This window comes from Carcharodon carcharias, chromosome 11, assembly GCF_017639515.1.
Source record: "Carcharodon carcharias isolate sCarCar2 chromosome 11, sCarCar2.pri, whole genome shotgun sequence".
Lineage (NCBI taxonomy): Eukaryota > Metazoa > Chordata > Chondrichthyes > Lamniformes > Lamnidae > Carcharodon > Carcharodon carcharias.
In genome coordinates, this window is record NC_054477.1 from 147603527 (window position 1) to 147675615 (window position 72089).

Below are 72089 nucleotides of genomic sequence, written 5' to 3' on the forward strand. Positions count from 1 at the left end.
GCCCCCTAAAAAGCTTTAAAAATATTAAATTAGCTTCATAGGAATTTGGTAGGCAGATTGTGAGCAGGGTGTAACAACAGTTGCAAAATGGAGTGCATTCATTCAGAGATGGAAGATGGGCAAAATTGTCTCGTGTCCCAATTTGGACACCTGAAAGAGCCATTCAACTGCTCAGGATATGCCAATAATGGTAGGTTCCATGCCTATTTCTCCATTATAAATAAACTTATTTTATTCCACGGTTAAACAATTTAGATACATTTAAGTATCCTAGGCTTCAATAATAGGGGCATAGAGTACAGGAGTAAGAAGGTTATGTTGAACTTGTATAAGACACTAGTTTGGCCTCAGCTGGAGTGTTGCATCCAGTTCTGGGCACCTCACTTTAGGAAGGTTGTAAAAGCATTGAAGAGAGTGCAGAAAAGATTTACAAGAATGGTTCCAGGGATGAGGAACTTCAGTTATGAAGTTAGATTGGAGAAGTTGGGACTGTTCTCTTTGGAGAAGAGAAGGTTGAGAGGAAATTTGATGGAACTATTCAACATCATTAGGGGTGTGGACAGAGTAGCTACAGAGAAACTGTTTCCACTCGTGAAAGGGGTGAGAAAGAGAGGGCACAGATTTAAAATAACTGACAGTAGAAGAAGAGGCAATATGAAGAAAAACCTTTTCCCGCAGCAAGTGGTTGGGGTCTGAAATGCACTGCCTGAAAGTGTGGTGGAGACAGGTTCAATCGAAGTGTTCAAAGGGGAATTAGACTGTTATCTGAAAAGGAAGAACGTGCAGGGCAATGGGGAGAAGGCAGGAGAATGACACTGGATGAATAGCTCATTCGCAGAGTTGGTGTACAGCTCCTTTTGAGCTGTAACAATTCTGTGAATACTTACCATCCCGTTCCTTGTCTGATGCGAATAGAGTGATGCTAAACCATTGTTAAAAAAAAACCTTTTTCCGATACATCCATTGTTTATAGTTAACAAGGAAAGCTTTTGTTGAAATTCATGCATTATTATTGCAAGCAATTCATCAGAATTTATTATTAAAAGTCTCTTGTATAGACACGTTTCTTGTTCCGATATTGAATAATGCTTTTTTTTATTACCATTTATAATGGAAACTGCTTATTAACTATTTATAATGGCATTGCTCTTCTTAAACAGTTATATGTCTCTGTGAAATTCCTACCACTGGCGCAACTGTACATCTTTAAATCCCATGACTGAACTTCCAAGTTTCCTATTCTCTTGCCAAATAACGTATGTTTTTAAAACACATTTGGTTGGCAACAACCACTCCGCTTTGCACACCAAAGCTGAATTCAACATTGCTGAATTTCCCCTTTCCCCTCTTTCAGCCTTTCCAGTTTTGTCTCCCCACAGTTTCTTGGCCTCAATTCTTTAAAGGTTTTCTGCCTCCCTGCCTGCAGATTCATCCCAGCCTTAGCTGTGCTTTCCTTTTTACAAATGTTAGTCAGAGTCCAGAGAATTAAAACATTTAGCCTGCCAAAAAAAAAAATCTCCTGCAGGTGACTAGCCTCAACCCTAATTTCAATTTGAACCGTAAACTCCTGGAATCACTCAATGATAAAGCACCGAAGGGTCCAGTGCTTCAAACATTGTACCTGATTAGTTTGAGGAACCCAGCCACTGATTTTCCATTTTATGATTGCTTTTTAACTTACCCCTTCTTCAGAACCACTTGCGAGATTTCCCATCATGCAGCTTGCAGTCCCAACTAAAATTGTCACCTGCAGATCCCCAAACCCTCAACTTTTTAAACATATTCTCTCCCTGCATGTTCCTAATCCCGTCCCAGCATGATTCTTGCCTCACTGCAGCTTCTTCTCCGTGACCCTAGTACTGCTTAAATAAATGCCTTCAGCCACGGACTTAAAGGTACGTGGCTGTTACATTTTACTCCCACTAGTATGCAGCTCCTAGTCTTAAAAGGTTTTTATTCTTTGCCCACCTGTTTTCCCACTAGGGCTCCCAAGTGACTATATCCTCCAACTCCATGCAACACTAGAGGAGATCTACCATTTATTATCATTGTAAACTCCAGCTCAATCATTGCACAGTTCAGCAGTTGCTGTCATTAAAATGGGTGCAATTACAGTGTTACTTTGGGAATTATGGTGTCAATTGCAATTCAAAATAAACTCCTTTGGACCTATCTTTTGTTTCAATACTTGTCACACAGCAACAAGTTATTATGAACTGGAATGCACTCCCAGAAAGGATGGTTGGAGAAGATTCAACAGTGATTTTGAAAAGGAACTTGGGTATGCTGTCGTATAATGGATTGCGTTAGACTAAGTCCCATAAAGGGTTAACTGTAATAGTCTGTGATGCCATAGAAGGTAGTGACATATACTCATGCAATCTGAAAGTCCCGAAGAAAGGAACATGGAAAGAAGCTTGTGTAAGAGAGTGTTTTCATAACTGCAAATATGTTAAGATAAAGTTAAAGTGTTTGTAGCCAGCAGTCTTCAGGAGTTATTGAAGCTATTCCAGCCAAATAAAACAGTAATATTTATGAAAGATCATATTGGTCTCAAAACGATAACTCTGTTTCTCTCTCCACCGATGCTGCTAGACCTGCTGAGTTTTTCCAGCATTTTTTGTTTTTATTTCATATCTTCAGCTTCCTCAGTATTTTGCTTTTACACTAGTAATGGATATGTAAGAAGGAAATAAATGCAGTGACTAGTTGGATAGATCTTTTTGAAAAGCCAGCACAGTCATGATGGGCTGAATGGCCTCCTGTGAGGTATAATCATGATTCATTATCACTTTCATGCCTTGCACCATCTTACTTTTGTCATTTAATCACTCCTGCCCTCCATCCATTTCACAGACCTTTCCCTTTCGCTCTTTGCCTGTCACCTTTTCCCTTAGGTTCCACTCATGTTTAAAAGCTGTTCATTTCATATGAAGATAGCAACAAGAGTAAGACATTCAGCCGCTTGAACCATTCAGTTGGGTTGCAGTTGAATGGCCTGTTGCTCTTACTTTAAGGTTATGTCACCATGTTCTAGACTGCCAGAGGAAACCTCAGCTATTAACTCCTTTAGTTATCTTAAACACCTGAATTAGTTCACCCTTTAATTTTCTAAATTCAAGGGAATGCAAGTCCCCTTAATTTAATCCTTTTAGTCCTAGTATCATTCTGGTGGATCTGTTCTGCAGCCAATAGGCCAATACATCCTTCCTGAGGTGTGGTAACGAGAGCTGAATGCAGTAATCTAGATGGAGTCTAATCAGGGCTCTGCAGAGCTGCAACTTCTGCCATTTTGTATTCCAGCTAACATTACATTAGCCTTTTTAAAATTATATTCCACTTCTGATTGCCGAAAGTTCTTTGACCTGAAACATTAAGCACAGGTTATTTAAGTTGGTTAAAAGCAAAACACTGCGGATGCTGAAGATCTGAAATAAAAATTGAAAGTGCTGGAAAAACTCAGCAGGTCTGACAGCATGTGGAGAGATGTCCCCAGATGCTACCAGGCCTACTGAGTTTTACTAGCACTTTCTGTTTTTATTTAAGTTGGGCCCACTGTTCTAGAAAAGCAATTCCATCAATTTTTTCCTCGTGATGTTCCATGTATGGTTCATCTTAACTCTGTCCCTCTATATAAAGCGTAGCATTTTATGCCTTTTTAATTCTTGGGTGGGCAAGAGTCGTGGAGAGGGATTTTTGCAGCAAAAGTTTAGCTTTTTTTTATTCATTCATGGCCTAGCCTCTGGCTAGTGTAGGTGTAGGTACACTCACAGTGCTCTTAAGGAGGGAGTTCCAGGATTTTGACCCAGTGATAGTGAAGGAACGGCAATATATTTCCAAGTCAGGATGGTGAGTGGGGAACTTCCAGGTAGTGGTTTTCACGTGTGTCTGCTGCCCTTGTCCTTCTAGATGGTATTGGTTGTGGGTTTGTCTAAGGAGCTTTGGTGAATTCCTGCAGTGCATATTGTAGATGGTACGCACTGCTGCTACTGTGAGTCGGTGGTGGAGGGAGGGAATGTTTGTGGATGTGGTGCCAATCAAGTGGGCTGCTTTGTCCTGGATGGTGTCAAGCTTCTTGAGTGCTGTTGGAGCTGCACTCATCCAGACATGTGGATAGTATTCCATCACACTCCTCACCTGTGCCTTGTACATGGTGGACAAGCTTTGGGGAGGCAGGAGGTAAGTCACTCGTTGCAGGATTCCTAGTCTCTGGCCTGCTCTTGTAGCCACAGTATTTATATAGCTAGCCCAGTTCAGTTTCTGGTCAATGGTGACCCCCAGGATGTTGATAGTTGGGGATTCAGCTATGATAATGCCATGAATGTCAAGGGGCGATGGCTAGATTCTGTCTTGCTGGAGATGGTCATTGCCTGGCACAAATATTACTTGCCACATGTCAGCCAAGCCTGGATATTGTGCAGCTCTTGCTGCATTTGGACATGGAATGCCTCAATATCTGAGGAGTTGCAAATGGTGCTGAACATTGTGCACTCATCAGAGAACATCCCCACTTCTGACCTTATGATGGAAGAAAGGTCAAAACTGATGTTCAAAACGATGCCATTCTGAATTCTGGATGCAATATCGCAAAGGAAGGTGTTGCCAACTGTGATTTCATCACATGACTTGCCCTAGCTATTTGTTGGCCAACACAGCCATTCTTGTGATGTACTGCATTCCTACACCACACTTTGGAAAGCACAAAGGCTCATTATGCAAATGATAATGCTTTACTGTCAGCCAAACAACACTTTTGCCCCATTTTCAATATATTTACATCTGGTAAAGACAAATGTTTGAAGAAAATGAGAAAAGGAACCCTGTCTTTTTTTAATATCGCTCTGATTTTTTCTCTGTGTCCAGGACTGCATGCAGCTGTGTCCTGGAGATTTAAAATAAAAACATAAAATGCTGGAAAAACTCAGCAGGTCTGGCAGCATCTGTGGACAGAGAAACAGAGCTGATATTTCAAGTCCCTAAGACTGTCCCTCAGGGCTCTTTTCTAATTTCCAGCATCCGCCGTATTTTGCTTTTATTTTATTTTATTTTCTCTCTCTCTCTCTGCCCTGGAGATTGATCTCCAATTGCTGGAGGCTCCACACCAGTCCTTGGAGGGTTGACAACTCTAATGCTATGAAGATAGGAAAGCGCTTGAGCGGAGACAGACTTACTATTGCCCGCCACCGGGGTGCATGAAAGTGTGCTCGGCTTATTGTTGTTGTTGCTGCAACAAACTGGGGGTTTGGAGGCGGAGCCAGGATCGGCGCGCGTGCGCGCTCCAGGGGTTTCCCTGGTGTCCTGGGCCGCGTGCTCCAAGCTGGCATTCCAGAGACAATGCAGAAGCCGGCGCAGCAGAACGTTCAGAATGTTACACTGAGCCTCACCCTGCCCATTTCGTGTCAGATCTGCCTGGGGAAGGTACTGTACTGTACAGGGCAGGGTGGTCAGTGCAAAGAGCAGGGAGGACGTTGGGAGGCGGGCGGGCTCTTTGCACTCATTGCAACCAAACCAGTCGGGATGATGCATTTTTTTCCTCCCCCCCCCCCACCTCTTTTTAAACTTTTCTTTCCACTGCATTTTTTTTCCGCTCCATGGGCGGATCCTCCCCTCCCCTCCCCCCCCCATCCCAGTCAAATGCAATTTAGGAAATAATGATGACATTTGGGACGCAGCATCTTGTTATTTTTTCGTCTGTTTTAAGAGCCCGTTCCTCTTTTTTTTTAAATCAATGCAGACGTAATGTGCTGCTGGAAGTTCGGAAAGGAAGGGAAACTCGTGAACACTCTCCCTTTCTTGGGGTTAGATTCTCACTTCCGCATCATTCCGCTGAACGGTCAAAACTGAAGTGCTTAATGGCAGCCGAACCTCAGTAACTCTTATCACGTCAGCGAGCACTTTAAGGGAGTTTCATACCGTACTTTTTTTCCAGAACTTTTTCTGTGTTTTGTATATTTTTCATTCGATATAATACGTACCATGCATTTGCTTTTTATCGCTTTCAAACATTTTTGAATGAGGAGGAAAAATATCCGTCTGTTAGGTTCAGCATACGTTGTCCTCTGCTGTTTGTAATTTTTGTAAACTCTGGTCAAACAAAAAGGTGGTTGGGTATTCTTGCAAAGGGTTACTTTTTATATCTTTTTGTGCTTATACAGGGCAAGCTTGTATGAGTCAAATATATTTTTTAAAAACTTGTATGCTTGAAGACTTGCATTCATAACCTCATGACATCACAAAGCATTTTTACAGCCAATACTACAGTATTTCTGAAGTGTAATCATTGTTGTAATCAAGGAAACGCGGCAACCAGTTTGCACAGAGTAAACTTCCACAAACAACAATGAATATGCTAAAGTCTCTGAATTGGGACTTTGAAACGAAGACCTTGAGTACAGCAAGAGGCAATGCAGCTCAGTTCTTTTTCATGAAACTTTAATTTCTATAATTGTGACTATAACTATAAAAGTACACACGCTTCCTTAGAGATCACTAAAACTAGGTGATTGACAATAATATGTTTTGCAGAATGTTGAGTTGTAATGTAGTTGCAGTTCATTATAGGAGTCAAGTCTCTAACCAATGCATCATGTGACACTATTGCTACACTTAAATATCAGATGTGATGGGACTTGTTAAGAGCCAGTTGTGTGAATATGTTAATCTCAATTAATACTCACTTTGCAAATGTTTTAGGTACGTCAGCCAGTTATCTGTTCAAACAATCATGTCTTCTGCTTCATGTGCCTGCAGTCTTGGCTGAAAAACAGCACCCAATGTCCAACCTGTAGAATTCCAATCACATCTGAAAATCCTTTCAAGGAAGTACTTGGTAAGGCTACTTTAGAGTGACATAATTACTTGGTGCTTTTTCTCAGTTCAGTTATAAAAAGATTAATTTAGTTTGTTTTAAAAACATTGTTTCTTTGTGAGGTTAGAAGCTGATAGTCCGCTAGAGCTCAACATCCTTATTTGTTTAACTTTGGATGTACTTAGAAATACATCTAGATAGCACATGTGGAGTAGAAACTTTGGCGATCTAAACATGTGGATGAGTTTCATGATTAATGCACTGAATTACTTACTGTGACATGTCAGATCGCTACATTAATACGCTTAAGTTGCTCCCCTTACAAATTGACCAATAGTTTTGGCATCAGGCATTTAAAGCATATCCAGCCTGATGTTGTATTGTGAACAAGCAGGAGGTCAATATGTTTAAATAAGCTATCTCCTCTTGCACACTGTTTTGTGTGACTTACTGTCTAGGCTTGTTTCATGTATTTTGTCGAGGAAAAATAATTCTACTGACTTCCAGACAGGTCAGCCTAAAAGGAGGTTCTACATACTGGTGCTCTCACTATCTGTGAGCTTGCAGGTGTGCTGAACAGCACAGCAAGCCTTTAGTCTGGATCAGAGTTTAAAAACCATTCTGGCATTAATCCAAGAAGGAATCACAGCATTGAAAGGTTATCTGGAAGGAGTTAGCTTGGCAATTCTCATACGTGCATTAAGTAGCAGAAGATTCAGACTAAAAATTAAGAGTGCTTACAAAGTAGTAAACATTTTCATGCATTTTTCAAAGAGTAAGTAAGCTTATTAAGGGTGCTTATTTGAAAAGGGGTGTTGTAAAGCAATTACAAACACAATAAACAGATGCCACCTCATTCATTTTCAGACAGAATACATGGCTGTGAGGTGCAGTGTTTGATGACACCATTGTTGAAATGCTGGTGCCATTTCTGCATGACATTGCCCTCATATTGATAGAATAGGCCCTGACTTTACCTGGTGGCATGTAGTTATTTAGGGAGTAACATGGAATGGTGTTATACTGCAATTTTGCTGACTTCTTATGGGTTTGCTAAGAGTATTATTCCTGTAAATTAACAAATCATGTAGAATAGTGAATACTCTAAACATCAGCAGTACTGCCCTTGTATAACAAAAGGGATGTAGTTATATTAAATGTTATCCACTTATACCTGCTTCCTACCTTAGGATATATTTTAGACTGAAATAAGCTTTCTGGATGCAGTGCAGGTAAGAGGTCACTAAAATTAGGTGACTAAACTAGTGAACTTTATCAGAAAAGTTGTGTTTCTTGCATGCACCTGATGTGTATGTAAGAATCCCACAAGGTAGGACTGATGAGTATTGTTGGTAAGATAGTTATTTTGCGCTTTCTAGAGTAAATACAGGCAACTTGTTGACTGTGCAAAAGAGGGGAAGAGCTTTTGGGCTGTGTATTTATCTTTACTTGCATGTAGTTGAATTTAGTTCTCCTCTTCCTGCACCACAAAGCACCACTTTCTTCAGGGTTGTCCTTGACTTCTGAAGCCTATCATTTTACAGCTGAAAGAAATTAAAAAGACACCATTGTTGAAATGCTGGTGCCATTTCTGCATGACATTGCCCTCGTATTGATAGAATAGGCCCTGACTTTACCCGGTGGCATCTAGTTATTTAGGGAGTAATGTGGAATGGTGTTATACTGCAATTTTGTTGACAAACTGACAAAATCAGTTAATTGAGACAAATGTACATTTGGATAAAACAATGTTGTCTAATAGAAATTGCTGACTAGCCATAGGTGTAGCTACAGGGGTGGTGTTTTAACCACATGCACTAATTTTAGTAGAAACCGCCACACACACACCTTCCAAACCCATGACCACTACCATCTAGAAGGACAAGGACAGCAGATGGATGGCAACACCACCACCTGGAAGTTCCCCTCCAAGTCACTCACCATCCTGACTTGGAAATATAGTGCCGTTCCTTATCTGTTGCTGGGTCAAAATCCTGGAACTCCCTCCCTAACAGCACTGTGGGTGTATCGACACCACATGGACTGCAGCGGTTCAAGATGACAGCTCACCACCACCTTCTCAAGGGCAACTAGGGGTGGGCAATAAATGCTGGCCCAGCCAGTGAAGCCCACATCCCATGAATGAATAAAAAAAGGTAAATGTACTTCACAAGTGTATTTACTGAACAACAATCTACCACTTAGTGCAAAAAAAAAACTTTTGCAATCTTTCTCTTTCACCAAAGGCTTGGAATCTTGGCATGGATATATCAGACATCTGTTGGTGCAGTATCTAGGATTTCATCCCACAGTGCGAGCAGTACTCCGACTTCATCAATATCACGTCAATATCCTCAACAATGAGGTGCACCAGACCTGCCCTCGCTCTCCATCCAGAACATGGTGGGAAACTGTGTTTGACCTTTTCAATGACATGTCCTGCTGGAGCTACTTGTTATTAGTTGAACTTGCTTTCTTTTGCTGTCCTGGAGCAGTTATTCTGATTGGTCCAAATCACCATAATGGCAGTTCCCGTCTCCGTACAATGTTACTGGTATTTCCATGATGCTGAAATCTGGTGTTTTCGCCCATGTTACACGCCATTTTAGATAACCAGTATACACTAACCAAGGGTGTAAAACACACATGGTCAAAAAAATCACTTGCACACTTGGCTTTACATCTTGCCAACAAGTACACAAATGGTTAAAATACATATACATACTGCATATGCAGTATGAATATGAACTTACGATCACCTGTCCAGTAATGGCATCTATCCATTTTTTGTTTGCTAATCAAAATTTCAAGTAATCAAATCTAGATTCACAATTAAGCAGATAAAGCAGAGGCCAACATCTAATAACAGGCTGGTTTACTGCTGATGCAATGGCTTCATCATACCTAAATATACATGCTATACTCTGGTCTCCTCAGCACAGTGGTTCGCACTGAAATTCTGTGATGCAATGTTTCGAGTGTTATTTTGACTGCTGCCTGTCAAGCTTCTGAAATGTTGTAATGCCAGCAGATTTCATTCAGGTGGGTATAATGTTGCTTGACCTGCTGCTTTATATCATTACAGATAAGGTAAATGTAGTGACAAATACATACAGATCTCACTGAATGTAAACTTAGTAGAAGCAGGTTGTTAAAACAGAATTTGAAAATCCTAAGTTTCTTTGGGCATATGAAGGAAAAGGAAGATTACAAACTCTGAATCAAATTTACAAATTTGTAGGGACCTTATTACTGATTTTAAATAATTTCCTTTCAGGTGGGACAGATGGAACCGAAAATTCTGACAGTCCATCTGTCAAACGACACCTTCGAAAAACTAGGCTGGAGCTGTTACATAAAGAATATGAGGTAACCGTGTTTATTTTTGAACAAAGATTTTTCTGTATTGGCCTGAATAGGGGAAGGAGAAAAAAGCAGTGGATGACAAATGATTGTAAAATGCACTGTTCCTTGAAAGATTGAACTTTTGACAAAATATTGCAAGCAATAGAGGGTTCTGCATTACTTGGATTTGTATATAACGTATGTTATACATCTGATATCCTGTGAGGATGGGGGGAGGGTTCATTGAGGAATAGTACTAGCTTCCAGAAATTGGGGTAGCGGATGGCCAAACCAAGATTTGGCAGTGTGGGGGAGGAGTGATTGAGGTGTTCCAAAATCAGGGAGGAATGGGCAATGTCTTGGCGCGTTGAAGGGCAATTTAGTCTCAACCGCCTTTGGCTTTCTTGGAATCTTCAAGGCCCTTGACCCTTTTCTTGACAATTTTCAGCCATGGGGTGCCTGGAAGTGGAAAGGTTGTTCTGAATAATTTCCTGATGATTATCCCTGTGTACTTAAACATGTTTTTGTATTTAGGAGGAAATTGAATCCTTGCAGAAAGAAATTGAAGATCTTCGTGGCAAAAACCTGAGTCTGGAATCGCAGCTGAAAACTGTCTTTGATCCAATGACGGTGTCATCTTCTGGCAAAACTGATAACCAGAAGCATAGCACAACTGAACAGGACGACGTACCTGACTTGGTCAGCCAGCAAGAATGGAGAGCCAAATTAAAAGCAGCTACAGAAATCTACGAGAAAACAAAAGCTGATTTGGATAAACTTAAAGAAGTAAGTATTTTCTACATGTTCCTCCAGGAAGAAGTATAGGAGAGAGAAATAGAGGCTTAGAGATTTATCTCAGATGTTTCATTCATGGGATGTGGGCATCACTGGCTAGGCCAGCATTTATTGCCCATCCCTACTTGCTCTTGAGAAGATGGTGGTGAGCTGCCACCTTGTATCGCTGCAGTCCATGTGGTGTAGGTACACCCACAGTGCTGCTAGAGAATGAGTTCCAGGATTTTGAACCAGCAATTTTGAAGGAATGGTGATATATTTCCAAGTCAGGATGGTGAGTGACTTGGAGGGGAACTTACTGGTGGTGGTGTTCCCATGTGTCTGCTGCCCTTGTTCTTCTAGATGGAAGCTGTTATGGGTTTGGAAGGTGCTGTCTAAGGAACCTTGGTGAGTACCTGCAGTGCATCTTGTAGGTGGTACACACTGCTGCCACTGTGCATCGGTGGTAGAGGGAATGAATATTTGTGGATGGGGGTGCCAGTCAAACAGGCTGCTTTCTCCTGGATGGTGTCAAGCAACTTGAGTGCTGTTGGAACAGGCAAATGAAGAGTGTTCCAACACATTCCTGACCTGAGCCTTGTTCATGTTGAACAGGCTTTGAGGAGACAGGTGAGTTATTCACTGCAGGATTTCTAGCCTCTGACTTGTTCTTGTAGCCTCAGTACTTACATGGCTAGTCCCATTCAGTTTCTGACCAATCGTAAACCGCCCCTCCCAGGATGTTGATAGTGGAGGATTCAGCGATGGTAATGCCATTGAATGTCAAGGGGCGCTGATTAGATTTCTCTTGTTGGACATGGTCGATGCCTGGCACTTGTGTGGAATAAAAGTGGTGGCATTGGATTGCCCACCCACCATACACAGGGCTTTATATTTAATTCCATTAGCTGGAAAGGAACTGAATAACTGGCAGTGGATACGATACCACCCAAGGTGACTTTCTACCCCACATCGTCCATTAGAGTTTGCTTTGAAGGAAGGAAAGAGCGTGCATTTATATAACTCCTTACACAACCTCAGCACATACCAACGAAGTTAATTTTGAATTGTAGTTACTGTTGTAATGGAAGACGGCAATTTACATATATCAAGGTCCCACAAATAACAGTGTAATCATTAGATAGGAAAGCCAGACCAATTGGCCCAAGCAATGCATGTCAGCATTTGTGCTCCATTCAAGCCCCCTCCTGTCATTCTTCATCTATACCTCTATTCCTTTCCCCCATCATTTGTTTAATTAGCTCCCTCTTTAGGCATCTGTGCTATTTGCTTTTTTTCACTCCCTTTGGGAGAGTTCCACATTCCCACCACTCTCTGGGTAAAGAAGTATTTTCTAAATTCCTTTTTGATTTTTTTGGTGACTTGTCTTATATTGATGGCCTCTGGTTTTGCGCCCCCCCACCCCGCCATGACAACCAGGTAATCTGCTTTCAGTGGTGTTGATTTGAGGGATAAAATTTGGCCATATCACTTCCATTTTTGAAATGATGGCATCCATCCCTCTCTGGAGACGGTGGACTTGCGCCTAGGGTGGATGTCACTTCTAGATTGAGCATCGACTGTTGTGGCTGTGGAGGCCGATTTGAAAGTGACAATCCCTATCACAGCTGGCACAGATGAATAGTGTTGGCTTGAGGCCGACTGATCTTTTTCCCACCATCTGGTTTCTTTGGTCTTTTTTTTTCCACGCCCTTCCTGGCTGCTTGTCTCCAGGCACTCCGGTCAGCAGCGAGGACTTCCCATTCATCGACCCTGGGCTTGGTCAACTTGAGGCCTCGCTTACAGGCATCCTTGTATCGTAGATGTAGGCAACCTGTTGGTTTCGTGCCAGTAGCAAACTCATCATAGAGCATGTCTTTGGGGCTGCGACTGTCATCTTTTCAGCTCCCATGACCCAGCCAATGGAGTCACCACTGACTCAAGAGGGCAAACATGCTGGGGATCCCTGCACACTGGTGTACTTCCATATTCGGCACTCTTGCCTTGCCAGGAGATGGCGAATATTCGTCTGAGGCAGCGAAGGTCGAAGTTGTTCAGCCGCTTTTCTTGCATAAGTTATCCATGCCTGGCTACTATAACAGAAGATGCTGAGAACACAAGCCTGGTATACACGCAACTTTGTATTTTCGGTTAGTTTGCTGTTGGTTCACACTTGAATTTTCAACTTTGATATGACAGATGCGGCCTTAACCATCCTGGTGCTGATTTCAGCATCAAGAGACAGGTTGCTGGTAATTGTTCATCCAAGGAATGTGAAGCTGTCGGCAACCTCCTCAGGTCGATGTTGATGGAAGGTGGAGTCTCTACATCCTGGCTCCTAATTTTGGTCTTCCTGACGCTGATTGTCAGTCCAAACTCCTTGCAGGCCCGGCAGAGCCGAACTACAAGCTGAAGCAAGTGAACTTCAGTGTGGGATGCCAGCGCGGCATCATTAGCAAACAGCAACTCACGGACTAGGGCCTTAGACACTTTGGTCCAGGTGTGCAATCTTGCCAAGTTGAACAAGTTGATGTCAGCTCTGGCGTGCAGCTAGATATCCTCATTTGAGTCGCTGAAAGCGTCCAATAGCAGCATGGAGAAAAATATGCCAAAGAAAGTTGGTGCCAGGACTCGACTTGCTTTTTTATTTGGAAGTAGCGCCTTGTGCTCTTTTACGTCCCATACCAGCCAGCCTGAGGTTTCTTGGTAAAATTGGTGGCAAACTCATTTTCATCCACTTTCAGAAGGAGGAGGAAAATATCCCAACATTCCAGCCTGTATTTAAATCCATGACCCTCTTGAAATGAAAGACAAGTGATCATCTCTCTGCCCCCCCCCCCCCCCCCCCCCCCCCACACACACCCACCCCAAACTCCCCACCACCATTCAGTCCCTGTAGTATTTAACTCTTAATGTTCACCAGGACACATTGCCTGTAGAATCTTCAATATTAGCTGAATGTAGAGGTACAGGAGTTGCATTACTTTTCTCCCTCACCATCTTGATTTTGCTTTTTGAGCTTTGTTTGAACAGATGCACTTTTCTTTTGTTAAGTAAGAGGTAACTCTGAATAAAACTATGGTAAGTATATAGATAAAATAACAGGATTTTTTTGCTCTTATGACTGGTTATTTTTGTGAAACCAGATTTTTTTAGTGGACTCAAAATAATTAAAAATCATTGAAGAACCTTTGCTGAGATTACTAATGGAGGCCATTTAATCATAATGAACTGGATTTTGCAATCAGTGCTGAAGTAGCACCATCTTGACACTAAGTAGAGAAGCCTTGTGGAAAGCCTTAGCCAAGCTTCGATGCCCTTGTGGAATTGTAAATCTGATACAGCAGTTTCACAATGGAACAACAGCTGAAATTGCCAACTGATGAATATGCTGACCCCTTTGACATAACTAGTGGTGTGAAACAGGGATGTGTCATGGTCCCTGTACTCTTTAGTGTATTCTCTGCTGCCATGCTTTTTGGGGCATTGATGGAAATGTTGATGGGATATCAATCCAATTCAGAACAAATGACAATCTCTGCAACCTGAGACGATTGAAATCCTCAATAAGGTCTCGGAGATGATAAAATGCAAATTACTGTTTGCCGATGGCTGTGCCCTTGTGTTATGCTGGGAGCATAACCTTCAAAGGATCATGGTCTGTTTCTCAAAAGCGGCTGTTAACTACGGGCTAATTTTCAGCTTAAGGACGATCGAGATACCATTTAAGATGGAAATGAGAAATTTTCTCTCAAAGGGTCATTAGTATGTGGAATTCTCTTCCCCAGAGAGCAGTGGAGGCTGAGTCATTGAATTTTTTCAAGGCAGAGTTAGACAGACTTTTAAAAGGCAAGGGAGTCGAGGATTATGGGTGGCAGACAGCAAAGTGAAGTTGAGGCACAGCCAGATCAACCATAATATTGAATGGTGCAGCAGGCTTGAAGGGCTGAATGGTCTCCTCCTGATGCTATGCCCTATACTCCTCCAAGAAATTCGAACTAAACCCCACCTACCATAACTGTCAGTGACACAACGCTGAAGACTGTAAATAACTGCACATATCTCGGAAACACAATCTCCAGAAATGTCTGCCTCCAAGACCATTGCCCACACAGATCTAGTGATTTCTCTGGTGTGGATTTGCACTTTCTCACTGACTATTTGAATGAGGAGCCAAATCTCCAGGCATCAAGTAGCAGTGTAGCTGTCGAGCAAGATAAGCAGCCAATCACATTGAAGTATTCTCACCAACAGCAAGTGAGGAAGTTTACATTCCTGCACTTTTAATTAAATATTTTTACAAGTGGCAAAATAAATGATTAGGACATAAAACTTGGGATGAAAATAGAAGATAAAATATTATCTTTTTTAAAAAATGTGGAATTTCTTATTGAGGAATTTGATATTCAACAAATTACTCTTTCATTTAAAAGCCCAATTATACTTAATGTGACAAGATATTTTTTGAAGGGTTTTCGAAGTGAGACTAAGAATGTAGAACTGAGACTAAGAGTTTAAAAGTGAAAGTTCTTGCCAGTTTAATGACTGAAGTCTTGTGGGGGGATCTAAAAAACGCAGAAGTGTAGAATCATTGACAACAATTCCTGGATTTCCATGTTTAACTGCGCATGTGCAGATTCTGGAAGTTGCTGTAATCAGAGGAATAATGAGACAAATGACCACAGTTTCACCGTTATTACTAGTGCAAAATTCAGCTATTATCATAGAATCACAAGGCACAGAAAGAGGCAATTCAGCCCATCATACCCCCTGCCAGCTCGCTGAAAGAACTATCCAATTAGCCTAATTCACTGTATTGGTTAGCTCCTTGCTTAGTACCTGCACAGGCCCATGTTCAACTTTCTTTTCCTGGCTCTGCCTCAGCAGCTAGCTTGTATCCCTGTAGAACTTATTGAAAATTAGAAAATAATTTGCTCGTTGAACATTTCAATAGAGTCAAATTTGGATGCGCCAGGTGGCACTGTGTATCTTCACTTCAGAACTCCCATGAGTGCAGAGGTTACTTAAATTGTATTTAGAACATTTACTGTAGCTTATTATTTCCCCTGATTGTCCTTTGGTTTGCAAAGATTTTCCACATCCACTCTACATCGATTTCTCTTCATGAATATAAAATCTCCCCTCTGTCACTTCTTGTTCTAATGTGAATAGTCTTGACCTCTCTTAGTCTCTCTTTTTATAGCATTGTGGTTTTAAGATGCAGAAAATCCTTGGTGCCAAGGTCCGGCTTCCAGGAAAGCCAGGATTAATAGCATTTCTCAACATGCAAACTGCTGGTGCACAATCCTATAAGCTTCTATTACGAAGTAAGCATTAGAGCTTCCTCAAAAAAATGAGTAATTTGTGCTGTTTAAATCTGGTTCTGTTGATGAAAACTGGATGCCCCATCAACTTTTATTGAAAACCTACAGTATGTTACTGGATTGCAAGCATTACACTCCTCCTCAAATGGTGACTGCTTGAGTTTGTGCATTTGAAGCATTCTGTTTTTGAATTTTGAGTTATGTTTGACTTTTCGCAGGTTTGATTAGTTCACATGGCTGTTCTGTTTGGATCATTATTGCTTTTGCCTTCCTGATATTTTCCCTCCAGATTGGTGAATGTGCTTCTTGTAACCTTTTTTTTTTCTTTGTTGAGGTTATTATTTAGGGTACTGTCTGAAAGAAGATGCTATGCCAAAAAGTGATGGGTAACGGCATTAAAATGCAAACAGTTGGAATTACCTGGTTGCTGAACCAGTCACAATAATTGTAGTCAAGTTCACTTTTCCACCTAATTTGTGCCACCCAGTAAAGAACTATTTTTTTAAAAATTCAAAAAATCAATCGATGTTAACTATTTTAATTATAGTTCCTTTCTAACTAAATGTGACATGCTGAGAATCCACCCAAGATGTTAACAATACTGACAGTCTAAAGGAGGCCATGCCATAGTATTGTTTTGTAGCTAATCTTTGGCCCAGAAAAGAAATGCTGGGATTTAAGCCAGACTTGATGCACCGTCAGAATAAAATCTAGAACACGCTGCTTCTTTTGAGAAACCCTTTACATATCATCTGCTCTTTTTATGAAGGAAGGTGGTTGTCTGTCGTGTAACTTGTGTTTACATTTCAGGGATTGCCCTTGGGCAAAAAGTTCAGTCTAATGTGACACGAAGCCTAAATTAATGCTTTTCCCCCTTTCTTAATAGCTGCCGAGGAACGATTCTGTTGATGTATGGGCATTGTCATTACGTACTACTCACAAATCAGGTCGTTGTACAAGAAACATGATTTTACCATTAGAGCATTCCCTTAATGCCTAGCTACTGGCTCTCAGCCCATCAATAGAGCATGAAAAATATATTCTGCATCTTGCTGTAAAATATTCATTTGTAAAATCTAATTAGTTCAAATTAAAATGGTGATTTTTTTTGAGTCTCTCTTAAAAGTGCCCCTTGTCCCTTGGTTACTGGCACATTGAGTGTTAAATATTTAGAAAGGTGTGCTTGGCATTGGCTTTGAAGTGGTAATTTTTTTTCTGATATTGAACTGTTTAGCTCAAAACTCTTCTTTAATAGACCCCTTTGAGCATCCATAATAACCTTTTGAAGCCTTCGAACATTTTTTTTTCTCTTCCTCAGGCAAACTGCAAGCTTCGTGTTCAAAATGGTGATCTTGTGAGAGAGAATTTGCATCTGAAGGCTGAGGTTGATAGTAGATCTCCACAAAAGTATGTACGGTTACTATGTTAAAAGAGAAGACAAGTTACAATGACCTTTATCTACTTTCTCTGATCCCATAGAAATTGTTAGCAAAATGGACCATTAACTATCTTGAAAATATTTAACATATTTTGACAAGTTTAAGTCCAAACAAGAAAGTTGGAAATGAGGGAATTTAAATTGTTAATTCACTATTTTCAAACTAATGACTTTGAATTCTCTTTAGGCGTGCAGCATCATAACTAGGAGTTACAGTTCACTGGCACTAGGCATTCCAAAACCCATGAGAATTCCCACAGTATTGGATCTTTGCATAAAGCCTCCACATTGTCAGTAACTGGGACTCCACTAGGTCAGGTGTAAGGAAATTGTACTGTAGGCCAGCCACTGATGCCAAGTGTCCTTGTGTTCCACCAAAGAATCTTTGCATGTGAAAGAATTGACTATCTTTCAAGTAAGCTGCTTACCTTGTTGTAAACCGCTTGTAAAATGACTATTCCAAATTTGGTGGTCCCCACTTCTGTAATCTGGCAAAAACTGCATGCCTGCTTCATGCTATTATACAACCATTTAAGGGCGGTGAAGTTGGTGGGAATTCCAAATGGCATCATTACACTAGTCACATTCCTTCCCATGATGTCACCACGGAGGAGGTTGGACTATCGAACTATCCAACTCCACTCCTGCAGGAAACACTTGTGCAGCCAAAAGCAGGTAGACACTTAACATAAGGGGTTCCTAAGCAATTTCTATCGCACTCACCTGATTGCTAAAACTCCCAAGAAAATTTGTGGGCAATATGCCTAACCAAAACACTTCAGTTTGGTAACTTTCAGTGTTTTCTCAATGAAGAATTGGTTTTAAACTAACTTGCTAAGACTGATTTGAGCATGGCAAATTTATAACTTAAGGTAAAATGGAGGTATGCAGCTCAACAATGATGGAACAACTTTATGTGGAAGAAGGTTTGGCAAGTTTAATTAAAAGTAATCTCTAAAATGTTCAAATTCTCAATATAATGCTACCAATGATCTCAAAATGTTTATGCAACAGATTTATTAGAGGACCTTCTTTGGATTCCTGATCACAAACTTGTAACTGAGATTGGAGATTCTTAAAGTTCAGGTTCTGTACACATTGCAGTTAACCTGCTGACCACTGTTACTCAATGTGTTCAGTTGACTGCTTTTTTGACTTTACTAGAAAGCACTAGTTGTCAGATGTTACAAAAAAATTGTATGCAAGCTAAAGCTCATGGGGAGGCGGTGCTGTAGTGGTATTGCCACTGGACTGGTAATCTAGAGACTCAGGGTAATGCTCTGGGGACCCATGTTCGAATCCCACCATGGTAGATGGTGGAATTTGAATTCAATAAAAATCTGAAATTAAAAGTCTAATGATGACTATGAAACCATTGCCAATTGTCGTAAAAACCCAACTGGTTCACTAATGTCCTTTAGGGAAGGAAATCTGCTGTCCTTATCTGGTCTGACCTACACGTGATTCCAGATCCACAGCAATGTGGTTGATTCTTAAATGCCCTCTGAATGAGGGCAATTAGGGATGAGCAATAAATGCTGGCCCAGCCAGTGATGCCTACGTCCCACGAATGAATAAAAAAATATTTCTACAGATCTGCACTGCCATTATGGAACCTCATCTGAAGTGTATATCCAGAAACTGGAGTGCATTTCCCATAATGTTCTAGCTGTTCAATGGACGGATAGATGTCTTGGCAGGGACACAACTAAATTCCCAGAATGATGTCCTGGAGAGTGGAAATATCTGTATGATAAAGTTTACTTCATTCAAGCTGTCTAAGATCTATGCTCCTGGTCTTTTCACTGAAATGTTCTTGTACAATTATTTTTAGAAAGCTTTAGATTTAAGTTGAATAATTCCAGGCCAGTGACTTATTCACCCTTTCGATGAGATTATTAGTGCCCAATTAAGTCTAGTTTCTTTTGTTGGTGACCTACAACCCATAAAAACAAATTAATTTCTAGTTAGCTCACACAGAAACTTTTGCAGCCAATGGAGCGGGAAGGTTTTCATCCATGAGATTATTCTGAATTTACAATAAAATGATAGTGTGCTACCTGATTTCCCTTGTTTTGTGGCTTCAAATACAGGGTATTTCCTATTTTGCTCTCTGAACATAAACATAGCCGTAAAGTGTATAAAATTATGGTATGATAGCTAGTTATCATCCATGGCATTTTATACTTGCATAGCTCATCCCACTTGGGCTGGTCCTCAGCCCATTAGCTCCTTAGCTGGAGCACTGAAATCTGTATTCCCAATTATCAGCAAAGCAAATTTTTAACTAATGTTTTATGTGCGCACAGAGATTCCTCTGATATCTGGAAACTGGGCCATGCTCTTCCCAGCTGTTGCATGATATGACAGCCCAGTGAATTTGCTTAACCAATAAGTGAAGCATAGGAAGCAATTCAAAGGCCTTGACACATTACCTGACAGCTATTGCCATACTTTCTGCACTCCTGCATTACAGGATTATAGCTAAATTCTGGCAAAACTATGCACTGACTACACTCGCAAAAATAGTCATGACTTGGAAGAATTGGCAGCACTACATGTCCTCTCTTCCCCCTGCATTGTATAAAGGACCTGCCCATTGTACCAATAGCTTTAATCCCAGCTGTCCTCTCTTACCCCTATGTTGAATAAAGGGCCTGCCCATTGTACCAGTTGTTTTTTCTCAGCTAATGGCTCTTTCCGCTTCACATCATATCCCCCATCAAAAGTTTGGAATAAAGCCTACGTCCTCCTTAAGGCATGGTTTGGATTGGACAGATTTTCTGTTAATTTACCTGACCTGCTTTTCTGCCTTGTATTTCCCAGTAGACTTGAGTTGTCTGCAGTGATTGTCACTGGCTAATGAATATTATACTAAGTTGTCTTCTTCAGGACAAGCTTACAAAAGAAAAGCTATGTGTTAGTCTGAATGGTGACACTATAGATGGCTGAATAGAAAATAAGTGAAGCCGCCAAAAACAAATAATAATTAGCATGCAAGTGGCATGGAATATTCTTGTTGATCAGTGTGTGCCTTAACTGAGCTAAGGCCATAAGTATCCTCTTTGGATTTTGTTCTATGCAATGCAGTGTCAGCATCCAAACAAATTGTGTCTTCATAGTTTAGTTAGCATGTCTGCATCAGCATTTACAGACCATTTTAAATATTGTGCAAATTTGCTAAGGATGCCGTAAGTATAGAAGGTTGAAGGTGATTTGATCATGGTGTTTAAAAAGAGGTAGATAGGTAAAGCTATTTCCTCTGGGGCAAACACAAATAAGGGGACATTAAGATATTGAGGGGGGAAATCAGGAAGCACGTTGTCACATACACGATAGTAGAAATCAGGAATTCTGTTTTTCTAAAGGCTGTGGATGCTGGGACAAATGCAGCTTTCAGGATTGAAAGTGGATAGATAATTGCTGGTAAAGGTATCTTTTATTGTTAGGCAGTCCCTCGTGATCAAAGATGGCTTGCTTTCACTCCAGTTTGATGGGTTCCGAGATGGCTGATGAGTCTAGAACATGATCTGCAGACTCTACCCCAGGGCAGGTAGTGCTTGAAGGGTCAGGTAGATGAGTTGTTTGGAGGTTTGTGCGCTCACTCCAACGCCTTGACTTTACCTCTGCAGGTTCCTGATGAAGTCTCTTGATATGTTTGGTGCCTTCCTGAATGAATCATCTCCATTTTGTTTGGCCATAAGCCAGGGACTCAGTGGGGATGTTTGATCTCTTCAAGAGATGTTTTGAAGACATCCGACAAGCGTTGGTTTTGGTTAGGGTATCAAGGGATATGGAACTAAGATAGGTAAATGGAGTTGAGTTACAAATCAGCCATGATCTAATGGAATGGTGAAAAGGGCACAAGGGACTGAATAGCCTTCTGTTGCTATCTGTAAGGAACAATTGCACTATGTTTTCAGCATTATTCAGAACTGTTATAAGTACAGCGAACCTCCGATGGTAAGAGTAGTACTGGTGAATAGGAATCTGTGCTGAGAAAACACCAGCACCACATGCCGAAGTTTTGACAACTTCAGTTAATGAGACTCACCAGTGTCTGATGACGTGGACATGATAAATGCACTGGCCAGTAGCCATTCATGCTGCACAATGTGGGAGTCTTATTTTGCATCATGAGATCATTGGTAAGAATGCTGTTTGAATTCTGGCAAATTACACCTACCCCATTTTTAGGAGTTTATTATAGATTCAGTAACATGAGACTGCACTCTGAAAGGGAGCTCTCAGCTCAAAGTTCTTTACACTGTCCAGGACTGTACAGTCAGATAAAAATTGATACTGGTTGACAGTGATCTTTTGGACTATACTTCCTCGTGGATCATCAAAATAAACCTTAAATACCCATTTAAGTGACACTGGGAAGTTTTCTAGACTATAATTTGAGCTTTCCATTCTGAAGAATGGGTAATGTTTTTGCATACAGATATGATCTCTGTGCATGCTATGTTTACTTGTGTTAATTTTTTGAGACTATCAGGCTCCATTTAAGAAGGTTTGAGGAAAATGTTGTGAATCTAGCATCCTTCCCTGGTGTATATACCAGGAAATTACAGGATAGAGTACATGGCCAACTTGATTTTCTGAGCAAGACAATCCCAGGACATGGCAGCAACAATGAGACCCATGCTCCTGTCCACAGTGGGGAAACTTTTCAGATGCAGGTAACCAACCCAGTTCGCCACCCACCCTGGGAAACTTCCAGTGGCAGGAAGTTGTCCCGATGCGTCGACTCCCCTATTTTCCCACTCCCACTCTCCCCCTCCCTCAACGCCTGTATCCACGGGGCCAGGAAATTTCCAGTTCCATTGTGTCAATGCCTGTGGAGTCCCAAGGTACACAATGCAATTTGGCAATTTGGACAGTCTTGACCATTTGTTTCCTATATTATGAGGGCCTAAGGCAAATTGGTGATGATGGAGCAGATTGCCAAATGGATAAGTGAATATATCCTGCACCTGTTCTGCTGCTTCTTTGCATCTCTCCAGTGCTTTTCACTTCATAACAAATATTGTAAGGCTGCTAAATGAAACAACCCTCGTATATATACAGCAATTACTCTCTAGATTTAGCTGCAGCACTTGACAGTGCCTTTAACTGATTACTCCAGAGACCTAATGCAGTGGCTTCTACATCAAGACCGCACCCCTAAAGCTTTAATATTTTGTCATTCTGCTTTAGTTTGTGAACAATGTAGAAAGAAAATGAAGGGTAGTTACCCACCTTGTAGAGTTGTCTTCATTCTGTACACCCTCCATAGTCCCAGCCCTCCATCCCTGCAGGATATAATTTTGGTGATTTTAGTGCAAAAGTTTGTTTGGCTTTGGTCAAAATGAATTGGCTGAATGGCACTTTATATAAACACAGAAGTAAGAAGCCAGAGCTGGGTATCTAAAGCATCATCGAGACATTTATATCTGTATGCAGAGGTTTTCCCAGAACTTATCAAGCCAGGCTATACCCCTATGGTATGTAAAAGATGCAAAACCTCTTACGAAATATTTGGGGTAATGAGTGATTTTTTTTTTTTAATGGGGCATTCTCACCTTTTGATGTACACCCTGAAATAATTGTTTAAATTTAATAATCATTTCAGTTTTCAGAAATGACCTCCCAGCAACTCCTTAATTATCAGTCAAGTTGATTGCAAAGAAGCATTAATGCATTGAATAAGGAACTCATTTTGTGGGTGGTGTTCCCATCCCTTCAATTAGGAAAGTAGGCTTTTATCAATTTACTGTGAAACAATATGCCAGTCATTTGCAATGCTCTTAGTAAGAGTTTTTGAGCCCTGCTTGAGAAGTAGACTAATAAGCCTGACTTATAAACCACATTTTAAAGCAGCAATTGTTTGTTGAAGGAACGTGCAATTAATGACCATTAACCTAAGCTAAGAGAACACTGCAACTAAAATGTGACTAGTTAAGTGGAAAATTGAAATGCATATTTAACTTCAGAAGAAAATGATGATCATGAATTATGCTGCAAGACTTTTAATGCTTTACTTATAGATCACTCTTTATTATCAATTCTGTAATTAGAAAAAAATGCTTCAAAATAGCCTTATTTCTTGAATTTTCATCCACAAAATACCTCTTCTACTCAATATTAAAGTCAAAAAAAACATACTCTGATGAACTTTCCTAACTCATATGACATAGAAGCTCTATGGTTGGCGGAGGGACAGTTTTGCTGGATACAAATGTAGATGCTAGATTTCCCCGTTAATCCAATCTTCTGATTTTCTTTTTTGACTTTTTTTTTAAATCGAATATATGCCCTCCTCAGTTAAATTGTCTGAGCTCTCATATTTGGCCAAAGGTCCAATTTTCATAAATCTTGTAGTCACTAAATATGAGGATGCCAGTTATTTCATGGAATGGTAGCAATAATGACTTCACTGATTTTTTTTTTAATAGACTGTAGACAACAGTACCCAATTAGACACTTTGCTTTTTCACTGGAGGTCCTGGGTCAAGGAGATTAGCTCAGAACTAGATGCTCACCAAATCGTTCTTGTTTTCAAGTCATGTTTCTATTCATTCTGTATGGTTTCAGATTTGGGAGGTTCACAGTGGCTGCCCTTCAGTCGAAGGTGGAACAGTACGAACGTGAGATGAATCGTCTAAAAAGGGCATTGGAACGGAGTGACAAGTACATAGAAGATATGGAGTTCCAGATTGAACAACTGAAGGGAAAGAGGGAGGAAAAAGAGAACAAAGATGGGAAATTCAGTCCGGTTTTGCCACCTGCTTCTCTACAGGATGGAGAAAATGGAAGCAGCGAACAATTATGGAAACATTGTAATGACCTCAAGGAGAACAGGATAGTAGCCATGAGGAGAAGCCTCAGTAATATTAAGCAGCCGTTAGTCAACCAGTTAGATGGTGCAGTATCAACCTCTTTTAACTTCTCTCATCAGCAAAATTTACGTGGAACAGTGTCTGATTCGGTGCCAGTAAGCCAGGCCCTTGCTGATAATGGACTTCTAACAACAGCTGATGTTGAGAACGATGCTTTGCATTTGTTCCAGAAGACTGAGGAGAAGGAAGGTGGACGCACTCGACCTGCGGATGAAAGTGAGATACAATTTGAACTCCCTAGTCCTTGTACTCCATCCACATCACTTGGTGCTCTCCACCTACAGAGCACAGATGATGAAGTAAGTCCCCTGATGAAAAAAAGAACTCGAAGAAAGAAGCTGACCCACTTCAGAAAACTTTGTTTTGATGGTGCTGGTTGGAGAAACATGTGTTCTGCAGTGCAAAATGTTGATTGCAATAGTAAGCAGAATGCAGAATTCACCTCCTCCAATAGCCTGATATTTTGGGATTCTTGTCAACCTAACCCGACTGAAAGTGCCCTTAAAAGCACTCTAAAGAAAAACCTGCAGACTTCTCAAGTTGAAGATCCCCTGGTCAAATTAGAGGCCAAAAGGCCAAACTTGATCAGTAGCCCAGTTACTGAAGGTCCTTGTTTCCCTGAGTGCGGCACTGTACGTTCAAGAACATCCAGTGAGACCTCAATGGATGCAGCCTACCGAGAAAAGATATCTGAGCTGGACTTCATGTTAGATGAGACTGAGAACCTTAGAAACCCTCAGTGCTGTCTGATATCCGAAGACCTTTCTGACCTTGACATGTCTTTGACAGCGGATCTAGCGCAGTGCACCGAACTTTTGAATGAAGCTGAAAAAAGATTAGAGCAGAAAATGCGTCAAAACCAGCCGCATGCTTCTACCTCAGATACCAGGGATATGATTGCAAATAACGATGAGCGAAGTGTGGTTTCCAAGCCCATAGTGCCTCCTGTTGCTTTAAACATAAAAGAATCATTATCTTCAGAAGAGAAAACTTCTTTCCAGGGTAGCTTTAGTTCCCCTTTTCTTTCAGTAAGTTCTGAACTATCTGGCCTCCAGCATAAGAAACCATCTTTGTGGAACAGCTGTTTAGTACCTGAAAATGAAAAAATGCTGGAAGCAACCAACAGATGCCAGACTAGTAAACGAAAGCCACAGTGTTATGGTGAAGAGTTATCCAGTCCCTCTAAGTCATCAAAAAATGATTTCTGATTTGAAACCTTTATTGTAGTTAGAAATTTTTCCTCTGTGGAATTTTGAAGCCATCTGATCACCTTCATAATTTTCCTCCTTTGTTATGAGTGCCATCTTATGAAGTATTATTTAGCCAGCACAGTTAATTATGCAGCCGAACAAAACCCAGTGGATACAGGTTTTTTGCTTCTGCGTTCAACAGCCTATAATTTGCCTCTCATTAAATGCGCAGAAAATCACGTTCCTGGGGAGTGCAGAAGCAAAATGTTTGGTCTAGTGTGTCAAACACAATTTAACTATTAAGCAACACACATTCCTGAGACTTGACTTTGTTTCTGATACCATATTTATCCAGCAGTAGATCTTTTCCATTATTAGGGTGCCAATAAGCAAGGAGAACTGTTTAGTTTAAAACTGGAGTACAAATTTACTTAAATGGCTAATGAAACTAGAAGGTCGTTGCAGTGAAGGCAAGTGAAGAAGAACAAATGCAGTAGCGAAAGCTTAGATGGTATATGTCGAAAATAGTTGAGAAAATGTAGTTGAGCTCCAGTTTATAAAGGTGGGATATTTGTGCTTTTGCACACTGCAGCTGAAATTTAAATGATGATCAAATACTAAAGAACTGGGAGAGAAATGAGCACATTGATAAAATTCTTGTGCTCATTCATTTTGTATTCAAGTCACTAGTGGAGTTGGAAAACTGCCAACAGTATATCTTCAAGTTGGCAGCTAAAAGTTACAATTTTAAATCTGGTAAATTTTATTATTAAAAAAATTCCTTTGTGGGTCAATCAACTCTTTTGAATGTAACACCCAACTGAGTTTGTTCTGATTCCAAGAGCGTAAAGAATGTGATGATGCTTAATCTACCCATCACATCTGACCAATGCTTTAGAGAGTATGATTCTTTAAAAAGCAGTAATGGTTTGGAACACTTTGCTAAATGGAGAATGGCCCACTGATGCAATAATGCTGCAGACATCCTTTTGTATGCAGTTTTGAGCTTAATCGTGAATGAACTTAAAATGCTAACATCTGTTGATTCAATCAACTTTTCAAAGGGCTTATTGGAAAGGGTGCTCACGGAACAAAGGGCTTTACTTTGAGTAATGTGACTTTGAGGTTGCTTCACCCATCAGTCAGCTGACATGAAGTGGTGTTGGTAACTGTTAAGGGCACCCGAAACCCACCTGCTAATGGTAGCTGCATGAATTGTGTACCCTAAGGGAAGGAAGGGGAGAGTATAATTTACTCTTTGTGCAAAACTCTGTGCTTAGAGATTCTGGAATATAAGGAGTCTATTTTAATTTATTTTTATAAAGTAGATTCTTCCGGTAGAGCAATGAATAAAGATGTGATCTGCTAAATTCCCTTTTCCCCAATGAAATCAGAATGAATGTGTTGCTATGCAGTCTGGGTTTTACTTTTTGGTTGATCGTTTAAAGCATCATGTGAAAATATTTAAGAAAAAAACTTAAGATGTTTATTTGTGATTTGTTGTCTTGTGCTTGAGAAATGTATTTTTGTAGACATAATGTTTGTTATTTCCTGTGCATGTCATTTCCTGTACATGTCTTCAACAGTAGATGAAAAGTGAGGGAAAAATTCCATTTTCAACTGTGACATGCTGTTCATCCAATAAAGGTCTTCAAACATGTCATCACTGTCATGTTTCAGGTCAGGTTTTCTTTCAGTTCTTTCATTTTGTGTTTATGGCAAAGAGGCAGTTCCCATAAGCGCATCAAAAGTCCCTTTGCTAGCTGCTCCGTGGATCTTTGCTATGAGTGGTATAGCATGCCACTATGTTGTTAGCCCTTAATTACAGGATATCACAGGTGCTCACCATGTTATCTTATATTTCAAAAGATCCCATTTTGGCGGGTTCATGCTAAAACCAGTAGATTTATTTAAAAGGTAAATACAGAGAAGCAAAAAGACACAGCAAGATACTAACACCAATAGTCATATTAACATGTCCTCTATACTGCATGTTACACAGTTCAATAACCTGTAAAGGTTTTGATTGAAACTATCTTTCCCAACATTTGTGGCTGCAGTGTAATCCCTTTGCTTCTGGGTTTAGGCTGTGATAAGTGATGCAAAATTCCCATCAACTGCACTTGACCCAGCTGTCAAAATGAACTAAAACTGAGCAGCTAATCCAGCGTCTTTGTCAGACTAAGTCTTGCATGTCACACTTGCGTGATGTTAAAACATTCTTAATGCTTATCACTTGGAGTGATAAACTTTGTCTATTTTCCACCAATCTGCAAATTCGCACACTAGCATTTCCAAGAAAGACAGTACCAAGCAAACTTTGAAATCAACTGTTTTAAGTTCATGCAGTGGTAACAACTGCAAAATCTAGTTGCTCCTTTATTGAAACTCAGCATATTAACAGTTTAGTATGTAGGCTATTTCCTTGACATTTTTAGCTATGTCTAACTAAAACCATTTTTTCCATTTGTTTACCTTGTGTAAACTCATATATAAAACAGACATTTTCCCTGTTTGGCACAGAATAAAAGTGTTTCAATGACAGTGATTAACTTTTCTTTTTGTTTGATCAAACTCTGTTTTGGATCTCAGATGTGCAGATCCATGCTGTGTAAGTGGAAAAATATAGACCTTTGAAAGGGCCACCTTTCAGATGTGCTAATTTTTAGATATGGGAGTACAACTATTTGTAGCTGTTTGATATGTGTGCCATAGTATCCCTATCCTAAAGCATAAGGATTTATGTCTGGTATATTCTGTTAATCTGCTGCAAGCAGCTTGTTTTGTCAAAAGTTAGAATGTTTTCGATTTTAATTGGACTACAAATATATTTGAAACATACTTGAGTTCCTTTCAAAATTTGACGTAGTGCGCACAGTTTGTCACTGGATTCTAAAAATCCTTTGGGAGCTCAAGAAATTGCCACTTAAACAATTTTTTATTTATTAGTCAAGAAGTGCCAGACGTTCTCGGAATATTGGCAGACTGAATCACAACAGTTTGTTGACAATTGGGGGCTGACGGATGACAAATTGCTGCATTTATCCACGTATCTGTGTAGTTGTATTATCATTACCTTTGTTGTGAATACCTAGTTCATGGTTCATATTATATTTTAGGGGCAATTTTTAGTTCTGGGACGATTAAAGTTTAAGTGTAGAAAGCGGGATAAATGCAACTAAAGCAGCTTGGAGTCTTACACTTTAAAAAAAAGTTGGGGGCCATGTTGACTTAGGTGATTAACCGTTAGAAATGGAAGATCATTAAACAGCAGGTGGGCTTATTTAGCTGGAGAGCTGGAGGTGTGATGTCAACACTGCTTGCAAAGAAATGCAGTCCAGAGGAATGTTTTGTTTTGGAGTTAGATCTAAATTAGTTTAAAAGCCTTCAGTGAACTTTGAAAGACTGCGTTGACATGGAGATGGGTAAAGCTTAAGAAGGTTCTCTGTTTTCAATTTATCTGAATGTTCTACAAAAGGGGAAGGGGTCTCCTGCAAAGGTGCTGCTGTTAATGGACTTCAAGCAATTAGGGCTCAGAAGTCCAGGGGAACGGTTTATAGCTTAGTACAGGGAGATTGGAGTTTGGCAAAACCCAGGGGCAGTACCAGCTTTGTGAAGCTAGCAACCTGCGGACGAGTTGAAAGTGCGCTGGTAATTAGAGGTAGGAGTATTGCTTTTTAAATCCTGTGGAAAACAGTCCGGGAGGAGAGCTTTGAACCCTCAGGAGATGAGGCAGTCTGAGTCAGAGGCTAGATCTTCAAAGTGAAGAGTTGAAATCCCTCGTGAGGGAGTTAAGTTTTAATGAAATGTTGTGGCCCTCAGTGGTCACTGATGTCTGGTTAGGTTGCTGAGAAATCTGTGGGATCTGTCTTGGTCGCATTGACATTTACTTTGTAGCGTGTGTTCAACCGCATTTTGCCTGATAATTCATATTTACCTCATTAATTCTGGATGTTAAAGTATAAGACAGATATTGAAGATTGTTTTTCTTTTCTGACTTAGTATAGTAGAGAGTTTATTTTGTTTAAAACCATGCAGTATTGCATTCTCAATGAGTAACTGGGCTTTCAAACTTTGCCTACTTTAAACAAAAAGTAACATGATTGTAACACCTTACTATTTATCATGTCTATATTTATTTATTTTGTTGAATTTAAGCTCTGACAAAAATATATCTGTATATTAGTGTAGCATTTTTGGGTTTCCTGGGAATACTTGAGCAGAATTGTTATTTTATCGTATTTCTTGTATATTAAGCCCATCATTTTTATTACAGCACACTGAAAATTAGAGAGGTTTGAAGTGCTAATCGGCCACTCAGAACAGGTGGATTAGTGATTAAAAATGTTTATCGATAAGTTTCTGTAGCTTTGAGATGATAACATAAAGTTGGGTATAATTTTAAGCCTCTCTTGGCATAGAGATGAAAGTTGACCAAAATAGACTGGGAGAATGGGTTAAAAGATAAGATGCTACATAAGCAGGTAACATTTAAGCAAATATTTCATAACTCTCATCCTTCTCATAGAACTTCATTTCTCAATGGAGTACGTCTTGGTTGAAACAGTTAAGGATGGCATCAAATTGAAAGAAAAGGCACACAATGCAGCAAAGATTAGTGGTGAAGGCCAAAAGCAGTGAGATTCCTGGGTTCAGTGATACTGTCTTGGGAGGTAGGAGCATCAGTGTTTCTGGTTGGACAGGAAGCCCTCAGGCAGAAGCTTGAGAAAGGAATAGGAGCACATCACCAGTGAGCTTAACGTCTGGATTCTGGACAACGGGATGTGAGGGCAGTGCTGGTAAAAGTATAATAACCTCACAGGACTGGTCAAGGTGAGTGAAAACATTCTCAGTACATCTCATACCTCTGACTGAACAATGCACCAAACCCACATCACTTACCAAGTACCATGCACTGGCCCTCTAGACTCAAGTCTGAAAATCTCACTACATCTCAGCAGCTACCAATGCCATCAGTATCACATTGGCCCCTCTCTGCCTCTACAGACAATCAGCTTTGGAAGGACATCACCCAAGCAGTGCCATGCAATCACCAATTTTTTCTGCCCTCTCACTGGAAAAAAAATGGTGCTCAACTGGGCTACCCAGCGAATCTAATTATTTCCCTTGACATTTAATGTCCTTACCATTGCTAAACCCTGCATCACGGAGGATGCTGAGCCTTAGGGTTACTATCAACCAAAAATTTAACTGGGACAGCCACGTAAATACCGGCCAATATCTTGCAGCCGGCGAGCAGGGGCGGGGCCCACTCCCGGCCACACACAATGATGCGGGGTTGCATCATTTAGATTTTCAGTTCAGGCGCACAGCTGAATCAGCTACGTGCCTGCCGAACTGTGAACGGCCTATTAAGGCCATTAAAATACTAATTAATCTGATTGATGGACCTGCCCGTCCGACCTTAAGGTTGGCGGGCAGGCCAGGAGCCTAGGTGGAAAAAGCATGGAACCTCATCCACGGGCGGGGTGAGGTTTCATGAGAGTATTTAAATTTTTTTATCAAATGCTTAAGTAAAAGTTATGGATATGTCCCAACTCATATGGCAGTGTCACATGAGGGAACATGTCAGGGAAATTTTTTTATTACCTTTATTTCAACTTTTGAATCGGAGCCGATCTCTCTGAGGCAGCACTTTGCCTCAGAGATCTCTGCGCTCTTTCACGCCGCACGCCCGGCTGAGGGAATCCTCCTGCACAGGGAGCGCATAGCGCTTCCTGGCGGACGTCGCGTTGGATGAGTCTTAATTGGCCCACCCACTTAAAATGGCAGCGCACCCCCAATCGGGAGCGCCGATCAGCTGCCACACTTTCCCCCCACCCCACTGGATGAGGGGGAAATTTAGCCCACTGTGACTACAAGAGCAGGTCAGAGGCTGGGGATTTTGTAGTGAGTAACACACCTCCTGACTTCCCAAAGCCTATCCACCACCTACAAGGCACAAGCCAGCAGTGTGATGAAATACTCTCCACCTGCTGGGATAAGTGTGGCTTCAACAACAATCGAAGCATAACACCATCCAAAGTAACCCACTTTATGGCACCTCATTCACCATCTTACGTGTTCATTCCCTCCCATTGTCACACATTGGTGTAGTGTTAGCATACAGTATGCACTGCAGCAACTTGCAAGGTTCCTTCAACAGTACCTTTGAAATCGATAACCTCTACCAGTAGTAGCAGACCACCTGCAAGTTCCCTTCCAAGTCATGCACCAACTTGACTTGAAAATATATCAATTTTCCTTTGCTGTCACTCGGTCAAAAATATGGAACTTCCTTTCTAAGCACTATGGGTGTACCTACACCACATGACTGCAGCGGTTCAAGAAGGCAGCTTCTCAAGATCAATTAGGGATGGGCAACAAATGCTAGCCTTTCCAGCCCTCCTCACATTCCGTGCATGAAAAGAGATACTCGGGGCACTGGAAAACCTATCAAAGATTGCCTCCTGTCACTGACTAGGAGCATGGAGGAGTCCAGTGGTGTTTATTGTTGATTGCTTGCCAAGAGGATGTTGCAATGGGAGGTGTGAAATGGATGTGATAGTGAGGAATGCTGGCTCCATTGGTGTGGGGAGGTTATTGAAGTGAAAGCAGAATCCCTCAATTCTCTCTCTCTCTCTCTCTCTCTCTCTCTCTCACTCAGTCTCTTCCCTTACACAGGATCCAGGATGTCTCTTCCCCCCACCTCCATAAGCTCCCTCCCTCCTCACAGAGCTTCCCCTCCCTGCTTCCTCTTTCTCACTTCCTGGTCATGCTGTAGGACAGGAGGCACTGTAAAAACTGCCTGCATACCGGCTCTCCTCTTTGGCAGAAACTGGCAAAAAAAACCCGCAACACGGTGCTTCTTTCACCAACCTTGACTATGCAAAACTAACTGAAAAAGATCTTTCCTGCAATATTGTGGAGTGGCTCCTTAATTAGTACAGGTGCAGGTACAATCTTGCAGCTGCACACCTGATATTTTCTGAGTGATGCACAAAGTTGAGTGCTGGAGGGGGAGATGGTGGTGTTGTGATAAAGTCACTGGACTAGTGATCTAGAAGCCCAGGCGATAATGCTCTGAGGACACAGGTTCAAATCCCACCACGGCAGCTGGTGGAATTTAATTAATTCTGGCATTGAAAACTAGTTTCAGTCATGGTGACCATAAAACTATCATCAAGTGTCATAAAAATTCACCTGGTTCATTAATGTTCTTTGGGGAAGGAAATCTGCTGCCCTTACCTGATCTGGCCTACATGTGATTGAGGGAAAAAGGTCTTGTGATGTAATGGTAGCACCCCTACCCTCTGGTCCAGAAACAAACTTGTTGGCCATGGAAGGAATGTTCATGATGCAATTCAATGGGCTGATAATCAACCTGGGAACCCTTCCATCAATTCCCACTATTCCCTAAAGGGGAATTAAAAAGTCTGAAGATGTACTGAGAAAACCTCAAGGACTGGACCTGCACGGTCCAAGTTTCCAATCCTGGCATCGCATCAGTTTGTCCCAGTGTGTGGCCTTAGGATGGTGTTGGATCAAAGTACTCTATGCATGCAGGGGATTCACCTTTAAGCGCCCATCTCATTCAGCAATCCCAGATCGGCCGCTCAGGAAGGGCCCAGTGGCCAATCATGAAATGCAGGTAAGAAGTGACACTATAGCAACGAATCCCTTGCCCGAAACCTTTTAGGAAGATTTCTAGCTGTTATCCTTAATCCTTTTTAAGCTGTCAACAACAAAAAGAAACACACTTTAAACTTATCGTTTAAATTAAAATTGACCACTTTTTTTAAAAAAAGCCATACGATGATACTTTTAAAAAGATAATTAAACCACAATTAACCAATTGTTAACATTTGATTGGAATAACTTAATTCTCCAGATTGTAAAATGAGATTTCTGCTGATTTAGTGATCTTTGATGTTTCAGTCACATTCCTAGGTTATTGTATTATTTTTCCCAAACTATTTTTTCCTGAAATAGAGTGTGAGGGGTTGGAGATGAATTAATTGCTGATGTGAATAATATCTGTAAATAAGAATAGTAGGTGTACAAGAAACAAAATCTACATTTGGATTTCAAAATGTGTACCACATTTTAAAAGACATATTGCATATTCAAGCCATTGAGTCTCCCTGCAGTTTACACAATTTGATATCAGGCATTGGTATATCATGTTACCTCCAATATTACTCTCGTTAATTGCATCATTATTAATTGATATGGTAGTGTTTTTATCCTTTTTTTCAAAAGCTTATAGAAATCTAAAGTGTGTATATTATGAAGAGTAATATTTGTGTTGGGTAATTCCAGATATGAGGCAGGTGCAGCCCAATAGCTCTAAACTTAAAAAGGTCTGCACATACATTACAATTCACCCAGTCCACTATTATTCTACAGGAAGATGCTCACTTTCATGTGAGTGTTTTGCTGCCATGAATAATTGGACTGTGCTGATTAAAATCTGTACTGAAGTTGCATTTTCTCTGTAAACCTGAAGAAGTGTTAATGAATGTTTTTCCAATTTTCTCCACCCTTCTCGCAAAGACTTTGACATTGGTTGAAGCGTGGCTCTGTGGGTATAGTCACACTGCTACTTAGCCTAAATGTCTATTCTTCAGATGTGGCCTATACGATGATGAACATCAAGGCTGAGGCCAGTCATGTCCTTACCCAGTATCCACATCTGTGCACTATCTAGCTGGGATCACTGGGTTGCAACCAGAAGCAGGAAGCTTGTTGGATTTGTCCCTTCCCACCATAGGGATACTAAAGCCAATTGTGGTGCACCTACTGTCACCTTGAATGTAAACACAGACCTGGAAGTAAATCTTGGACTTTCTAGTGTATAATAACTCATTTGCATGCTGCCTATGCTACTTGAACTGGTAGGGTTAGGGGAGAGAGATCTGTTAAGCACCTTCAGGGCCTGTGAAGTTTTTGTTCAGCAGAAGTTTTAGTTTGTTTATTTGAAGTCACTAACATGATATTTACGTAAGGTATCCTTATTTCATACAGCTCCCAGTGATAAAACTAAAAACAATTGACATCCAGTGCAAACAGTTGTGGATAAACAAATATCAACATATTATTAAAACGATCGAAGTGTTTGTAGTAAATTACAGAATTGGTATTGCTCTATCATTTGTTATTCTATGGTGCATCATCGAATTTATTTCACCACTATAAAAGCTCCACCATTTTCAACAGCGTAAGCTTCAGTTTTGATGGCAAATGAAATAATAATAAGCTGTTGCTTCTTTTAGCATTCATCAATTAGTGAATTTCTAAGGAGAATTATTGTTCTGATGACTTTACCTCCTTTCATGTTTTAACTTGTAGCAAGTATTGAATTAAAATTTTTGGTGTGGCTGCACAGCTTGTTGTGCTTTGGCATCACAACAAAAGAAAATCAATGTGTGAAGGGTTGTCCTGTTGTCTGAGGTGATTTACTCACCCAGTGCTTCCAACAGTTATAGTACAGTTCATATCAAACTTTGAACATTCTTGTTCTTGAGTTCTCTGCCTGAAGGCAGATCCTTGGTGATTATTTGCTGAACCATTTTTTTTATTATGGGTAGGACAAGGAGGTAGACCCCATGTCTACCTCAGCTGGAACGGGGAAATGAGCTCCATGTGGTTCATGTTAATCTGAACCACACACTAGCTGAACTAAACGACTATCCAGTTTGAACATTATCTAGATAAACAAAATAGCAATCTTATATTTAAGAAACATCATTCACAATATCAGCATAACTCAATATGCTTCATGACTGTTGAAGTACTTTAGGAATGAATTTACTGTTGTTATGTAACCAAACGCATCACCCAAACAGTCATCCGTTTGTGTATGACTGTCTAATTTGTTACATGGCAGTTGAGTTCTAATTTTTTATTGTTTTATATAGTTTATTTTATTCTTTCATGGGATGTGTGTGTTGCTGACTAGGCCAGCATTTATTGTCCATCCCTAATTTCCCTTCACAAAGTGGTGGTGAGCCTCTCAGTCCATGTGGTGTAGGTACACCCACAGTGCTGTTAGGACAGGAGTTCCAGGATTTTTACCCAACAACAGTGAAGGAACAGTGATAAAGTTCCAAGTTAAGATGTTGTGTGGCTCAGAGGTGAACTTGCAAGTGGTGTTCCACCAAACAACAAGCTTGCGCTGTTGAAAATTATGGAGCTTTTACAGTGAAGAAATAAATTCAGTACTACTCCAGGAATATCGACTATAGGATAACAAATCTAAGAACATTATTCACGAAATAGGCTATCTGGCCCAACCAATCAATATTGATATTTATGTCCCATCTGAGTCTCCTCCCATCCTTTCTCATCTAACTTATCGACATAATCCTCTATTCCCTTCTCCCACTTATGCTTATCTAGCCTCTCGTTAAAGGCACCTATACTACTTGCTTCAACAATTCTGTAGTAGCAAGCCCCACATTCTCATCATTCTCTGGATAAATAAGTTTCTTCTGAATTCCCCATTTGATTTCTTGCTGACTGTCTTGTATTGATGGACTCCAGTTTTGCTCTTCCTCACAAGTGGGAACACTCTGTCTCTGCTATCAAAGCCTTTCATAATTTTGAAACCTCTATCAAGTTACCTTTCAGCTATTACTTCTTAAGAGATGAAAACCTGAACCTTCTCATCCTTTCCTGATGAATTTAATCTCACAATTCTGCACTCATCCTTCTAAATCTCTTTTGTACCCCCTGCAGTGCCTGTGTCTTGGTTTTATAATATAGTGACCTAAACTGTACACAGTAGTCCAATTATGGCCTAAAAATAACTTCTCTACTTTTCAATTTTATCCCTCTAGAAATAAACTCTAGCTCTTGATTTTGAGAAGTAACAAGGACAGAAACTCTAAACAAATAAACATGCTTAGCTTAGCACATTTTTGCTATGTATCAGACATTTATACCCACTAGTTGATGGACCCGCAGAGTCTCCACTTGACTAGTGTCAGCCTTGTGTCAGTACTAGCACACTCACCTCTGAGTCAGAAAGTTGTGGATTCATGCCCTAGGGTGGAATTTTCTGCCCCCATGGACCGCTAGGATCATCCAGTCCCACCCAAAGTCACTGGACTTTTGGCTGGGCCACTGAATCTCCCCTGGCGGATCCCACCATGATGGAGACGGAAAATCCCGGCCCTATTCCAGAGACTTGAGCACCGTAAACTAGGCTGATACATCAATGCTGCACTGAGAATGTGCTATGCAGTTGGAATTGTCATCTAATGGATGAGACATTTAATTAACACTCTGTCTTCCCTCTGAAATGGACTTAAAAGATCCCACTGCACAATGGGAACATGAGCTTGGGAGTTGTCCCTATTTTCCTGGCCAATATTTATCCCCTATCAACATCATTAAAAAGAAAAGGTCTGCTCATTATCTCATTGTTCTTTGTGGGACCTGACTGTGGACAAATTGGCTGCTACATTTTCATTATTACAACAGTGACTATACTTCAAAGTAGCTCATTAGCTGTGGAGTATCTTGGAACTTCCTGGCATCATGAAAAGCACTATATTGTTGCAAGTTCTTTATGCTTTTTTAAGGGAACACTTTCTTTTTAGCCTGAAAACATTGGGGTAAGAGTAGTTTAATTGTTTTATAACACATTGGTTCTTGATATATGTCCTATTTATTTTAATGTTTATGATTTTAAAGTGTTTAATCTTACTGTTTTTTGGCTGTAATTGTATAGACATGATGAATTCAGCAGAAGGGATTCCACATTATAAAGGGCTCTATATTGGAAATGTATCACTTACTGTAGGGCTGATTAATGGCAAGTTTTTAGTGTGAATTGAGAGGCAGATACAAAATGGGTGGCAGGGGCCACAAGCTGTGGAGCTGTCCTCAGCTGTGCCTAGAGGCAGATTATCTTGTTTTGGAAAGCTAACTAATGAAAGCAGACTTGACAAAGGACACATTAAACTGTAGTGTCAAGTCAACACAGAAAAACATATTCTACTTGAGCTGCTTTCCTATGGTACCACCCTGCTACATGACTTCCTCTGCTGAAACAAAACAGTGGCCAACTCATTTAAGTGAATGATCAATATGGCACAACAGTAGAGTGGAAGGCTGATGACTATCATAAATTTGAGCTGTTTGGGTAAGAATGGCACCGCTGATATTACAGCAGTTAAAAGCATGTTAGGTGACTTGGGACATTGATACACTCAACCGTCTTGCAAGGCTGCCAAAGATTCCTTTCATGTCGTTCAATAACAACAAAATTTGTAGTGCTTTGCTTTAGTATAACATAAATTACAGCCAGCCATCATTTATGACCTTAATCACCTTTAGACTCAACTATTCTAATGCTATCTTGGCCAGTTTCTCACACTGTGTCCTCTATAAGCTTGAGTTCATCCAAAGCTCTGCTGCCCATGTTGCAACTCACACCAAGTCCCATTTGCCCAACAACCATGTGCTTGCTGATGCACATTGGTTCCCGGTCTTGTATTGTCTTAATTTTAAAATTCTCCTCCTTGTTTTCAAATCCCTCCCTATATTTTATCCTCCTCCAGCCCTATAACATTCCAAGGTTCCTACATTCCTTCAATTCTGGCCTTACAAGTGTTGGGGATGAACTTCACCACTGGAATAGGTGGCTGAATGGTGCTGTCTGCTATCCATGCAGCCAAAAGCCAAAATCTAGGTCATAACGTTCATAGGCATGACTGATATAGGAACTAGAAATTGTTGTATGGATGGAGTTAAGACATGTACATTGAGAAGTGCACCAATGTTATTTCTGCATCCAAGTCTACTTAATGTGGGCACTGCCTAAAATGAGAAAATGTTACATTTAATATTGCTAAAATTGTTCATCATCTTGATAGAAATCACTACAGTTCTCCAATTTTAGCCTCTTGTAAATCGCTGATTTTCATATCTCTTTATATGGCTAAAATCTTATTTGATAATTCTCCTGTGAAGCACCTGTTTTACCCTGTTTTTTTTCTTTCAAGTTGTTTTAGATATTTGGTGAGCAACTGATAAAAAAGAGATGTGCATTTATACAGCACCTTTCATGACCACCAGACATCTCCAGACACTTTAGAACCAATGATATGCTTTTAAGGTATAGTTATTGTTGCAATGTGGGAAACATGGTAGTCAATTTGCACTCAGCAAACTCCCACAAATAGCAGTCTGGTTATGACCAGATAATCTGTTTTTGTCATATTGATTGAGGGTTAAATATCGTCCAGGACACTGGGGATGACTCTCCTCTTCTTCAAAATAGTTTAATGGAATCTTTGATATCCAACTGAGAGGGCAGAAGAGGCCTTGGTTTAGCATCTCACCTGAAAGACAGCAGCACTGGCAGGTCAGTAATGGAGTGTCAGCCTAGATTTTTGTGCTCAAAGTCCTGAGATGGGACGTGACCCCACTAACTTCTGACTCAGGGGCAAGATGTTACTAACTGAGGCATGGCTGACATAACTGTTAAAGAAATATTTGTATTTCTTGTATTTATGTTGTGCTTTTTCACAATCTCAGAACATTCCAAAGCACTTCACAGCTAATGACGTACTTTTGCAAGTGTAGTCACTGCTGTAACATTAATGCGCAGCCATTTAGACCACAGTGAGAGCCCACAAACAACATTTTAATTATGTTGTTTGAGAGATAAATGCTGGCCAGGAGAACTCTCCTGCTCTTCCCAATGGCCAAGATTTTGCAGTGGTAATGATGGTGAAACTAACTCAGCATTCTCTATCATTACGCCACGGGAACTAACAGAAAATTCAGGAGCCCGCACATGTACAGAATAATGCAGAGATCCAGAAGTTGATGTCAGTGATTCTGTGAATCTCCAAAGGGTATGCTTTTGAGGCACCCTAGAAATAAAATCAGCAATAAATCAAATGAACTAATGAGAGCTCCCACTCTTACGCGGCGAGTCTCAATATAAAAAACCTTTGAAAAAGTTGCACCTTTCTGAATGAGATACAACTTCATAATTATTGCCAAACACTCTGGCCCTGAAAAGCTAGTTTTAAATTTATGAAATGTCAAATTTCTCCGTGATAACGCTTTCCACATTTTTTAAAAAAAGTAATTTAAGTTTGTTTACCTTGGATTTAGATAGCATAATAAATGGTTGGGATTTATTTTAGCTACTTGGCAATTTAAATTCCCACCAAACCATTTGAACCTTGCTGTGTGTGAACACTTCAGTGTGATTGGTTGTTTACCTGTTTGCTGACATCACTGTTGCTGCACGCCAAGGTATCCCCTTGGTTTGGCACCACATTTAAATGGTCTTCAGGAAAATCGCACCGCAGAAATCACTAGATCTTTTAAGGTATCTTGCTTTGAGGTCTGCACCACTGACCACACCCGTGGGCCAGGATTTTCTGGTTGTCGGGCGTGCTTGGCAGGGGCAAGCAGGAGTGGCTGTGAAACTGTCACATGAGCAGGGACATGTTAAAGATGATTTTGAAAAGTTTTAAACTTTATTTAAATCACTGGTTGAAACCTCATCCTGTCCGTGGATGAGGTTTTGTCAAAAATGCAAAGGCCGCCTGGCCTTTTCGCCAGCCCGCCAACCAAACCATTGGACGGGCAGTGAAAAATTTCAATGATTTAGTTCATTAAGGCCCTTAATAGGCCTGTGAATTGGCGGCAGGCGTACTGCTGATTCCCGCATGTGCCCACCAACTGAAATATCATGCGAGTGTGCGATGGTGTTGGGACGCTCACCCAACATCATCACGCGTCATTTTATGCTGGTTTGGGTTCAGTGTGCGCCTGCCTGCTGCGCCAAAAATTCTGCCCAAGAATATTTTATATCCACATGAAACTGGAACTCTGCTTAACCTCTTATCTGAAAGACAGCTAATGAAGTTCTCATCTAATTAAAACATCAGCCTTCTGGGAGCCACACTTTAGGAAGGATGCGAAGGCATTGGGGAGAGTGCAGAAAAGATTCACCAGAATGGTTCCAGGGATGAGGAGCTTCAGTTATGAAGATAGACTGGAGAAGTTAGGACTGCTTTCTTTGGAGAAAAGAAGCTCAGAGGAGAATTGATGGAGGTATTCAAACTCATGAGGGGTCTGGGCAGAGTAGATAGGGAGAAACTGTTCACACTGGTGAAAAGATGGAGAATGAGAGGGTACAGGTCAGAAGTAATTGGCAAAACATGCAAAAGCGATAGGACAGAAATATTTTCCATACAGCCAGGGGTTAAGATCTGGAATACACTGCCTGAGACCATAGTGGAGGCAGGGTCAATGGAAGCATTCAAATGGGAATTCGACTGTTATCTGAAAGGGAAGAATGTGCAGGGTTACGGAGAGGAGAGCTCATTCGGAGATTCAATGATCAGCCCAAATAAGTCTCTTGCAGGGGACTTGAACCTTCTGACTCAGCGTAAGTGTTGGTACCAGAAACGAGACAGTTGCCCGCAACAGCGAGCGCTCTCCCAGTCCTATTGTGATATCTCTGCTAAAACCGAGGCTCAATGATGCCACATATTCAACCCTGGTCACTAGATATGGAAGACACAATTTATCCAGGATTGTTGACTAGTTCTGAACCGCTGTCGATCCCACTGTAATACTTCCTGAGCTGAAGGGCATACAGCCCGTTGTTGTAGCACAGTGACAACGATAGTTGCGAACGGTACTCCAGGATAGGGTGAACTCAAGGGAGTTTGTGATTTTTTTTTACAGCACCGCACACACTGTACTCCCATCTCAATCCCTGGCTGGGCAGAAAGCGTAAACCCCAGCAATAAACCCGATCCTGTGCAATTAAACCACTTAAAGCCACAGACAAAGAAAGGCTGAAATTCCGGGTCTTTTGCGTTGGCGCAACGATTTCGTGCTGCTGTCTGGTAATCGGATTCTGAATCCTTGTTTCATCTGCGTGTGGTGATAAGACACCCATTCAAAGTTGCCCCCGGAAAGTGCAACTGAAATCGAGACGGCCCCTTTAGGGATTCAGGTTGGAATGCAGGAAGCTTCGAATTCAGCCCAGCCACCTGGAAAAACGTTGGCCCCCCTCCTTTAGAAATAGCATTTCCCCCCCTCCTTTAGCAATAGCATTTTCCCCACTTTCAACTGCGCTCATATTATCCGGCTTCCGTAAAGAGGGCGGTGTCCTCACTACCGCCTCCTTGTGACTGAAAGTACGTATTCACCCCCATGGTCATTATGTGAGGCTAGATTCGGTGGGTTTTTTTTTGCCATGCGGCGTAAAACCACGGGTCGACACTTGCACCGGGAATGTTTAAAGAATCCACCACATGAATAAAAGAATAGCGAGGATGCTTAAAAAGAAATACAATATTTCGATTTCCGGACGTGCATTGCTGTTTATCTATATGTCACTTTAGATTAAGTCATAAACTTTCTGACAACAAACATTTGTGGGTGTTGATTTATTTGCTAAGGTTTGTTTTCGATGTCTCTCCATTGTCCTATTACTGCTGAAAACCAACAGATCAATGCTGGCGTTTCACCCCCGCGCATAACTTTTTAACAAATTAATTAATCCTAATGAATTAACGCTTCATTTATTTAAACGCACCGCAGTTCATGAATTAAAATTTCATGCAGTGATTAAAGCCTTGTAAAAGATGCATGATTTCGTTAAAAATTTCTAATAAATCAGACCAGACTAGTTCATGACAAGGCAGCGGCTTCTCGGAGAGCCGCTCTCTGAACTTGAAGCCGGTCTTATAATGGCTTTGAATTTCAAACAGGGCAGTCGCTCTTCATTTTTGCAAGACAGGGTCTTCTGCTTTGTAAGCGGTAATGAGATAACAATGGGTATCGCAGGACGTTCTATGCAATCAGAACACTGGCATTCTGATCCCAAGCAGGCTTGCTCTTATCTTTCCCCAGAAGGGGTTCACCAGCAAGCACCCTGGGATGAAAACCACAATTAAGGCTTTCAATATTTAATACTACAACATTATACACTTTGGATGAAATCGCAATTATGCCGGCCGTATACACGCAGTTAGCTGGTCTTTGCTGATGGAAAGAAATCACTTATTTGAATACCTCCATGCGATTAAAGCCACTATTTCATTGTTATTTCATTTTTTTTGTTTGTTAACATTTCAACCTTTACAGGAGCGCCAAACAAATTATACAATCCACCCTATTTTTATATGCACTTCAATCGTGGGGCATATTAACCAAACCAAGTCATAGCAACTCCCAATCTAGATGTTTTGCGTTGAACTAAAATTATGGAAGGATATACGTCTCTGTTTTTAAAGTCAGGCTATGAAGTTTAAGACACATGTAAGCGCCGATTGTCTGGTCTTCGACCTTTTTGGATGTTTGTTACATGTTAATTGCTGAGTTAGAAACCGAGCAGCCAATGTGAAAACAGATCCTCACTGGCTGGTTTCTGAGTTCGTGAAACTGATTGTGTGTAGAAAATATAGTAGTATTTTAAAACGGTTTCGCCTGAACCCCATATTACATCTGTAGACCCTTAGCAAGGGGGAGGGGCTTCCCTTTGCTCAATGTAAATTTCATGAATTAATATACCTCGTTTTTGTAAATGTTAAGTTACATGTATAGTCATCATGTACTGTTGTTGACAACATGCTTTGCACTGTGTTATTTAAGGCGTTTAAACTTTTATAATAAATATAATATATTTAATATAGTTTTCTGGTTCTTAATACATAATAGCACCATTGCACCATATTTTATCTGAGTTAAGATTACAAGCCCAAAAATAATTCAGTAGTTGTTGAAATCTCTGATAAGTTGGCTATGATCAATTAAAGATGTTTGCATTAAGAGAGCGGGTATAATAATGTGCTAGCATGTACCTTAGCGTTCGGGGCGTTTCACTATATGCACAGTTTTACAGCACCATTACATTCAACTATTATAGGCAGCTACTTGCGGAAAATTTTTATTGAAGGATTGTTCAAAACGACTTGTGCCTTATTAAAAATAATTCAAAATAAATCGACCCGAGGATTGCAATCGCACATTCCTGCACTCAATTCTCAACAGAATAGTGATCCAACAGCAGGAGCTGAACGTTGGCCATTATATATGCGCGGCTTTGTAGAAAAAAAAGTTCCACATTCTACACTTAAATAAGCGTCTCAGAAAGACACTCCCACCAACCCCAGCACCACCTGCCCCACCCCTGTCTCCACCCCAGTAAAGAAGCAAATAAATTAAATGGCACATTCATTCTGTGTCTGAAAAGCTTTTAAAAGTTGAGACCATCGATTGTGTTTTCAATACTTTTAGAGCAATTTAAAAGGGATGGGTAGAAACCTAGAACTATTTGCCGTTTTTTTTTAACCACTTAAATGATCTTCTGTAGGTAGGCAGATGGATAGTTTTGAACGGTGGGCCACACAGCATTTAAAAACGGGCTAGCCTGACCTGTATTTGGCCTGAGGAGCCATTACCTTATTTACTTGAAGAAGGTACAGAAATGTCAACTCGTTACCTTAAAGGAACGCAACAAAGCTGCCTACATAAGTACTTTGCTAACAAAATGAAGCCTCGAGTGTTACATAATTTTATGCCTCTGTCCTTATAAAACGCCAGTATCGTGCAGCTCCATGACAAAAATAAATGGCGCTTTTAAATTAATAAAACGTCCCAAGGCATTTCACAGAAACACTAAAACAAAATATGACATGGGGCCACATTGTGAGATACTAGGGCAGATGACCAAAAGCTTGGTCAAAGAGTTGGTTTTAAGGAGCCTGTTAAAGGTGGAGTGAGAAGTAGAGGGGTGTAAAGAGGATATTCCAGATTTTAGGGTCAAAGCAATTGAAGGCCATTCAATGGTGGGGCGATTAAAATCGGAGATTCTCGAGAACTATACACACACAAACATCTATATACAAACGCCCATCGACCAACTGTCACGCTTCAAAGTGTCATCATTGGTTATGGACGGCAAAAAAAATGTATTTGAATAAAATAGTCATTGGTCTAAAGCCTGAGATTTACCGCAATTGCCATTGCCCTGTGAATGAGGTTATCAGTTTACAACCAGCTGGTCACTGCGATTTTAGAGCATGGTTTGAAAAGGACAGGCCAAGTTAGACATCACAACAAAGTCTAGATCCCAGGCTAGTGATAAACACTATCGAAGATCATGTAGTGTGCAATATAAAATATATTAGCAGAGCTGCTCTTACATTGCTCACTGTTAACCACTGCTGCTATAAGGGGGAGGTGCTGTTTGTAACAATCTCAAACCCAGCAGAATCGTCTTTGAATTAATCCTGACTCAAATTGGTTGAATGAAAACAATGCGGATGCTGGAGATCTGAAATAACAGAAAAGACTGGAAATACTCAGCCGGTCTGGCAGCATCTGTGCAGTGAGAACGACTCTTATTCACATTCCAAGAAAAGTCATATTCAACTGGAAACGTTAACTATATTTCTCTCTTCACGGGTGCTGCCAGACCTGCTGAGTATTTCTTGAAAAATAAGGTTTTCTCTTACCAGCTTCAAATGGGTAAATGCTTTCATGTTTAATTACACAGGTAAGTCAACAACTCTTATATAATGCCTTCCATGTACTATAACTTCTCAACACATAAGCGTTATCAAACACAATGTGGCTAACACGTCAATGAACCAATCTTTGCATGTAAGATAGGGGGCATCTTTTACCTTTACTGTTTAGAGTTTAGGATACGACTGTCTATAGTGAAGACCAATGTATATATGTATTTCTCTTCCCTCCTTTACCGATTATGTCCCCAACAGTACTTAGTCTAGTTAACCAAAACCTTCTGGTAAAGCATTTTGAAATCCAGGACTTTAATTCAGACTCCACCTCCGAATGTGAAAAACGGCAATGCTTGCAGCGGTGGCTTTAATTTATATTCAGTACTATTGTTCACAATAATATAAATAGAAGGTCTAGTTGCTGTAATCATTCAAAATTTGTCGATAAATACGAGGACATGCCCAGAATTTCTCCCCATTTGCCAGTCCTCGGTTCAGCTACATGCTTTACTGTAATTGTTGACGGAAGTCAACAAATATACAGAAAACACGTTCTAAAAAATCTGGAGTTCATGTCTTACATTTTTCTCTATAAAATCGTTTCCTTTAATTTTTTTAGTTCCCTTTAGTTCAACGTTAGACGAGGCATGATTTACTATTATGTCCTGTCATTCTCCATGTATGGTCATTCGTGTTGTCCACCCTAAAGGAATCTATACACGTATTGACTCAGGTGCTTACGCTAAGCTACGAGCTGGATGTTCTTTACTTTGGGAACTTGCAGGAACTCAGTGCGCAGGCTTTTAAGTTAGGCACAGGCCTCTGATGGAAACTGTTCTGTGAGCATTGTAAACGCCGGATCTATTGCAGGGCATGTTTAATAATTTAATTATGAACTTCATGAAGTTATGTTATTTTCCGTAGTGTGGGAATACAGGAAAATGGCGGGCAAGAAAAGATGGGTCTCACGAGTCTGTCTTACATTGTCATAGTCAACATGTACAGTTCAGGACGTCCTTCCGCCCCCTCCCACACAACATCCTGAGCGAAAAACAGAGAGAGAGAGAGAGACAGAGAGAGATCCTGCTATCTTTTCTGCTTTCTGAAGAACAGAAGATGGAGAATGATAGAATTTTCAGAAAAATATTTTGACCAAATTGGTCTGTCATTTTTTTTTTCTGTTGTTGCTGCTGCTATTTCTTGTTTTATTTATTAGGAACAGAAACTCCACTTCTCAGTCCAGATTTTCCACCTCAGTTTCAATAGAGGGAAAATTATAGGCTAACAAGTGAAGAAGAGAACCGTATAATCCATTGCTTTTGGAATTTCATTCTGCTTGCAATTTGTTGGTTGTGTATTTCCTATCTGTTGTGACTTGTTACTATCCCAAAAAACCTGAGCCAACCTGATGCATATTTTGTACATCAGTTATAATAGCAACATTGCTCTACCGGAAATGGGAGGAGCAAAACACACATTAGATTTGCCATTTATACCCCAATAACTGGTGATGCTAACTACACTAGCATCGTACTGTTGTAGTAGCGTGTTTTAAAAAAAAACGTATTTATCTTCAGTGCAACAACTTGGAACTAGTCCGAAACTGATTTCATCTGCCAGGATTTATGTCAAATACTTGATAGCTCAACAATCGGATGTTGATAACTCGCAGAGCCTTACGATAGGGAGACAGCCGCCGATATCTGAATCACTTTTAATCATATCAGACGGAAATTATTCTTGTGTCAGAAATATCCAACCGCAGTGATAGATGGCGACTTCTCAGAAACTTAATAAGTTGCTAATGATTGATTAATGGAGCCACTCATATGCTGGCCAATGATGCTGTCTTGTTCACAACCATTGAGATAAGCAGACCGCGTTTTTTTTTACGTGATTTCTTGACTTTCATGTCTACCAATGAAGCTTTTTAATTGTATATTATATTAACTGTAAAAGAACGTGTATACTGCCACAGATTTGAACCTATTACTGTGGGTATATTCGAATAGAAAGGATCCATGTTATAATCGCATATCATTGAAAATAGGATACCGTGATAAATTATTAACAGAATAATACTATTAACCCTTGTATTCTTGTTTCAAACGTTTCTGCTGTTTGGCTATAAAATGTAAATACATTCAGTTTTTAGATTGGAATCGAGCAAATGTTCCCACGCCACAGTACAATCCCTTTTTATCACATCCATCCCCATTGGCAGGGTCAATCAAACGCATTGAGGCAATACTGTATTGCGAAAAGAAAACCCCGGAATATACACTGGTAAAAGTGTTGCTATAAAAACTGTTAAATGTTAGACTGTTAAATGTAAAGGAAAATTGTTTTATGAAAACTTATCACGTTGAGATCTACAAAGGTGGGCGAACAAAAGCTGTGTGATAAATGATTCAGTCCACGTGTATGGCTGGAATTCATATATACTGTTGTAACTCTCAGCATATATTACATGAAACCATGTATTGTGGAACGGCACACTGGCATTCAATATTCAAAATAACTAATTCTAGAAACTTTGGCATCAGTTGTTTTAATGGAACTTTAAAAGTTGAGATTTATACAGTATTACGTCAATTTTTTTTATTTGCTCGTCATTACAGAATAATGGTCATGATGTAAAAAGACTGGCCCTTATATTGCGCTTTTCCTAAGCGCCTGACATCTTACAGTTTACAGCAATGATGCACTTCTGAGTGTAGTCACTGATGTAATGTAGGAAATAGTTCTGGTCAATATTTTGTTTATTGAAAGTGAAGACTAAAACGCGACGCAGATTATAGAATAAAACACTTGTGAGCAACGAATCTATTATCAATCTATTCAGGTAAGTTTGCAAAGAGATTTTTGTTAATTATATTCTTCGTTGTTTCTGTTCAAATCGAGATTCCGCATGTAAAAGACAGACTGATATTATTAATTGAATGCCGTTCTCGAGAGATGGAGTTTATGTACTAACAGCTCAGAGTTAACGGGGCGCGGGGAGGTGGAGGTGGTGGGTTAACTGAGATAAAAGCTCTATGAAGTTGCCTCGCCGATATAACAAAAACTTCAGGAACACGTTTAATTAACTCTGTACAATCAATTCGATAAATTGGTGCCATTGCTATCTTTAAAACGACTTAGGTGTTGCAATAGGAATAGATTCCTACATTTGGATGAGGGGAGCGCGCGTGCGCAGTCGGCTTACCCCCCCCCCCCCCCCCCCCCAGCTCCCCTCCCCGACGGCAATGTTTGTTTAATGGTCCTTGGACATTTTTTTTTCAACCTTGGCAGACGACAGAAAGCGCTAGGAGAGGCCGGTGTCTGCTCCATCCCCTTCCTTGGAGGCGCCGTCGCTCTGGCACAAATGCTTCCGTTTGAGGGAGAGACAACTGGTCAATAACCAACATCATCGGATGGGCTTCGTCCTCACTTCTGTTGAAACTTGTTGAGCTGGTTTGAGAGCAGGAGGGTATCATTCGGAGACGCTTCAGGCAGGGCACGCACGAGACTTCAGGGCACCTATTCGGTTGCTGCGCACATCGAGGGAACCACAATCTTCAGCCCCCTTTGCCAGTGCACATGAAGACTTAACGTGAGCAAGAGACTTCATTTACCCTCGATCGTGGAAAGAGAGCCACCTCCTCTTTGCAATGTTTGCAATTGCTTCCTGTGACTGGAATAGTTATTTTCCACGTGCTCATGACCAGCTTGAAGTGGACGGAGGTTGTATTGTGGGAGCTGTAGTCTCCCCCTTCCTTTAACTTTCCAGCCTTGTGTATGTGTGTATGCTGTGTTGTGTTGTGTGTGTGGAGAGGAGGGGGGCGGAGGGGGGGTTGGCTGGGGGGGCGGGGCTGAGGGGAGTGGGAACTGTCCATCAACCAGAAGGGAGGGCGAGCGCGCCTGCGCCCACTCCACTGCCTGCCCTCCAATGGGCTGCGGCCTCTGCCTTGTCTCCGGGCAACCGCTTCCCCGCACGCGCCGCTCCGGCGGGCGGGCGGGACGGCAAAATCTCGCGCGAGCGCAGAGAGGCTGGGCCGAGAGTGGGGAGCAGGTGTAAGCGGAGCATCTGTGTGTCCCAAGCAGCAATAGGGAGGCAGCACTCACTGAGACAGACACAGAGCAGCACCTGCCTGCAGCTTCACATAGATCTATTTATATATGTATATATTTACCAAAAAAAACCAAATGCACATATAAATATATATAATATGTGCTTACAACTTTTGCTTTCTCTTTAAATACTGTTCCAGCCTCATTTCCTCTCTCTCTCTAGCATCCCTATGTACAGTGTTCAAAATGATGTCCATGAACAGCAAGCAGCCAGCCTTCGGCATGCATCATACCCTACCTGAGCACAAGTACACTTCTCTGCACTCCAGCTCGGAAGCAATAAGGAGAGCCTGTCTACCAGCGCCGCCGGTATGTAGCTATCTCTCTCTCTCTCTGTCTCTGTTGTGAATGTAGAATAAGTAGCGCTGCAAGGCAATCGTTTGACAAATGCTGCTTAAAATGTTCCCATTCCTGCTCGTGTAAGCCGAGTCTCCACCATGTGCCTTTGCGAGATTGCAACTCTTTCTGCTTTCGTGTTGCAGGTTTAGATGTTTTCTTTTTGTTAAATGTTCTGTGACTATTCCCTGTTGAGAATTAGCTGTTGATCATGTTTTCCTTTCTCTCTCTCTCTCTCTGTTTCTGATAGCAGTTGCAGAGCAATATCTTCGCCAGCTTAGATGAAACTTTACTCGCCCGCGCCGAGGCTTTGGCAGCCGTGGATATCGCCGTGTCCCAGGGCAAGAGCCACCCGTTCAAGCCGGATGCCACCTACCACACCATGAACACGGTGCCATGCACTTCTACCTCGGCCGTCGCCCTGCCGCACCCGTCCGCCCTGTCCTCGCACCCGCACGCTCACCACCACCACCACCACCACCAGCCTCACCAGCCGCTGGACCCGGGAGAGCTCATCGACCACCTCAGCTCGTCCTCGCTGACCCTGGCCGGGGCCATGGCGGTGGCTGGAGGAGGAGGAGGAGGAGGAGGAGGCGGCGGCGGGGACGGCGGCGGCGGGGGAGGCGGCGGCGGGGGCGGCGGCGGCGGCGTGGTGTCCACCTCGTCGCACCCCCACGCGGCTCACATGCACAGCCTGGGCCACCTGAGTCACCACCACCACCACCATCACCACCACCACCATCCGCACCAGGCGGCCATGAACATGACCCCCCACCCTCACGGGCTGGTGGGCCACGGCGTGGCCTCGGGGATCCCCTCGGTGAACGACGTGGACGCCGACCCGCGGGAGCTGGAAGCCTTCGCCGAGCGATTCAAGCAGCGGCGGATCAAGCTGGGGGTGACCCAGGCGGACGTGGGAGCGGCGCTGGCCAACCTGAAGATCCCCGGGGTGGGCTCGCTCAGCCAGAGCACCATCTGCAGGTTCGAGTCCTTGACTTTGTCCCACAACAACATGATCGCCCTCAAGCCCATCCTCCAAGCCTGGCTGGAGGAGGCGGAGGGCGCGCACCGGGAAAAGATGAACAAGCCCGACATATTCAACGGCGGCGAGAAGAAACGCAAACGGACGTCCATCGCCGCCCCGGAGAAGCGATCCCTGGAGGCTTACTTCGCCGTTCAGCCCCGGCCCTCGTCCGAAAAGATCGCGGCGATCGCCGAGAAACTGGATCTGAAAAAGAACGTTGTGCGGGTTTGGTTTTGCAATCAAAGACAGAAGCAGAAACGAATGAAATTTTCCGCCAATCACTAGCTGCAAGAGAGAGAGAGAGAGAGGGAGAGAGAGAGAGAATGAAAAAAAAAACAGAAACGGAATCCCCTTTCCTCCCCTTTTTCCTTTATTTTTGCTGACAAGACTCGTTCACAGACAATTTCTTTGGGGGACCAAGAGCAAGTTGTTCATCCGCACTGACTGCCAGACTTGGGTCACAGTACCTTTATTTTTGTTTGTTCCCACTGTGTAGCGGAGCAAGCGGAGGTTTTGCAAAGGGCAGGAACGTGTTCACGATTGATAATCAGGCGAGATCACCGGTTTCTGAGGCATCGTGGTGTTTGTGTTATTTTTCACGTTGTTGGTGAAGTATGCAAATCACAGGTAATTCAGACCGCCCGGTTTCTGTGCCGAAAATTCTAGATAAAACTGTAAACGAGCCAGTCTGTTAAGGAAACAAAACGTGGAAGAAAAGTTGTTTGATGTTCACTCCAGTATTTTTTTCACTTCGGTCACCCGGTCTTTCAATGATGCTGTAATCCTCTTTTTTTATTTTGTGGGTGGGTGGGTGGGGGGTTGGGGAACCGTCATCTCGACACGTTTTGTTATTCACCAACCCAAGTCTGTTATGTTTTGTCATTTTCTTTCTGACTTTCAGAAGATAATTTGTTACAAACAAAAAAAGCTCAGGCAGATCTGACAATTGCAGCGCCATTGTTGTCCATTTTTTTTGAGTGTCAGAGAAGGGCACTGTGGTAGCATCCCCTTCAATTTATCTGGGAGAGAAAAACAGCACAACCCGTGCTTGTGGATAATTTCGGCTTGATTTGCTGTTTGGGACAGTATTTATGCAGATCATGATTATAGCGTCATTGTTAATTATTTTGGATTCTTAACCCCCAAAAAAGACAAAATATATATATAAAAAAAATCACAGTTGACATTTTACCAATGGTAACCCTTTCCAAAGGTCTGCATGCTGATCAGATCACTTTTTTTAGTTAAATGTAACGGGCGTTAGCTGTCGGCACTCCGTTTTGGTAATTGCACTAAAGTATGTTGCAAAATTTAGTATATTGTACTGGTTGGGAAACATGTTAGAATATTATGGTTTACGATCAAAATTCCAAGTGATTCTCGCATCGAAGCTTGATATAGGACTACCAAAAGTTTGCGCATAAAATATTCACACTAAATTATTGATTCTGTTTTGGGTAGGAATATCTCCTTTACGGGCACCCTAAAATACGTGCCCAGAAGCAAAAATAACTGCATGAGCTGAGGATGGATACCGAATTTGGCGCCTATGGATTCGATATTAAAAAAAAGCTATGCCTGCAGCGCAAACATTCTATGCATTGGAACTGAAATGAGCACTATAGGGTAGCTTGATAGACCTCGTGGATGGTGTGATTTCACTGTTAACTGCCTGTTTTCACTAGACACAACATTCTGACCGTGTTTATAATTGTACATAGGTGTTTATTGTAAATAACTTTTTAATTTGCGCACATGTATGTTTACAAACTGCAACCACGTGTGCATCATACGGAAACTAGGAAAGAAAAAGTCTCACTTTAAGTCAATCCCTGTCCAATGTATATTTGCCAAGCTTTCTCCTGGATTGTGTTTTTTAAATTTATTTACTTATTTATTTAAATTATTTCTGTAAGCCAAATACAACAGGGAGATGTGTCTTATCACATTTACTAATAAAAAAATACCAAGGGAAACAACTGTCTCTTTAAAGGTGTAACATTTCTTTGCTCTTTTTTGGGAGGTAAAACTGGGGTTTAAGTGTTTAGATGTAAAAACCCCAGAAGTTTGCAAACATCTATAATATGAAGACAGTTTCTAACTTTTCCATTCATGGTCTGAACCAAAAGATGAGAGCCTACGATCAATTGAGAATCTGAGCAGTTTAAACAGTTTAAATTCGTGGGTTTTTCTGTGTGAAAGGAACCAATAATTTTAACAAGTAAAACATATGAAACTTTTTCCGGAAGTTTCCAACACACTTTTTTTCCTTTAAAATGTCTCAAAATTGGGACAATTATGTTCTGCATGTATCAGCAGAACAGCTCACCAAGATAAATATAGGTCTTCCCCCCCGAGTTCACATTACTTTACGCCAAGGTGTCATTCATTCCCCGTGGTAAATGTTGTAGTTTGCAGGGGCATTGTGAAGCACGTTTGTGATGCCACCTACTGCACTAGTAGAACATTTTCCATCCTGAATCTCAGTTAAAGCCATCAACGTTTCTGGTTAACTTTTGGGCCCCCTGTTAATTTTTTCGCGCTTCTTAAAATGGAAGTGTCGAATACACTATCATAAAAAATGCAGCACTTCCGCGAAAACCCTGCTGAATTGAGTAGGAATGTATGGGATGTCTCACTCAATCTCGCTGATCTCACTGGTATTGGTTGGAACAACCGCAATTGTTGGATTATGGAAGTACCCGAACTGTATACGTTGTCCAATTCTGTCAGTACAATATTGCTGCAATCATTATTGATGAATAAATGAGATGATTCAAATAAGGACATCCATTGTTGTACATTCACACAAGAGATTGCATGCCGTTAAAACCCCAAGCTGTGACGCAGGTAAGATTTCACAATTACATAAAGTATTGAGGGGAAAAAAAAACAGACTGTCCAAAATAAGGGGGGCGGGGCGGGGGGCTGAGATACAGTAAGTGACATGTAACGCCTTTGCTCAGTATAGCACAAGTTGGAAAAGATCACAGATATAACACATCTAAATAATAATAAATTGGAGGAAAAATGGCCTGATCGCATTTTAGTGAAAAGTCTTGAAACATTAATTGGGTTTCAGCTATTATGCTAACTTTTTCATTTAAAAATAGGCGCTGACATTATGGAAGTTGAACTTTCGTTTCAAGATTATACTAATATTAACTTTGAACTGTTACATTCCATCTTGATTTGGCTACAAGGAAACGCATAGCCTAGATGTGTTAAGTTCAAATTGTTATATACCGTCTTTAAAATATAGTAAATTCCAGAAAATAACGGGTCACGGTCTTCAAGGAATAGCGTGAAAACTGTGGAATTCGCATGTAACACTTGTTCGGCAATTGGTTTCAACTTATATTAAACCATCATAAATGAATAATAGACACTCACTGCCATGATCCTATTGATTTTTCTTCTTGTTTGATACCTTGGCTAATTTCTCTGCTGGTTCAACAAGATAAACGCGACAGTGCTGCAGAATAACCCAGGCACATTCCAGAAACCTTGGGGTTTGCACGAATAAATCACATTCTAAATTACCGTTAAAACAATTCTCTTGATTTCGGTTCAGCCGCTCATACCATCATGTGCACATTTAGCCCGCTATTAAATTACTTTTAATGGGATGATCTCTTTTGAATTCGAAATAGATGACTGGGAATGCTCTCCTGCACAACAAAGCAGTTTTGCGATACATTAAATCAGTATTGAAGAATTTGCTATTCGTACAAAGCAGGGTTTATAAAAAGACCGGTGCCGTAATCATTTTAAAACAAAATACTTTAAAATTGCAAATAATGCCTTTCGTTATGCAAGTTACGATTTTTATTTTTTTTATTGCCGACAAATATGAAAGTACACAACGCGAGTGAAATCTCGCCCTTATTACCTAATTTAAGTTATTAAATCCATTTTATAGTGCACAGCACAATTGCAACTGATACAGATCAGCCTGATACAGCAACACATCTCTCCAACACGAGAGTGCTCGCTTATCGTAATTATTGCCTTTTGCATTGTCAGATCTAAGAGGATTCTCACAAATGTAATTACGAATGCTTTGTAAATAATTCATGTTAAGAGATTCAACAAATTAATAAAGCGAATGATGACAAGAGGCTAATTAAAACTTTGGTAATTGTTGTCGCGACAGCTTTGTTGTGTGGCTCAGTGCAAAACCCTCTTTGAAAAAAAATCTGCTTTGATAAGAAAAAAGGTCCCAGTAGGCTGTTAAACACTTTGAACTTTATTTAATTTACATTTATTCTTTAATTGCATTTAACAAACGATTTATTTCAATCCGTTCCTCTATGACTTTTATTCTCCACTTGCCTTGATGCCAAATATTAAAGGAATATGGAAACTGCTCAAGTGAAGCGGTTACTGTCACTCCCCCCCCCCCACCCCCCGCCCCATAAAATAAATAAATAATTTAAGGAGAAAAGAAAACATCATGCGTGGCACACCAAATAAAGGACTTGAAAACACAGTTGAGCCCATTGCAATCAACGTTTGCTATCACCTGGAAGCGAACAGAACTTGAAAGGAACAAACAAGGTTGTTTTAATTTCGCTGAAAAATCTTATTTTTTTAGGAAATTTGGTCACCCAGATTTAAATTCTCCGCAATTACTTTCAGCAATAAACTCGGGCACAATCCCTTCACATCACGACTCTCCTTTTCAGCTGTGAGCCTAAATGTGGTGCAATTTGCAAATTGTTGATAGGGGTAACAATTATGAATCAAATCGTTAACCACTCAATTCTAATAATACTCAATTCTAAGTTGATGTTGCCACGTGGATATCACGGATAAAAATTTGGCACTGATTTTTTTTTTGCAAAAAGTAATCGACATTCGGAATCATTCCAACTCAATGATCCCATTTACTCGCCAACTTCACAGTACATTTTTACAGCTTCTATTGGCTGACAATCAAGATTCCAAAGCGGCTTTGTTGAATCAACGACGATGCAAAAGCAACACTAGATGGCAGTGTCAGAGGTCAAACTGGTGAGGACCACCTACAATTGCGCTAAGAACAGTGCAATACATACCTGATATTTTTCCTTTAAATTCTTAAAGCTTGTGCCGGTATACTTTCTGACATCCCCCACCACCCCCGCCCCCCCGCCTTCCCCCGCCACCCCCCAACTATTTCGCAATCCTTCCAAAACTGCTCCTTCCTAAATTTTATATTGGCCTGGCCTGTTATGGTTTCGTAAAAAGCAATGAGCAACACTCTCAACACATGGGTTTATTTTGCATCGTTTCACTGCTTGATCAGTCTATGGGAAACTCATTTACACAAGGAATTCTCAGGCAGTCAGGTACTGACAATAAACATTTAATGAAGCTTGAGACCTATGTGTCCCGGGACTGTGTCAGAATAATTTAACTGTAACATTAGCATGACTTTTCCCACATCAAAGAGGTGATTGCAGATTATGGGAGTTTAAGAGGTGAAAACATACAAAAGAGCAATGCCTCAGATCTCTTCCTGCACATTGTAACCAAATTGTTGGGATTTTTAAAAAAAAATCATGAATATTGACATCTCAGAAGTTCATTTCTCAATAAATGGATCCAGTCTATATAGATATAAAGCGCGTTTAAAAATGTTAAATACAGTTAATGCAATATTAATCGCCTTTGGTGATATAAAATGCATTATTTTCAGGCAGCAGCCTGATTTTTTCCAGTGCGTTGAGGAAAGGGGGCACAGCTGTAGTCTTTTGCCAGCAAAAAGCTATATTTATTGCTATTGTTTGACTTTTGCCTGCCAAGACAAAGACATGTTAATGGGGTAAGGACATCTACTTTGTCTTAAATATCTAATATAAACCTTGAGCGACTGCAGGTTATTTTGTTTTCCATCCTAGTCATTGGGCACATTTTGACCGTGTGATTTTTAAGACGATAAAATGATTCAAACTGATTCGGTAAATAAGATATTTCATCAAATTAATGTTAGTAACAGGCGACGCCGCAGAAACAGAGCAAAATGTAGGATGTACAACGATGTTAATGGGTTTAAACGTTTACGGAAACAATGGGTAAAATCACATCTGAACTTGAAAGAGCGAGCACCTGCAACATTAAGGAACATGTCTTTATAAATACTTTCTGTGCATTTCACCCACCATGGGCTGTGTATGATGGTTTCCCAGACAACTCTTAACAGAGGAAAAGCACAGAGCGAACAAACTAACTCAAGATTTTATGGAATCGAACAATATCTACCTCACGTAAATTATGTTTCTTTCACGGTAAACTTAAGGCTATTTCCTAAGTTCACTTTTAACTGCGGCCGATGAATAACGACAGTATCTGATACAGCCTGTGTAGAAGTTTTCCAAACTTTTGCATATTGTTACAAAATCCAACTGAACTTCGCGTTTAGTGTTTCAGCTCATATTTTACACAGAATGGTGGATCTGACAGCAAAATACACAGTTTAGAACGTAGCTAAGGAATATATTTTCAACAACCCTGTAAATAAGCAGATTATTTAGACTCATTACACCGTCAAGATATATTTTTAAGGAAACAGAATGCATAGGCATCATTATTTCAATTTGCTTGCGCGGTCTAAGTGTAATTACGATGATATCTTACCTTTTATTGGCCAGAAGCAGAGGGTTCTCTAAATTATAACAACAGTCTTACATTCCTAATCTAACCTGGACATCGTGTCGAAGGGACATTTTACATGAACATTGAACTTACATTAAGACACAAGAAGAGTCAGACAGTAAAAAAATGTCTGAATTCAGCTCTCATTTAGAACTCCTGAACAGTAAACTTCTGTTTAGTAAACTGCAACATGGCGCATTATTCCTTGAATGATTTCTATTTGGAATAGTATTGGTAGATATTTCTATAACATAGCCATTAGCGAGAATACAGAGGTCAGCGCTAAAAGAGGGACAGGAGCTGTGTTACAGAACCGATGCTATAATTTAGATCACGTTTGCTGACTATGTATAAATATGTATATTAATTTATCTTTAAGAAAGAATAAAATTTTGTGCTTTAAGGGTGTTAGTCAACTTAGAATCTTTCCCTAATTTTTCTTTTGTTTTGTTAGGGTTGCCTTCTTAGTTACCAGGCACCTGTATTAGCCCACAAGTCCAGCTGCTGCTTTGTCATTGAAGCACATCTAACAAACAACGGGCGAGTAAAATGTAATTTTAACGACTGCTTTGACTGCTGTTTAACCACCTTTAAAGACGGTTGGCAGATTAATGCAACATTGCAGCCGTTCTGAAAAACCTCACGAAATGTAATTGCAATGTAGTCAGATGCTTGTTGACAAGCTCGGGTCCTCTTAGAAAAGTGTCACCATCAAATTCCATGCTACATAAATTTGTGCAGAGCATCCAGAAAACATGCTTTATGTAGCAGTGGCTCATTTGAAGTTTAAAATTCTACAAGGGGAGCTTGAGATAGCAGTTTCACTCATCTCTTTGAACCTCTATTTTAAAGTGATTTTTATATAAAAGGCATTAGAGCTGGGATCCCTTTAAGTATAAGTCTGTCATTGGCAGTAATGCATTATTGAAAGCCTATCAAACAGCTCTGTGCTCTGACTTTACGAGGCGTACAGAAGATGAAGTCTGACTGTCTGACTGCACAAAAGCCTCTAATATGTTAATCGCCGTAGGGGATGCCTAAGGTACCATTTCAAGCTGCTTCGCACACCATATGTCGGGCCGTTTGCCACATGTATCTATTAATCAAAAGGAAACACGCCAGAATACCAGCCACCCCACCTTTTCTAACCGTGCCAGCACCTCCCAAAACGATCGCAAAATTTCATGAAGAATTCTGACCTTTTCAAAGAGAACAGAATACCCTCGACAATGGCCAGCGGCCTCTCGCATCCCTGGCAACCCCGTAACGGCCACCTCAACAGTTTCGATTTTCATTTGCACATGAAATTGATCAAAAAAGCTCGAAGCCATCATTTTAATAGGATGTTAGTTGCCTTAATTTTCTTCCTGCCTGCTACAAAGAAAATATGAAGTAGTTAGATAATGCTTGGCATTTGACAACATCTAGAACATATTGACCTGGTTTAGTAACCGGATTATTTGTGTCCTTATACGGAGACATTTTTAGTGCAATCTAAGATTGTGCAGTATTGTTGAAAAGACTGAGTTTATTTGTAACGAAATTGAGAGATGACAAAATATAAATATTACTTGACTTCAGATGCCCATTTTAAAGGCTGATTGTGAACAACGATATTATGTTTAAGACGTTGGTAGATGATTGTGTAACTGTCCATACGAATAAGGGGAATCTGCGTCTGCCAGGCGAGTCGTGTGCTCAATGTTACCAAACCTGTGGAGAAATTCAACACCTATCACGTGTGCTGCGAAGGATCTGAATTCGAAGGTGTTGTTCAATGTGTTGGCTAGACCAGGAGTGACCTGAACTTCACTGGAAGTCTCATTAAACCTAACCCAACCCTCACCCAGACAGATCCTTGACAACGCCGACAAAGTTACAAATAATTGTAGAACGAGTTCAGGTCAGATTAGCGACATGCCAAAAAAAGAGGTTTATACACTTCACTAGTCAAGTACAGCCAATGCAAATGGCGGCAATGAAATCGCAGCTAAAATTTGGCGAGCGGGCGTGGGGGCGGGGTGGTGGGGGAGGGGGGTCTGGTGGTGCGGAGCAGATCGAACTTTCAGATTTGTGAAATATTCCCTAACAGCAACAACATTATGTCAAATTCGTGTGGCATCCTGGCAACAAGTTTTGGGATTCGGCAAGTGGGCGAATTGTAGTCAAAATAAGGAACAAGAGCTATCTCCCCGCTGTGTCGCGGTCTCATAATTAACTCATGTTTGCTGATTACTGGTTGAATTGTTAATGTAACAGGTTCGCAATGGATGGGTTCCAAAGTTTATTGTCATTTTTAAGAAATAATCAATTGGGTTTTAAGAAGTCAATGCAATGCAAAGGCAAGTACAGTCGAACAATGCACTAAAGTTTCGATTTGTGTCCTCAGTCCATTTGGCCGAAGATGTGAGAAATGTCTTGAAATAAACACACACACACACTCCAAGTTCCCCGAGTGGGGAGAACGAGTTACAAACTGACTACCAACAAGAGACACTCAAGTGCATCCTCGCATCATTTTCATGCATACGAGCATGCAGTTTTTTTTCTGTTCTCCTAGAAAAAAATAGCCCATATATCTGTCGATTTAGGTTTCTAAGGAATCGTAACTTAATTCCTTTAGGCTATTCATCAGCACAGTAATTAAACTACCAAATGGATGTAAATAAAGTGAAATTGGTTTCATGACAGATGAGACGAAGAGGCCTTTTGACATGAGCAGTGCAGGACAATAATTATTTCTGCATGAGGCTATATAGAGAACGCCAGCTGGATTTATTAGATGCTACATATTATTTGCTACCAGCACATCGGACAGGAATGAGCACAATTCAGCTGTCATTTTTTTTCCCTGCATTTAGCAATCTAAAAGTACAGATGAAATATTTTGGCTGAAAGATCGCGTGGTAAACCCGTGCCGAGAAATTTCAGCACCGCGGCCAGTTCCCTTCCCTCTCACTGAAAGACCCACCTCCCCACTGCCGGGCGAGTGCTCAACTTTAAACCCAACAGAAATAAACAGGGGGAGAAAATGAACTGGTGCAGCGCACGTTTTTTTTTTATTGAGACCTCCCCAGCTTTTAAAAATCGCAGCAGCTGCTTTCAGCATTGGGGAGAAACAGGGCTACCAGGAGTGTGCAAATAAAGACAGCAACCGGATAATGCGGTTTCACAGCCATGTGTCTTCAAGCTTTGTGCTCGAATCGAGTCAACAACATTTCGCAAAAGAAAAATAATTTTTGGTTAATAATCTCATAAATCAATCAATCCACTGTTGAAAAGATTTGATGCCATACAAACAATTAGTTGCTGAGGGGGAAGTGTTTTTTTTTCACTAAGGATTACCTGAGAAAATCCCCATTGCACTACACCTTCTAAAAACGATCGAGATTTTTGCAGTCATTGGACACCCCAATTAATTAACGTTCTGAAACTTTTTTAAGCGCTCTTTTGCAACCTAAATGCTGGGTCTCTGAGACTCTGATATCAATAGCAGTCCTGGGAGGGGAAGCGGGACGGTTTGGTGGAGAAAATGTCAAGCGGAAAGTGCCAGAGCAGATCCCTAGAAATCTGTATTCATTTTCAAAATCCTATTTGTTGAGTAATCTCAGCTATCATCACTAAATCTCGGGGCACTGATGTAGTTCGAGTTGTTGTTGACTTAACGTAAAAATTCAATCACTGGGGTTTTTGCATCAACCGGGCTACTTATTTGTCTAATAAATCCGTCATTTTGTAAGAAAAATATTTGAGCAGCCGTACTTGACCTCCTGATACCCAGAAGTCACATTTATTCCGGCAGGTTTGCAAATGTGGAATCGAGATGATCATTTAACGCCTGTAGGTGCTGGGAGGTATTGTGAAAACTGGCTCAAAACAGCTGCTAGGAACGTGTCTATTCAGTAGGTCTGATTTCCCCCGTAGACATTGTACAATCAACAGCATCCGTAAACAGAGATACACGCACAGTGCACTCATGCAACGCACACACGTACATGTAAATATAACATGTACAAACGTAAGTCGGTATATGTGCCCACGCATAAACACGCAGTGCATGCCCTTATATACAGTCACAACAATATATATATATAACATGCACAGACACAAACTCATAAAACCTGCATTGATAAACAAGCAAAGTACATATAGTACATACGCTCACACAGTACGTACATACACACATACCACCTGATAGATGCAACATGTACACACAAACATGCAACATATATATTTAAACGTGCAGGCACATAGCACACGCATAACTCACAGTTAGCACATGCAAATTGCATAGAGGCCACAGCTCATTACGTACGGAATAGTGCCAGAGCAGATACATAGATAAAGATGGAACACATAACACGCAAACACATAGCACATATATGCAGAGCACATACATATTACACAAGCAAAACAAGTTCACAATGCTAAAATCGTGCTTTCAACACCCAAGTGCAAAACCAGGCGCTTCTTTTACTATTTGAGTAGTAAGCAGGCTCCAAAAGGATTAGCCCATCCTATTTGTAGCGCAATCTCGTAGTATACAAGGTACCCTAAGGAACAAGGCTGTTTACGGCAAAGCTCTTCCAAATCTATTGCAGACATGCGTCAAAATAGAGGTCAACAATCGCTCCTCAATTTTAGAAATCCTGTTGCCGGGCGCATTTTAATCTTAAAACTAACAAGCACATCATTTGTATTTTCGTTTTACGTAAGCGATGTCATTTTGTAGGCGACTGCATGTTTTTTTGTCAACATTTTCTGTGGCTAGAACAAAGGAAGCAAGAGGTCAGAATCTTTGATGCGCGGGATAGCTGTAAGGACGATCATTATTAACTGGGGGAAAACATACATTACTGCCTTAATAAAACACAAGATAAGTTAAAAAAAATGCCGTCGTTGGTTTATGAGTCATGAATATTTGGAAACGCGAGAAGATGCAAATATTTCAAGGATTTAAACGTGTATTTGCTTCGAAAGATTGCCGCCAGTTGCATAATTTGGCGGGTGAATTGGATTAACGCCGTTGGTTTACACAAAAGAAACAGCAAGAAAGGTTTTGGTTGGAAGCCGAAACAGCAGGTGGTTGGCGGATATCGGGCAAAGGTATAAGAGGGATAGGTCACATATCTATTTTTCAATTGTTTAAAACTTTTACGATACTTGTTTATGTAATTCCGAAAGCCAGCTACAGAAATTACACCCCATTAGCAGATAGAAGAATATGTAACAAAATAAGTTGCCCAAATAAATGAGATATCACTTCAGACTTGCTGGACATCAACTAATTTTATGTACTCCTAATCCTCCTCCTACGTACTCCGTACTCCTAATTTTACGTTCTCCTAGTTGCTGTTATAATTCACTATAGGCTTTAAGGTTTAAGATTTTGTTGCAGTTTAATCAAAAAACCTGGTGTGAGTAGAAATCGTGCAAAAATCAGGGAAACATGTCAACAGACCCATAGGTTTCCGCGTAGCATTCCTCGGGATGCCTAACTTTCCAAATGAATCAATGAACATTCCTGAAAGTTGGGAGAATAATCTAATTTTACTTGGTAAGCTCTTGTCAGGGGCCTTTTTGATGAACTAACGCATCATTGGGCAGCTAGACACTCACATTGAAAAGAGAATACTCAAAGTTCCAGTAAGACTTGTGTTGGTGAGCTGAATGGGCGGGAAACTTTTAATAGTACATACCATGACAAATAAAATGGTACATACCGCTTGACGTCAACCTATGTAGACCTCTCACTTTCAAAGTTCCTACGCAAATATGCAATCGCTCGTGATAAGGTGGTTTATATGTGACAGTCTATCACTTGTTCCATTCTGCAACCTTTCAGTTATGTGCAATTTTAACCAATAAACACAAGAGTAGTGGGGATTGAGAGGGGGCATTTCATCTATGGAAATTCCTTTACATATTAATTTTCATTTTTCATCAAACCACAATATAATTTGCATAGCTCTACATATTTTTTTTTTTACAGATTTTCAGGTCTATTGCTCACTTTCTATATTTCACCTAACAGGATTTCTATGTTAGTATGTTGTTTTGGTAACTATTTTTTAAAAAATCAACTTTCTGTATGTGTACATTTGTCCTCACTGTTATGCTTTTCTATTCTTATTTTTCCTTTGTGCTCCTCTTTAAGTTGTACAATTTCGTATGAGCCTTTTGCTTGTCTACTTCTTTGCATCATATTGACTCTTTCAATGACAAACTTCCCAATTTGTCACATTAATTTCAAATTTGGGAGCATCATTTCCTACCCAGGACATGCTGTGATTTATGTACAAAAGAGTTTAATTCGAATAAGCAGGACATGGTTGGCAAAATTATCTTCAGTTTTCCTTCAAGACAGATTCCTTCCATATTGTGCAATTTTTGAGGAAAGTGGTAGACTATCCAAACTTTCAACATTTATATATTTTAAGGTTGTTGAGCCTAAGTGTACAGTGTGTGGCAATGATAACTAAAATAAATAGGACCTTGATTTGTAAAGCACAAAGAACAAAACAGAAACAATAAGCTATGATACTGACTTTATACAGGACACTGACTCATTTCCATTTGGAGTACTGTGTGCAGTGCTGACCATTTTATTAAAGGAACAACATCATGGCAGTGGATATGCATCTGCTACTGAGCTCAAGACTGTAGAAGTCAAGTTTGTTATGCTACAGAAAGGAAGACAACGGGAAGAATATTATTATGATGTTCAAGATTATCAGCAATGTAAACTAAATAAACTGTTTGCCATAATTTAGAGAGTGACCAGGAGGGGATATTGGATGAAGCTCAGAAGAAGGAAGGTGCATGAAGAGATCAGATATAAATTTTTCACACTCAGTGTGGTGAATGTTTAGAACATCATTAATTTTAAAAAGGCATTTGGATAGGCATTTAATGACAAAATCAATTGCAGTAGAGAGGTAGAGGATTCCGAATTCTGTTTTGTTGGCATGGCCAGATGAGTTCAAATTATTTTCTTTCAGGTCCTGCTTATTCTTATATCCTTAAAGTTGCTCATGAACTGCTTGAAAAGCATTAAGGGTTTGTTATTACTACTGCTCTATTTTTTTCTCATCACCAAGAAACTAGTAATATAAATTAACAAATTCTCTCTTAGTGTTCTAATACAGTGATTGAACTTTGGTGCATATAGTTCGTCTATTCTCAGGGCCATATTTTGGCATCACTATCACTCTAAAGACCATACCAGTATGGAAAAGTACATAAAACCCATGGAGTCCAAAATAGACTTCCTGTATTAAAATCATTTCTGTGGAATCCATCAATTCTTTTAAAAGCAAAATAGTTGCTTTAAAAAGCATTATTAAAGAACACGTGGAGCAAGCAGGAGTGTGCATTGGACTGGATGTATCATGTGGAAATAAACATTCTTGCAGACTTGATGGATTAAATGGGCTGTTTCTGTGCTTGTTTCAGTGCTGTTGCATTCTATCCATATAAGGTCTATTGGTAATATTGGTAACGAATGTAATAATGGGCAATGTAAGTAGTAGTGAATAGCATATACTACAGGACAAACAGAACAAAATGGCTACAATTAAGTAGCAGACTTAAATGGCTGTGAACATAAGTATAAAGAGTACAGATAAACTATTGATGCACAAACCCACTCACAAGTAATTCATAGTGTAGATTATTATTGTCTGATTTGGAATATTGCTTTAAGTAAGACTGTATCTGTCAGACAGCATTTTTGGCCCTGAATTGCTCTGAGTTCCATTGGACTCCTTGCAGGGCTATGGCTGGCGATTACTGGCATGTCACCAAGGCAGCAAGGGGCTAGGATATGCCAGGTCCCTGAAGATTTCTGGAGTTCTTTCTTGGCGTTAGAAGGCACAAAGCTTCTGCAAGCTCTTTACAAGAACAGTGGCACTAAAAAGGTACAGCCAGGGCTAGAGACTGAGAGTTGCAACTTTTGACCCCGAGGAAATACAGGTAAGACCATAGGCTGGTACGCCTAGAGAGATAAGGAAAGCACACACCAGGGAAATCCAAGCCTGAGAAATAGTCCAAACTCGTGAAGAAAAGATACAAGTTTTTAAAAAAGAAATTCAATTGGTACCATAGACAGGGGCTGAAAGGGGACTACATAGCATCCCTGGGGTGATGAAGAATTTATGTTCAGGGAGGAGGTTGGCAGATCTACAGTTTACAACATTAATCCCACAAAACTCTGGTGGGGTCAAAGCTGGATGGCACAATTGGACATAACCCCAGTATAACTGCCAGGATTACCACCTGCAGATTTTTTTATCTTATTATTTTTGTAAATTTTTGGATTTGAACTTTGTTTATAGATCTTGCAATTAAAAAAATAAAATTAATTGGAACACTTGCCAATGTTGACTATTAGGTTGGTAATTACTGATAGTATTTAGTGACCTTTTTAATCAATGACAGCCGACCCGCGTTTATTGAAATGGCTAAGAGTGGTCCTGAAATCATATACTCAGGAATTGAACATCTCAAAACTGTTTATTTCAACAATTTTATTCGCATGCCTTAAATTATGAAGCAAAATAGTCATTCATCCTGCTTATTCAAACAGAGGAAAATAATACCCTCAGTAATTGAGTCATTATTAAAACGATGCATTTTGCTCATTAAAACACTTTGTTTCTGTAAAGAAAACATGTTTTTATTATGCATCAAGTTTCTGGAAAGATAAAAGAGCTATATTTAAAGGTTATGGAATAAAATTAGTTTATAAAACAAATGTTTCTCATTATAGCAGTATGTGACCACACAGTTTAATGATGAAGTACAATATGGTGTAAGTAGAAGGTTCTCTTGCGAAGTACCAGCTGTTTACTAAATACATCTGACATTTTTCATAAGCTGGCTATTCAACATCATTCACTCATAATTGTAGCATTAACAAGAGGACACAATTGAACACAAGATAAAATACAACATACCAGATTTTAAAAATAAAGATGAGTTTGCATTTATATTATTGTCCTTTTTGAAAACATCCTAAAAGGAATTACTCAGAAGTATTGCATAGGGAAATATGGCAGTCATATGCACAGACCAATATCCCACAAACAGCAGTGACATGATTAACTCTGATTTTTGTTTTGGTGATATTGATTGAGAGAAATTTTTTGGCCAGGACAACAGAAAATAAATTCCCTGCTCTTCTTCAAATAGTGTCATAAAATTTTTAACAGATGCCTAAAACACCATAATCGGGAAAGGGGGCTTGGTTTAATGCTTCATTCAAAGCATAATTCAATCCCTCTGCAATGCATTAAAGTGTCAATTGAGATAATGTGCATATATTATTACTCAAGTTCCAGAATGGGGCTTGAGCAGAATGGAGCAAATGAGACTGGAAATGTGTTTCCTTTTTTAAAAAAAAACATGCTAACCATTCATGAAAACATGAGTTCCCTTGCTGAAGGTGATAGTCCTTCGATAACTCTATGTGCATTTATGGCTTGTGGCATACAGTATACTGACATTCTGATCATGTAATAAGAGAATAAGCATTTTTAACTGCCACGAAAACAATTGGTATTAGAAGTCAATACAATAAACTAAACATCTCGAGCTGTAGATTTTATTAAATCATTAGTCATAAATGAAACATTTATAGTCAATATTAAATTGCATCTTCATATTGACATTTTCAGCAAAGCTGCTTTTGAACATGCAGTGAAAGGGGTGAACTCACAGTGAAGACTTCTGTCTATCATTATCACTGCTACATTGCCAGAGGATATCTACTTTCCAACCTGGTAATCAATGCATCAATTAGCATAACTATTTGAGTTGTCATCTATATTAGATGTAATTAGCGCATAATTATATTCTCATTGTTATAATGCTTAATCATTGCACTCATATACAATTCATGCCAAAGCAAAACAAATACTACTTTATTTTGCATGTATGAATGTGGATCCACCCTTTCAGTGCTTCACTTTTCTGCGATGTAGCATAAAAATAAAACAAACATAAAACTTCAGGTAGATTTCAGTCCCTATAGCACTGTTTCAACAGCGAGGTATGTCTGCTCACACAGTTTCATTTAAAAAAAATCAACCTGCTTCACTAGCACAAGTTTAGATTCACATCCAGAAGAGCAACAGAGAGATATGCTGCTGCGAATATAGTGAGCAATTTTTAAGGCTATGAACTCTAATTAAGCCTCCACAGTAGAAGCATTTAAAGCAACAGGATGTGATAATTGCTGCAGACATTAATAATTTACCCCTAGATTCATTGTTTTATAGGACACAAATGAACTAAAATGGAGCTGTTTGTATTGTTGTTTTTATTGTTGTTTGTGGACCTTCAGTTTATTGACAACTTTTACAACCACTGGAATCAGGAAATGTAACCTCAGGAGTGAGTAAGATAGCCTAAAACTCTGTTGATATCATATACAGCATGCTTACAATTGACTATGCATTGGTTATATGGGAAGCATTCCCTGTGGCAAGAAATTCAACCCCCCCACCCCACCACCCCGCCCCCCCCCATGCCCCCCACCTTTTTTTCTAGCTTATTAGGAACACTGTTGAGCCAGCTGTAATGAACAAAAGGTTGCACCTTTGGCAAGATAAAATGCCCTGTCTTGGCTTGTTAACCAAAAAAGTTCAATGGAGCCATGCCTTATGTCCTGATGAGATCTAACCACATGCCTTATGTTATGATATAGCACATAATTTAACCAGAGAATAATATATATCTGGAAGTGAGATATAAGGCTGTAGTTAATAGGGAAGAGACCCCGGTAAACTGTTTCTAAGTGTAATCTGAATCTGAAAAATAGATCAGAGCCTTTAGTTAAAATAACTTAAAAAAATAATGATTCTTTTATTGTAACTCCTAGTTTATCCTGGTGACAGTAGGAAACTTCCTTCTGTTTGTGATATGCTGGCCAGTAAGTTCTGGAGGTTCACAACTCATGATGCACCTCTTCATCCCCAAACTTGCTGGCTGATTGATGCATTACTAATGGTGTTCATCTTGAACTCACCATTACTTTTCCAGGAAGGTTTAGCCCAATTATTTTATCATATTGTTTTAAAGTACAGTCTAAGAACTGTGTAAAGCACTCTCTAACAACTGCATTAAAGCTAATATTAACTTAATAGTTATTTCAGCTGTGTGTTATGCCAATTTACATGTGAGTGCTGATTTGCATTTTTAACACTGCTCATTTTATTTCCTGAAGGTGCTGACTCTTTGCTGGTGTACAGTTTAAAGGGTGTCAGTCATCCTTTCTGATACCTACTTAAGTGGCCATTACCCATGGGGAATATTCACCTTATGGTCACAGATGGACTTTCAACAAAAGTCACTGGATAACAGTCAGGAGTAGAAACCTTAATTTGTCCTTCCAAACCCTTGGTAATTATCCCTTCCTATATTTTGCCTGAGATGAGTGAACTCAGGGATTGAAATAGAATCTTCCTTGAGCCCATTTACTCTCTGGATAAACATTGGAAGGCCCCTGAAATTACTTTTTAATGTGTATCAACGTTGCTGCTTTTCCTGAAAAATATCAGTTGTCCTATTTGCACTGTCATTCAATGAAGGTATTTAGGTTACTTGGAAAAAAGAACAGCTTTGCATTGCCTTCTTTAGTGTGGGAAGCTATTTTTTGTGTGCTGCATAATCAAACTACCACTTTAAACAATATGCTCCATAAGTTTGTGATCACTGAATGAGTGATGTTAAATGACTGCAACATCAAGTTTCTTCACTAAGGATTACAGGTGCAAGTTTCACATCCAGTTTTATGTATGCCAGTTAATTTGCATCTTTACCCACAAATATTGTGAAAGTTTTAAGAGGCCTGGTTGCACTCGAAATTGGGTCACGTAAATAATGCACTCTTTGCGCTTCAGCAGAGTTGTGATTGAGAGAACCTGGCGCAGCTTGAAACTGGTTTCAAAGTAGAAATTTGTTGCATATTTTTCCATTACCCTGGTCATGTGCTGCTATAATGTGCTTCTTTGCTGGTATGGGGCCAGCCTTGCACAACATTCATTGGTTCAGAATCTACTGATTTCTTCTGCTAACCTGTCAGTTTTAATGAGGTATAATGGTTTGAGGAATTAGCATGCAATGATAATTTTGCTAATTATAAGAAATGAAAGGGATGATTTCAGAGGAAAACATTTATAGGTTTATTTGCATGGACACTAATATCTCATATCAAAATCTGAAAATTACAATTTTGTAGAGCTCTGATTTGTACTGTTTTTAATATTGGATATTCAAGTGTAAGTTTGTATGATGAATTAGGAACCCAATCTTGGACTATATATTTCAATTGTGTCTCATGATGAAATTCATACGTTGTCCCCAGAAGATCCCATGATGGGGGTGGGGGTCACTGTAGATGGTTGTTTTACCTTAACATAATGGGTCTAACATTTCCATGACATCATTGGGGAATCTGTAAGGAATTCTATGGATAATGAGGATGGTCATTCAGAATCAACAGTAAATATTTTATGAGAATCTACAGAAGAGAGAAAAGAAGGTGGTCAGAAAGGTGACACTCTTTCTCTCAGCTGTATGAAAGCCTTGCACATAATCATATACTGCTGGCTTAGTATCAGGTTCAAAAAACATTTTTGCGCTAATGAGCCAATTGGCGAATTTTTTTGTGGTCAACTGATTCCTCTTTGAACATTTAATGAATGTTGTTGATGTGATAAATCTTGGTGCTGGGAATGATGCAGCAGTCAAGAACTACCTTAGTGGTTTAATAATTAAACTGAATCAACACTTCAAAGCAATGGGGTGGCTAAATAAATATAGATGTTACCACTTTTATAGTGGTATTACATTTATTACATTTTACTTAGCAGAAATAATTAGAGCTTACACAAGAAGGGTTTTTGCATGGTGATAATTCCTTATTTAGTGTATTACATTAGTGCAGGTCATTATATTTGAACAACTTTACATGAGGATAGGACAAAAGCAAACTAAATGATATCAGTGCCAATCAGCATTCCAATATTACAGGTGAAACAAAACTGATTTATCAAAGGATTGACTACACGATGTGGTGAACCATTTAAGTCTGTGAATGCGGTGTGTCATTTTCAGGCTTCAAAATATTCCTGTTTCATTAAATAACACAACCTTGTGTTATCCTTCTCTCTTTTTTTACGTAAGTTTACGCTGTTAATTTTCCCTGTTCTTGCTTTCTTTCAAAATGGTGGTCATCAATGATTAGTGTAAGTGTGGAAACACGATAAATGAGGCAGCCTTCTGCATTTTGATACTTCTGACTTCTCACAAAAGGATAGAAATTCTACAGCATTTCTTAAGAAATTATACATTTCCACCTAATCAAATAATGATGGAAACCTACGAGAAAATAAATAGTTGCAGTCTTATTGTTAGACGTAGTAACTGTATGCAGTTTATTTTTATTATGCACTGAATCTGGATGTCAGCTTTAGGAACACATTTATAACAACATACACTTTAGACCTCTCATTATCATTTCCAATTTGCCTACTCCATTTTTGTATATAATACCAGCAAACAAATGCCACCACCACCCTGAAAAGGTTACCCAAGAACATCAGCACTCAAGAAGGTGGTTGACAGGATTTCAGTCTCTCAAGTGGGAAGATACTAAACAAACATCATCAAAATTCTTACCTATACCTATTACTTTACTCATTGTGTTTCACTTCTAGCCTATCTTATATAATATTCATAACTAAAATCAATAGAGTGGAAAAAAATAAGATTCTGCAATAAAAAAAAGTTAATCACATTTCAATATGCCTTTTCTCCCCCCACAGTGTGCACGAATCAGGGACTTGTAATTAAAGTGACTGCCACAATCTAAAAGCTCCAATGAATCATTTCTCCCAATGAAAGGTGGTTTCATGGAAAGCTATGTGGAGAGTGACAGCAACATGAAGTGGAATTACACAGATTGAATAAAACTTCAGTTCATAGCTATTGCAAAGTAAAGCACATTTGTCTAACAAAAGGTTTAACCTTTTTACTATCTGCATTTTTTATGACCAGCAGGGTAACTGCATTGGATATATTTAAGTAGGAGGACCAACATTCTGTGCCTGACACGTTTCACCTAATTGTTGTATGCTGCCTGTGATATGCAATAGCAACTGGTATATTAAGATATGCAGTCTGTTTATTTTAATTTGATGCTATTGGTCATAGCTTACCTTAAACCAATAACAGACATTGCATTAGCGTGCAGCTGAGTCTAGTTTCCTATGTGAGATTGGATATTTGCACTAATTCTTTCAATTATCTTGTAACATTAATGATTTAATCACATAAATTTGATATGCAAACACTATAATATTGCATGATGTTAATTTTCAAAAAAATATTTGACTTACTAGCAGGTGGAAGGCATTAGTTGCAGTTGATTTAACCAATTAATTTCTTAAAAATCAGTCCTTATAAGAATCATTTACTGCATATACAGTATTTAGAAATCAAAATATTATTTCAAAATGGATGAATGCAATTTTATTTTAGAGAAGACACATTTGTTTCGAAGCATAATCAAAGCTTCTGATTATAAAAGGAAATAATCTACATATTTCCTGTTGAGGTCATAAAAGTCTAAAGTACTCCTCTCTGTTCATTTCTATACAGCAATGTGGCTCTAACCTTCCTGCCTGACCTGAG

General features: G+C 40.1%; 2 protein-coding genes across 7 annotated transcripts; both read left to right on the top strand.

Moving 5' to 3' along the window:
* The first annotated feature begins 5267 nt into the window (after positions 1-5267).
* obi1 (ORC ubiquitin ligase 1) lies at positions 5268-27426 on the top strand. Of its 5 annotated transcripts, none has more exons than XM_041199472.1 (6): positions 5268-5418; positions 6694-6829; positions 10086-10177; positions 10688-10939; positions 17570-17658; positions 24269-27426. In XM_041199472.1, exons 1-6 carry the CDS (start codon positions 5335-5337, stop codon positions 25779-25781), a joined length of 2166 nt encoding a protein of 721 aa, XP_041055406.1. In that variant the 5' UTR covers positions 5268-5334; the 3' UTR covers positions 25782-27426. The 5 variants fall into 5 exon arrangements, with proteins under 5 accessions (XP_041055406.1, XP_041055407.1, XP_041055404.1 ...); XM_041199473.1 differs by having other exon boundaries at positions 5281-5418; positions 6751-6829; XM_041199470.1 differs by lacking the exon at positions 5268-5418 and adding an exon at positions 5643-5798.
* A 22153-nt stretch (positions 27427-49579) lies between these two features.
* Positions 49580-51038, top strand: pou4f1 (POU class 4 homeobox 1). Of its 2 annotated transcripts, XM_041199651.1 has the most exons (3): positions 49580-49702; positions 49983-50285; positions 50406-51038. In XM_041199651.1, exons 1-3 carry the CDS (start codon positions 49580-49582, stop codon positions 51036-51038), a joined length of 1059 nt encoding a protein of 352 aa, XP_041055585.1. The 2 variants fall into 2 exon arrangements, with proteins under 2 accessions (XP_041055585.1, XP_041055584.1); XM_041199650.1 differs by having other exon boundaries at positions 49983-51038.
* Positions 51039-72089: the final 21051 nt, after the last annotated feature.

Bases quoted from the DNA above. Each gene is read 5' to 3' on its own strand.
- pou4f1 (XM_041199650.1), top strand. From the start codon at position 49,580: ATGATGTCCATGAACAGCAAGCAGCCAGCCTTCGGCATGCATCATACC. The intron at 49,703-49,982 runs GTATGTAGCTAT...TTCTGATAGCAG, and splicing joins CCTGTCTACCAGCGCCGCCG to TTGCAGAGCAATATCTTCGC.
- obi1 (XM_041199470.1), top strand. From the start codon at position 5,652: ATGATGACATTTGGGACGCAGCATCTTGTTATTTTTTCGTCTGTTTTA. The intron at 5,799-6,693 runs GTTAGATTCTCA...CAAATGTTTTAG, and splicing joins AACACTCTCCCTTTCTTGGG to GTACGTCAGCCAGTTATCTG. The intron at 10,178-10,687 runs GTAACCGTGTTT...TTTTGTATTTAG, and splicing joins TGTTACATAAAGAATATGAG to GAGGAAATTGAATCCTTGCA.